At 39.3% G+C, this 72,089-nt stretch overlaps 2 long non-coding RNA genes across 2 annotated transcripts; both read left to right on the top strand.

The window, feature by feature from the left end:
• The first annotated feature begins 11,834 nt into the window (after positions 1 to 11,834).
• Positions 11,835 to 35,264, top strand: LOC129206396 (uncharacterized). The gene is made up of 3 exons (XR_008577116.1): positions 11,835 to 11,927; positions 12,379 to 12,421; positions 34,854 to 35,264. It is a non-coding gene; the product is annotated as an uncharacterized LOC129206396 (long non-coding RNA).
• A 1,404-nt stretch (positions 35,265 to 36,668) lies between these two features.
• On the top strand, positions 36,669 to 49,323 carry LOC129206397 (uncharacterized). The gene is made up of 2 exons (XR_008577117.1): positions 36,669 to 37,089; positions 48,561 to 49,323. It is a non-coding gene; the product is annotated as an uncharacterized LOC129206397 (long non-coding RNA).
• The last annotated feature ends 22,766 nt before the right edge of the window (positions 49,324 to 72,089 follow it).

Genomic DNA, 72,089 nt, shown 5'->3' on the forward strand with positions numbered 1-72,089 from the left:
ATACCTTGTGTTCTTTAAAGTCTTACTGCCTTGTTTCTTTGCTTCAACAGCTGGCATGAAACGATAATAAACAACTTTATGCTCCTTTAAAAAAAATAAAATTCGTATTTCTAAAAAAATAGAGACTCCAGTAAAATGTAATTAGTATATGATTTTTCCAGGGTAATTTCTTCCAACATATAGAACCTTATTTTTGGAACCTGATGGTATCCTTTGCTGTGTCGGCCATTCAGGCTAGACTGAGGTATGGCTTGAGCAGAAGATCAGAAATACATTTGCACTTAGTTTGCAGAATATGCGGGAAACTACTGATGGATGTTTATCTGGATTGACATGGTGTTTATCGTGCTACCATTTTAATCAGAGGCTTTCTGAATCTAGTTAGCACTTAGCTGTAACAACCCACTGGCAGTTAGGAGCTTAGAAAATGGTTGTCCTGAAGGTCCTACCTAGGTCATTATTTCCTGAAAGGGAAGGTAATGGTTCTTGCCCGACCTGGGGGGTGTTACAAATGAACTGAGAAAACAGAGAGGGCTTAAACAAATTATTCTCCCAGGAGAATTCTTTTTTAATCCCTACAAACCGGAGCGGCTGCCTGTCCCCAGAGGATAGGCTGTTCTCTGCTGACTGTACCGTTTGCAGCTGTGCGCATACCTGCTTCGTGCAGTCCCAGAGACAAAACAGTGAATCTCCAGGAGAGCCCTGATTACAAACCTTTTTTCTCCCATAATGCATAACTGACCTTTTTTTTTTTTTTTTTTTTTTTTTTGGCAGGATTTTTGTTCTCATATGAGGACCTAGGGATCTCCAATGGGAATGCAGGTGTGTGGCTGGGGTAGTTCCCACCCATCCTGCCTCCATCCTGGGACCAGTCAAAATATCCCTCAGACTGTGACACTGGCAAACACTGATCATTCTCATCAACTTGATAGTATAATTTTGAACTTTGAGAGAGATAAATTGTTACAAAGTTAAATATTCCCTTTAGAAATTTATTTCTATGTCATAAAGCTACCTTAGTCTGTTTGGTTTGAGTGTGATGTGATGAAACATGGGATGGGAGAGGATATCTGTGCATGACAGAGCCTCCAGAAAGCATAATTTATTGTACCAAACAGAAATAGTCCAATATTTTATTTGACTCCTCTGATTTCTATTGCCACCTCTCAAGCTAAGGGGGTGATCAGCAGGCAGAAGAGTTGAAAGACCTGAGGCCAGAATTGTCCCTGACTCTCTAATACTGCATCCTTTATTTCTTTAACAAAGTCCTTGTACAGCCAGGCTTTCCAAATACATACTCTTTTTTGAAGATCTAAAAATATATAGAATGCAACCCATTTACTTCAAAACCTATAAAATCTATTCATATTCTACAGGTGGGATGACACTGGCACAAAAGACAGAATATGAAAAAATGTGCATGTCTTAATTCACCTCAAGGTTAGTGCCATTTGGGAAGGGAAATACATTTGTGGTTGACATTACCTTTGGCTTTAAGCGTTGTTTTTAGCAGGCATTCAGGGAAGCTTGAAACTACGCCAGGATCTGGCTTTGGTAGGCAGAGCAGGCAGAAAGGATCTGCCACTCCACCATCACCTGCATCTTATAGGAACACAGGGAGGCAAATCACATAGTCACAAAGTAGGAAGGGCAGGAAAGCATGGGCAAACGCTTAGGATGGCTACTGCTTGCTGATCTCTCAACACCTGGAGTTGCATCCACAGACAATTTGACTAAAAGAGAAACCTGTCTCCCTGTGGGCATGGATGTAAGGGTGGCGTAGGCATGGCCAAACAATCCACCCAAGCAGGGAGTTACGATATCTCACTGGTCTTTGGTTAAGAGAGTTTGCACACAAGACTTTATATGAGTGTGCCTCTCCATGATCAGTGTGCCATCCTTAAAGATCACACTCATTCCACCTTCCTCTCGTAGTCTTCCTCTGCTGAGGCTTTACCATGCTTGACGTCCTCCTCTGACAGGAAGGATGGGGCCTCTCTTAGTGTTGCTTTGAGCTGTGTAGACAACTGCCAAAGACAATTTTCAGCAAGTAAGTTGTCTAGCTCCACATAAAACTAGTTCTAGGCTTCTGGAGCTGTCACACTACTTGTTGGCATCAGGTTCTTTTCATGCTGTTCGGCAATGTTTATGACAGTGCCCCATTTCAGTTAATTTGTATGTTATCAGTGATATCAATGTTTAGCTTGTTAGTGGAAAATTTGTGCTTTGTGCTGAACTCCTTTCAGAAGTTTCAGGTTGGTTGCTGCCTGTGTTTAGTGGGACAACAGCTAGTACATGGGGAGCTCTTTTCTTCGGGCTGCTCTAGCACTCCCCTGGGATGTTTAGATAATGTAGAAAACAGGCTGCATATTACCTCCTGTAGCTTTCTCTGAGGCACAAGGGGTATTTTGAGAGAGTACAGGACATACTCTGGGAGTTGGGATGTCCTGCAGGTTTGTAAAGCATTGGAATAATTTGTAGATCCCAGGCCTGACTTGTGCTGCATACAAAGCTGTGGTAAAACTCACTCTGACGTGTTGATCCTGCTCTCTCACATTAGGATTTTTACCTTGGAAGGACTGGAGACTGTGGTTGTGGCAATAAGATGAATAGAAAACGAGGTGGGGCAGGCTCAGGCCAGATCTTCACATGAGGTAGATCTGCCCGTACAGATTATCTGGATTAATGTATTCAGCATTTTCAAAATGTTTTCCTCTTTTTACCTATGCAGAAGCAGAGACGTGAATGAAAAAGAGTGCACATTTGTGAGTGATGACAGCACAAAACTTGCAGAAACATTTCTTGCCATTTGCTTTAAAATTCAATAGATAAAAAAAAATCTGCCAGTGGGATTAAACTTTAAATTTTATTAGCCTTACTCCTAGAATGACAGTCTTCCTCTAATAGGAATGACTCTGTGTTTCTAATTGCTTGTTGTCACATCTCCACCTCTCTGCTTTACATACCTCTGCTAAGGTTATAAAACCTTACCAGGAGATAAAAAAAACCAAAAACATTTTAATGCTGAGATATGTATGCAATACCATGAGGCAAATGAGAGTAAGGGGTGCTCTGAATATGAATGGTGGTTGCAAATTGTGATTTTTAGCTGTTGGTCTGATTTGTGGCCGGAGCTGTTGGAACTTAGACATGGCACGTCGAGCTGCCTGCACTCTGAAATTCAGTCTCATGCCTGTGTTGCTACAACTGACATCTGTTTCAATAACCTGCAGCCAATGTTCCCCATGAGTTTCTGTAATTGCTATTGGCAACTGACTCAGCCAGATTATGTCTAGTAGTAGATGCTCCTGCTGATTTCAATTTAGGCAAGGCATGAATCCACAAACAAGAAGTCACAAATGGTTGGAAGGAGTCAGTTCTTAACTGACTCACTGTACAGTAAGAGTGGACTGAGAACAAATCACACGGACTTTGCATACAGATGACAACTTGATTAGCAAAGAACTCCTCTCTTCATTCTGGGAATATGTCAAATTCTCTTTAACTAATAATAAGGGACAGTTGCCTCCATCCTTTCAGTTGCTTCCAATTCAAAACCAAACATCACCTAAATGCTAAATGCAAACATGCTAAATTTCTTTTGCCATCATAAAACCTTCTGCTGGGCTGGATAGACCTTTGGTTTGACCCATTGCAGCTGTCCTTCTATTCTTTAAAAAAAAATAAAAAAAAATTTACTGGCTTGCAAACTTATCTACAGATGGGAAGCATTCCTGACGGAGCAGAAGCCAGCTGAGAACATCCTGTTGGTCAATGCTGTGGAAAAACAATGTAAGCTGGAAATACAAAGAAAAGGTGAGAGACCCTAAGAGAAAAGTGAAGATGGGCTTGCAGGAGAGAACCACTGGAGAAAGGCAGTGATACAAAGAACAATGGTTGTACTGCCTCCAGAACGGAGAACCCATCATGTATGGTTGGGTGTCACCTCTGTGCACAATGGTCCAAAAAACAGTTTGTGCCAGTGTTTAAAGTTACATGGTGATTTCTTACAGGTTTTCAGTCATGCACATGCATTTAATTTGCAAAGCCTCTTACCTGTACAAGTTTCACTAGGTTTCTTGTAGTAGCCTACCTCATCTAGTGAACTTCCAAGAGAGATTGCCTGACCTCTTCTTTTTCCAGTTCAACCTTCTGTTTCCTCATCAAAGCCCAAATATAATGGTTTCCTTTCCTTCCCAGTTCAAGTGCTTACCAGCTCCACCTCTCCCCTGGTTCATAGAGCAGCTGATCTGCATGATCATATTGGTTTGTGGGGCAATGGATGCATAGAACAAGCTATGTATGTCCCTCACTTCAGTGGTAGGGACTCTTGCCCAACCTGTTGCCTCTGAATCTGCTACTCCTCACTTGAGTCCCAGCTGCTGACACCCTGGTAAAGTAATGTATTTAGGGCAAACAACACCTAAACAATTACGTATTTCACCACATAATCCCTGAGGTTGTTCTGAAAGGCATGGCACTTGTTTGAAGTGTATGTCTTTCCTGCATGTCTTCCAAGTTGACAGACCCCAAACTTTTGGCTTGGAAATTCTTCTGATGATCCTCCGATGCAGAGGCTCGTGAAGAAATGTTATGCCATGCTTTTTAAGTTTGAAAATTTAATTTGGACAGTAATTGTAAAGTAAAATTCTGATTCAGAGGAAGGCTTGTCAAATCATTTGTAATCCACATTTCCTAGCCAACATTTTGAATTTATTCATGTTATTCATATGGAGATAAGCAGAAAAACTGAGAAACTGTTGTTGCTGGTTTTTTGCTTTGTTTTTTTCCCCTTGGGCCTAATTATTGTTATCTGGGGAAAATGTGCATTTTTCTTTGTAGTGAATAACTTATAGAAATTGCCTGTGCATCTTATTTTTCTGATTTCCGAATTCTGGCAGTTGGTGACCTGAAAGATGTTCCATGAAAGGCCATCTTGTCTCCTGTGGCCTCTTACAGTGGTCAGCTGCTGTTTCCTGGCAGTTGCATGGAAGGAACTTTTTGACAATTTCTCCTCAAAATCCGTCATTTTCTTTCTCTTCCACTTCCACCCTTTCTTTCTTACTTTCTGTTTAGCTCTTCAGCTAGTAAGGTGCTATACCGTGTAAGATATATCATACCAAAGACATTTTATTAATCATCTGAGGGTTCATGGTATTTTTACAACAACCGAGACACCTCCATCATAGCTTTAGGAGTTTGAAGGCTTCACAGAGCACAGGGCTTTGCATACATGAGAAAAACATTCTTTGGCATCAGATGTGCAACGTACTATGCTGTTGAGAACTAGGATTAAAGGGTTTGCCCTGCCATCTGTCAGGCTGTCATTTTCAATAAATGCTATGTCACAGAGATGTTTTTATGGCACACGCATTGGCCAAAAGTGGGACGCACACATCATCCTAGGAGGATATTTCTGAAGTTAAAAAAAAAAAGTAAAAAAGAAAGTGTCGTATTATTAAAAAAAAGAGTGGGTTTGGGGGGTTTTGTTTTTTTCACAGTTGTGGGAGAAAAAAATGGCCAGAACCTGACAACTTTGGTGGAAACCACATACCGGCCAATGAACAACTAACTCTCTTCTTGACCCATTTGGGTATCATACACATGATACATGAGTCATGTGAGACTATCAGCATATTGACGCAGGCTTTGGCCTTTTGTCTTGTGTTTACATATGCTCCTAGCTGTGAAGGCCACAGTCCAGTGAAAACAGTCACATAATTGCACAACACTGTTCCCGCTGCTTTGCAGGTAGGAGGACAAAAGTGTTCCAGATACTCTGTCACTGGAGGGTTATTTCTTACAGGAACTTATTTGGACTCCCTGAAGCTACAGGCAAGTTTATACTGGTGTTTCTTGGCCATGTGTTGGAGATGCAGCAGAAATTCCAGGAGAAGCTCTGACCTTTAATTGATGAAGTGTTATCTCTGGAAAATGGTAAAATCACTGCAAGGGTTACTGTGGGCAGTTCCTCTCAAACTCATGTGAAAATATGTGGTCTGTGCAAGGCAGTTCAGGGTTTTCGCCAAGATTTGACCTGCCGTGCCCAAATCTGTCCATCTCCCAGTAACACACCATGTTCTGGGATGATCTGTCCATAACATCCTACGCTCCTTTCTACAGCTGGGCAAAATTATACCACCTTTATCACAGATGATGACTTTGTGATGAGTCCCAAAGTTGATCAGTTGGGCTTTTTCTGTATGTAGTAATGCAAATCAAGAATCCATCAGCAGTGCAAGCGTGCAGGCAGATGTGTGCCCAGCAAACTGGGCACTTAGGAGATTTAGCTTCTGAAGGCTGACTTTCTGGCTTGCAAACAACTCCAGCCAGAAGATGAACACCAAGACAATAGAAAGCTGTGCTCTGCGATTGTCAAGAACCAAGGCAAGAATGGCAGAGATTTTCTGGGTTGTTCTTAGGGGTCTGTGTTCTCCTAATATGCTTTTTCTACCTACAATTTTTTATGTGAACTTTTTATGCAAACTCAATGTATGAAAACTATGCATCTCTCTTTTAGAGTGCTTTTTTAGTCCACTGTTTTCTACTGCCTGTGCTGGCTTATGTAACTTGCAGTACGATAAGGATCTCTTCAGACAACAGCAACCCAACCATGAAATCAAGATCTTTTGATCATGTTTCAAGGAAGCGCTTGTTTTTCTTCTTCTGTCATTGTATTATGCTGTCCTTTCTCTTATGGTGTCATTGAAGCTGTGCAGTCATAAGTACAATTGCATAATATAGGAGATAAAGCACTCATATAGTCATTAATGAAATGGATAAATTGTTGATAATTCTGCTGCTGTCTCTGTCATCTATTTCATGTTCCATACCAGGAACAAATTTAGATCACTTGGAGCTAAATGAGATATTCTGGAAAACGTGGTGGTAGGTCTTCATGCCAAAAAATACAGTGGACTGTGTAGCACACTGTTGCAGGTAAGCAACAAGAGGAAAGGTACTCGCTGGTACCTCTAGGTACAAAACACGGATCAAGGTTTCCCACGTGTTTTTGACCAGGAGGAAAAATTGCAGTATATGTTTTTTTATATAGAATACAGATTAAATAATTCTGGGTGTTTAGTTTTACTTCCAGGAAATAATCTAGGGCATGAATAGGTCACAGGTCTATGTGGAATCACAAACTCATTAAAAATATTGGTCTGAGAGGGACCTTAAGAGTCCATTACTCAGCTTTAGGTGTAACTGTATCTTTCCAGACTGTTTTTTGTCTAGCCTGTTTTTTAAAACCTTCTCTGATGGTTATTTCATAGTCTCCTCCAGTGCTCAATTATCCTTGCTATTGTAATGTCTGTTCTGATGTCTAACCTAAATTTCCACTTTGTGTAATTTGATACAATTATGTTTGCTTCTTACCCAAAGGTCGTGGCATGAAGGATTTCTTTTGTCATTGCAGAAGCCTTTCTTCTCTTTGAAGACCACTGTGATGTTTCCTCTCAGTTCTCCCATCCCTAGACAAAACAGCCCTCCGTCTTTCAGTCTTGATAAGATTTTTTTTCTCCTTGCTTCTGTGTAAGAGAAGAAAAACAGGGTTTTTTCCCATTTCTCTGGCTAGCTGCATGTTGAGAATATTAAGTACATTTCACCTTTTCTGTTCAATAACCATTTGGTATAATTTTCTGAGTGTACCTGAGACCCATCTAACAAAGACGGGATAGAGGCAGAAACTGCTCCAAAATCATAGGAAAAGAAAATAGGACATACAAGCTTTGAATGTAGGGTTTGGATGGGATGTCTCAGAGGGAGATAACTTCCGCCTCAGCACTGAAATGGTTCTCTCTCCCGTCCCTCTCCTATCTCTGGTGGGGTTTTTTTAAGAACCATTCTGATTCTCGCAACATTTCTGTGAGAAAGTTATGGTTAAAACACAGAAAGTTACAGCCACAAAAAGTTACTTGCAAATCTATTGTAAAGAATAAGAGAGAAATACTGCTCTTGACCTTGTGATGAAAAACCGTAATGGTTTTTCTTCCTCTTGAACTGTTGAAGAGTTTATAAAAATATATCAGAACGACAACAAAGCCAGAGCAGGAGGGAAGGAGGGAAAGAAACCTTAGTGTCACTTCCTGACAGAAAGAATTTTTAATGAGTGCCAAATAGATAGCACAGTTGTTTTTGTAACCTTTGTAACTCTAACCATCAGTGCAAGTGCTTTAAGTTTGATCCTTCAAAGCGTTTCAATTTCTCTAATTTTGGTGAAAGCACTGAGTAGAAGAAAATGATTTGGGATAGCTACAAAGCTAAAGAAGGTAATGAGTGATGCTCAGATAAGATGAAATCACTCATCTGCACCGTCAGAAAGGAAGCAGAACCCATTTCCAGGTCTTTCCACTTCACCAGCAGTGAAGATGATGATCAAGATTGAGTACTGAAAAGATGGGACGAATATTTTATTTCTGCAAGGATATATGAAAGAGTGCCTTTTTATCAACTGTGCTGCTCTGAAGGGGAGACAGCTGAGGTTTCTGATGGAAGCCTTTGCTATTTAGTTAGAGCCTTTGCTAACAGAAACCGCATTGAAATGGGTTTGAGATTTATTTAGAAATAAGAAAATTATGTTTATTTCAAGTATATCAATAGAAATAAATCATCATAAAAAACAGAAAATGTGGATTACCCAGACATACTATAGAACTGATCAGGGAATTGTTCTAGAATGCAAAATCAGTAGACCACTGATAATTGCCAAAACATACATAATAGATACCAGTTTATCCCACAAGGAATCTACGAATCCTTTACACTTGGCTTGCCTATCTAAAAAAAGAAGTTGAAGAATAAACTCATGGATGAGGATGAGAGATGATGGATGCATGCAAGCTGCACTGGAGATGGACCTTGTTTTCCTTCTGCTCGATGTACTTCAGTTGTTACACCTAGTGGAGTCCTTCCTGTTTAAAAATAATCAAAAAATCCAGCATTAAAGGTAAGAATAGTGTACTGGCTGAACAGTTGACAGTGAATCACAGAGGGTGCCTATACATTAGGCAGTGAAGGGAGTGACTTGTGCTCAATTTCATGAGAACTGTTTGGATCCTCGGATTTTACGTCCTCCTTACGCATTTTCCAGCAACGAAGTGCATGCCAGCAGCTGGCCCTGGGTGCACACCATGTGTTCCCACCTAACAGGCGATGCAAAGCAGTCATCTGTGTGCCTTGCTTGGAGGCAGCCGGCCTCTGACGCATGTCTCTAGCCAAAGCTTTGTTTTCTTTTGGTCTGTTCTGCAGTCCGTTCAGTCTCTTGAGAATTAGGAAAACTCACCTTTGCTGACTTCCCTTCTTTGATCTTACTATGCAGACCTTTAATTGCCACCACGTGCTCAGGACAGTGCTGTGGTTACGGAGATCAGTGATCTGATTGATCCTAATCCCCGAGACTCGGTATTCTGTTTTGGGAAGACTGGCAAGAGTTTTCAATCAAACGTTGTGAGCAAGCCTTATGGCTTTGTCCAGACTTACGTCTCGGAGCAAGGTTTCCACATGGCTTGAAAATATGGCCACATAGCTTGCTTTATCTCATGTAAACAGCAAAATCTGGGCCAGACCTGCCAGTCTGTGCAGTGCTTAGGGCAGGGGATGGGGAGCACCAGCTCCAGAATTCCAAATGGGTAGTCAATACATGTCATGATGACAGTCTGCATCATGGCAGAACATGCATATCCACTGCCATGGAGGATAATGAGACTATACCTGGACAGTGGCAGACTGTTGACAACAATTTGACAGTGTCTTTTCATCATGATACTGCACATGTCAAGCTATCAGCAAGGTGGAGCTACCTAAAGATCATCGAGATGCCAACACTGAAAGTGCATTTTGGAGACTCTTGTGTCCTGTACAAAGAAACTGGTGAAAGATTTTAGCTATGCTGGGGCACTGCCAGCTTCTGCAGCCAACTGCTACAGCTTGGTCATGGTTCCCATTGGGGTCTAGCAGTATGTGACATGACAGGTGGGTTTTTCAGAAGGGGAAAGAAGGACTTCACTCTTGTGTCACCTTTCCATTGCTACAGGGTTCTTCCAAAGCTAACACCAGATTCACTAACATGTCAAGGACTTCTTTAAATTAATCACATCCTTGTTTTGGTTTAAAAAGTCAGTGAGCTACTACCTGATCATGACCTAGCATTACCATCATCTTATACTCTGTTGAGACATTTTATCAGTCACTTTGCCAGAAGTTGAAGCCACTGAATAAGTAACTGAACAACATTAAAGCCTAATTCTGTGATCTGAATTAGCACCCAGAAATCTTTACTTGGGCAATTTTTATATTTCTACCATGCAAAAAACTGTGTCCTGAAAGAAACAAACAAAACAAAGTAAATCCAAAGCTCCTGAGGTCAGGGGAAGATTCAGCACTGGTTTGTCATTACTTCCAGATATGGGCTCGCACTGATGTATTGAACAGAGGTTTCTTCAGGAATGGCTTTAGGATTGATCTGCCACTCTGTGGTAGTGATGCAGTGCCAGCCCCAGTTCTGGCTGGAAGGAATCCAATCTGAGCACACCATTACTGCGCAAAAGCACACATCATTTGGCTGCTGGTGTTGACAAAGTTGTGTGTGGGAAGAATCCCACTGCATGGTATATCGCTAATGCAGATTGCAAGATAATCCAGGGTAAACCAGTATAGCTGAGGGATTTGATCTACCTTGAGTCCTGCTAGGTGAATATCTCTGGTGCCTATGGGCTTAGTACTTTACTCTTCTCAGCATTTTAAATGCTAATTTTTGTTTTCAAAATCTTAAATAAGAACCAAACAATGACAGTGTATGCCAGCAGCTTTACTCTTAGTCTCTAACGAAATCCAGTTGTGACCTTACAATAGGAACTGAGAGCAGTGCAGTAAATCAACTTCTAGTTCAATATGCATCTATCCTACCATTATGCTAATGAAGTTCCTGGAATGGTGCAAGAATGAAAAATATATTACAAAGTGCTACATGTACCAAAGTATTAATTATTTAGAAACATGCAGGGTGAAGATATCCCATCAGGGAGGGACAAAACTGAAGAATGGAATAATACATAATGTGGAAGGTGGTTTGAAAAAAGCAGGGAAGAGACCAAAGGAACAAGTGGGACTAGGGATGTAGGAAACAGCTTTGAAACTCTGGCCCCAGTGCAGCACCCACATCACAGCAGCATTTTAGAAGGATTGAAAGGGTAGCAGGATAAGACCTTGGAAAATTTCAGAGAAAGAAAATGAAGTGGTCAGGAGATAAATCTGATGATTTTTTTTTTTACTTATGGGGACTGCATACAAGTGAGATGCTAAGAAAAATGTTGTATAGCTGCTGTTATGCCTTCCCATCCTGCTCTTCAGCTATGCCTATTGCTAAATTATAGTTGAGTTTGCATTGAGAAGCACTGTACATGCTCATACCCCTCTCCCCACAGTCAATCAATTTAAATCTTGACTTCAGGCCTTAATAACTAACTCTTACCTGCTGGAGAGAGCATACTGTAGATCCCATTGCATATTACTTAGTTTGAGGCTTCAGTACAAAATGATTCATACGATTACTAGGATTCTTCCTCTGTAAACTTCATGAACTTTCTGGCACTTGTATGAAGTGTATTTCTAAGCCAGACACCTCAGTTCAACTCACAGTCAGGCATTTCTACGTTGTTTCATCACATTCTGATGAAGAGTGCTATGTACAAATATTTTGCATTATGAAAGACCTTTTGAGAGCAGCTTGCTATGTAATGAGGTCTTTTAGGGTTATTGCTATGTGAAGCTCATGCTTTTACAATACAGGGTGAGCAGTGCTGTGCCACATCCAGAAATCGGTTTCTGAACTCTTTAGGTAGCCAAATTGTGATCTGGGCTCACCTGGAAGTAATGGCCTGTGAACAGCAATGTCGGGGATGAAGATGGCTGGGGACTGTTAATCACAGGTTAGACATGACGTGCATGTGCTATGGATGAAGGAGAGAATTGTGATATATGATCGGAAAGAATCTAAACTGCTAGGTACAGGTGCTAATAGGGTAGCAGTAATGTGAGGGAATGAACATTCAAGACAGCTCTAGCTGCCTGCGTTAAGGCAGCTGTATCCTCGCCACTTGGGGTGTGCAAAGGGGCAATTCTGAACCAATATATATTGCTAACGCTGACCTTTAGCAAGAAAAAAGTGCGTTTTAGTGGTTTTTATGAGATTGTTCAGGTTAATCCCATGGTACATACAGTGCAATAAATAGAAGATATTCACAGACTTTTGGAAAAAGCCATCATTCTGCTACATGAATATGTACATTTAAATATCAAAAGAGCAAGTATTCACTGTTGGATTAGTTTAATGGTTTTAGTTGCTTGTTGAATTTGGGTTTTTTATTTTATTTTGTGCAGTGCTCAGCCACAGCAATCTACCGCATTATCTTCATATGCAGAGGTGGGTAATATCACAGTTAAAAAGTAATGATTTCTTTAGTAATATCTTGCTTGCTTGCTTCACTTAGTGCCATCTGTAAGCTGTGCTATAGCTCCCCTTAGAGATCCTATTTGCATGCCCAACTGCTTTTTGAAACGTAATTTACAGGGATCAGTGAGTGACTGACACACATCTACAGAGACATAATAAAAACCTATGAATATAAATTACAGTTTTATCCATGATTTTTGACTGAGGCAGTTTCTTTCTATATTACAAAAGCGTGAAAGAAACTGTAGATCCATGTTATGACTCTTTTGATGACCAGCCTAGTTTAAGAAGTTCCAAACCCCTTTCCCATCATCACTTCTGAGATCTTATCAGTCCACTCAGTTGGGCTGATTCAACAGTTTGACTGTACCCAGAGTGTAAAAAGTTCAATTTAAAAAGGAAAAAAAAACAATCCAGAACTCCTTCTTGCTGGCTCCCCCAACCTATCTTATTTGGCTCTTGTAGCTGATTTCATAAACAGTACTGCCACAGAATCATTCCCATAAAAAATGCTAAATTTGCTACCAAAGTCAGGAATGAGTGACAAGGATGAAAGATATTACCCTGGATCTACTGCTGAGAAAATAGTAACATTGAGCTTGAGTTTTGAGGTGGATATTGTCCTTAGAAGGCAAGGCTTTTGACATACGTTTGTTAGGTCTTTGTTTCAGAAAACAATTCTGGTGCATCGCAGAGATGGCTCTTACATTAATAAAACAGCAGAATTTCAGTACTTGAAAATAGGTAATCCCAAGAGGGTCACTGGAAATGTAACTTCTTGTCAAGGAAAGACAGTTTGATCACACTACACGTGAAGTCTTCAGAAGTGAGAGGAATATGGATTTGCGTGCAAGCAGTGGGAGATCTTTTTCAGGAAAAAACATCAGTTATAATTCGGATAAACTTAGTAAGTAGGTACCATTGCACTAAAACAGTGTAGTTTCACTATGGTTATAACTTCTTAAATATCTTAAGCATTGAGATAAATCAGGTCTAGAGAGAAATGGTTGGTGCAGACAGCTCCTACCCCTTTTCCTATTATGTCTGGATGTGAGAATGGTGCCTTTTCTTATCAGCACTTTTACATTAGTCCAGCCAAAGAAATAATGGGAACACCCACTTCCTAAAGAAACTGTCCATCCAGCAAATCCGCCTAGGATTTTCATACTGTCAAGAGCCTTGAGCTTGTTGCAGTCCTCCACACTGTGAAGACAGACAGAATTTCATCACACTGCTTTTCTGTCACCTGCTCTCCCTGCTCCATCTTCCCCGGCTTAATTGCATCCCCCACTTGCCAGGATTATTCAGGAGAAGATCTACACTCACCTTCCCCACTTCCCAGCATTTTCTCTCCTGTTGGTACACCTGGAAGCCCCACTAATGGAATAAGGTCTGTAAAGTGGTGCACATCAGGGTCCCTTCATTTGTTGCCCTTCCCTCTCTTGTTATTGTAATCTGGCTGTAGGGAGGTGTCAGCGATCCAGATCTCAGCTCTCTCTGGACACAAGGTGCAAAGACAATTGATCGTGGTATCACTTGGTCACCAAGATGGGACCCAAAGACTGTAAAACTGACACAGGCATGGATAGTTATTTTTAAGCCAGTTTGTAGAAAGATCAACTGTCATTAAGCTAACTGAAATGATATTTACAGAAATATCTTTGAAAAACTATGGAGAAGGACTTTGGCATATAAGGAGGGGAAATCTGTTCTTTCTTAGAGTCTGAATTATTAAAAGAAAAGAAAAAAAAACCCAACAAAAAAAATCCAGGTGTTAGTGTAGCCCTTGCCCTCTGAGGAAATACTGGGTTGTGGTCAGCCTTATCTCCTCCTTTTATAAGAATGCCAGATTTTCCTCCCAAATGATGATATTTGCAAACTGATAGGAAGGAACTAGGAGTCAGTACTGCAGGGAAAAAAAAACAAAAACAAAAACAAAAAACAAACAAACCACAGAACCCAAACAAAATGTATTTTGATTCTATAGAATAGGGAGATAAAGATGCTAAAGGCACTGTAATAATAGATTATTCTACCACCGCAGCTATTGGGGATGAAAAGAGAATCCACCTTGAGGAAATGCTAGTGGAAAGTTTTAATTCTTTGCAAATTAACTAGGTTGCTGGGAAGGAGCCCCAAGGAAAGGTAGGCAGGAAGTAGCTGGATTTGCCTGTAGCATTCTCTGCTGTTTTGAAACTAGAGCCCTGAATAACATTGTCTGAGGCTAGGATAAAACAGGCAGGACTGGAATAGTTTGAAATCAGTCTGGAGAAATAGCGTATCCCAACAAATTGTGTCAAAGAGATACAGAGGCACCCAAAGCCAGAAAAAGTACTGTGACCTGCCAAACATCATACAGCTTGCTTTATACTCCCCTGCGGGCCACCTCTCACAGGAGGCAGGACTGCTTTGCCATGGTGGGAAGACAGGCTCTGCTTTTACCCTGGTGCGTAACGAAGATTTAAAAGCAGCTGTATGTCTGCTGGTTGTGCAAACCTGATGGACCTATAGACTGATGGGTACTGTATAACATACTGAATATAAATTTATCTTCCTGTGTATGCCTTGGTGCAATGTAATTTGCCTCACTGAACAAACTGGAAGAAGTTGTCTTTTTTCCCTAAAAAAAGCAAAAAAATTTACCCTTCTTTGCTTTTTCGGTCCCCATGGGAAGTTCCCATTTCCCATGGGAACTGCAGCACGCTCTCCCGCTTTGCTCAGTCTAACGATGAGTTTCCCTCTCACCACTTTCAGAATGACAAAGTACTCAGTCTTACTTCTCCCACTGCTCCCATGAGCACAACACCCTAAGTCCTTGCAGTAGTAATTTTAGGAAGTAATTTGATGTCGTTAGTTTCTTAATGCTTTGTGGGGAGACCTTGAACCACTGATTTGGAAGAAGATCAGAGATAACGTGAATAAGATTTCTCACACGGTTCTGAGCAAAGAGTAGTGCACACTATTTTACTGAGCAAGGAACAGCCTTCTGTAAAAGCTGCTGCCAGAGCTGGGGAAGGTGCGGAGAAATGTACACAGGTCCTTTTTGCCTGGTGTGTGTGGCTGGCACAGTAGGTGTGGTGACATCTGGATGTGGGGGCTGATACGTGGCCATAGACATGAGTCCAGGGCTGGTGGGGAGCGAGGAACAGTTGCAGTGGGGTGATCTTGACGCTGTCCCTCTACTGCTGAGCGCTGAGAAAAGCAAGGCTGATGTGGAGCCTCCCTGCTTAGTCTCCTGGGGCTGGGCTTGGTTTGTGCAGCAGCTGTTTGCCCGTCTTCCCTCCACCTCCTGCCCGCCTGTGACGGGAGCAGGAGAGGGGACTCGGCAGCAGTTGCAGCTGAGGGGTAGCAGCTGCTTGCACAGAGGGTGGACAAACAACCCAAAGGGTGATTCGGAGCTCGGGTCCAGCCTCAGATGCCAGGCTCACATTATCTTGAAATGTGTAGACACACACCACCCAGTCACCTGAAGAGAAGCTGCTATTACAGAGCTTATAAAACCAGAAGAGGCTGTGAAGGAGGCAGGAGGGAGATAAATAAGAGGGATACACCAGAAAACAACAAACATCTGGAGTAGAAGACTACTCTTAACAAATTCATGGTCAAGGACAAATCAGTTTAGTTGTTTTCAGAGTATCTGCCTAGAAGAAGTCCTATTAGATAGTGACTGATCAGAGTGTAATGACTATTCAAAACAAAGTGGCAAAATCATTAAATTTGAAGCACATCTTTTAATTAGGAATTGCTCAAGGAGGAAGGTGTGTCACACAGTTTAATAAATTTGTCATACAGGTGTATCACACAATGTAATAAATTTGTGAAGAAAAATCTCTGCCTTAGGAAAAAATAGCAAAATCATTATTGCCTCGTACTTTACACAGTGATGCGACTTATTTTATAAACTCAAAACCAGTGTCCTTGTTTTCGGCTGGGATAGAGTTAATTTTCACAAGAAGCTAGGAGGGCTGGCCCAAACTACCCAAAGGGGTATTCCATACCATACTCATGCTCAGTACGTAATGGGGGGCTGGCCGAGGAGGAGGAGCCGCTGCTCGGGAATGGACTGGGCATCAGGCTCAGAGGGGAGGGCAAATTGCATTGTGTATCACCTGCTTTGTATATTCTAAGTGTGGTTGTTGTTGTTACTTTCCTCTTCCTTTGCTGTACTTTTAAACTGTCCTTGTCCCAACCCACGAGTTTTACCTTTTTTTCCAATTCTTGTCCCCATCCCACTGGGGTGGAGGAAGCAGTGAGCGAGTGGCCGCCTGGTGCTGAGCTCCTGGCTGGGGCTAAACCACGACAACTGCAAACACATTTTGGCACCTGGAAGAGATTTTTTTTTTGTCTAAGTTCAGAATTCCTATCCATCAAACGATCCACAGGAACTAGCTAATCCTAAATTTGCTAGGTCTCTTCATTTTAGGCATAAAAATGCAGACAGGCTGTGTCTGTCCTGACTAGCTCATCTCCAAGCTCCTGCTGAAAACCTCATGGGATTCACACGCAGGGCTATGTGGTACAAATACCCACAAACATCTCATTTAGGGATTATGATCAGAAAATGACTAATAAAACTGGCACACACTGCTTTAGTTTTAACGTCAGCCAGAGAGCCAGCGATTGTAGAGGTGGTGTTATTCCTGCCTGCTATAGTGCCTTTTCCAGTACCCACTCGCTCATTTTGGGAGCAGAAAACCTCAACTCATCGCCTCTGTAATAAATGGGGCCCAAATCACACTCCCAAGGTTACTTCCTTGGGTTCCTCCCCTCTTCTATGCCTGCTGAATACATTCAATATAACTGGAAAGTTAAAATGTTCCATATGCTACTGGAGTGAAATCCTAAAAACGGTACTGTCCCATGCTGGTATTTTGACAGTCACACATGTATGGCTTTGATTTCTCTGTCACAATTATTATGTGACAGCTGAGGCTTTTCTTATTCACAGTATTGAAGGTTGGTTTTTTTCTTAGTTCTCTAGACTTCTAGAAATAGTCATACAGCTCAAGAATTCCCTCACCAGATGAAGCAAGGGAGGGCTGATTTCTCTTCTTCCCACGCAAGCTGAAATTTGTTTACCTAATTTTCTTCTGATAGCATCAGCGTTAAAAATGTGAGGTATGGCAACAACGATCTATGGTCATTTTAAATGCTCTGTGCAAAAATAGACAGCTGCTGACTCCTGACCTATGCACCATAGGAAAACATTTAGTTTTTTATGTCAGCAGAATCAGGAGATTCCAATTTGTGCTACCCCTATTATGGGCTTGAGCGCGCCTTGTAACAGCACCCTGGTGTCCATTAAAGTAGACACCTCCAAGACAGAGCCAGACACGTGGATCTAAACTCCAGGTGGGAAAATGCAAGAGTTCACATCACTCTGTTCTTTGCAAGCTCTTTTGACTGAAAAAATGCTATGCGCAAGTACAAGGGGAGAGTGCAACGTCTAATTTATTAAGCAACGTAATCTTTAGCATTGGGCAATTATCAACATAAACTTTCAAGGCCTAACAATATATGTGACAATAAAATTAGGTGGGAATAGTTCTAGGATGTTTATATATACTTATATGTGTGCAAACCAATGACTTGTTTCTAACTGTATCACCTTTATAACTACTGATACTGTAGATGGTTTTAATCCTGCTCTTAGCTTTCTTTTTTTTTTAATAATATATCTTTTGAAACTGAGCAGGCATGTTGTTAAGGAGGATCTGGACCCACCCCAGGTTGGCAGGAAAAGAGAGCAGATCACTTCTTACAAAAATCATGCCAAATCTATGAAGGCAGAAACATCTAACAAGTCATAAAATGTGGGTTAGCACCTTGGCAAATGAGCATGAACAGGCACTTTTGAGAACTTGGAACTGATTTTAACGATGGGAATCAGACCTGTGCAACCGAGGCAAGAAAACTGCGTGAGGGAGCGGGAGGTTAGTTTTCGAAGGTACTTGACTAAGCAATCCGTAGCTGTATCTGTAGATTGTCCTTAATGGTACTGGGTAGCCCTGGCTATCTGGTAACTGCTCGCTCTGATGACTTGCACGGGCTTCCTCTAGCCTTGGTAAGCTCAGCTTATTATTGATCACCACAAAGAAATACTTTAGCGAATGGATACCCTTTAATGACTTCTCAATTTAAATGCCAAGCTGGTTTCTTTTATTCTTAAGTTCATACATGATCTACACCCCTGCAGAGATCAGTTGTGTATGGACAATCCAGAATGGCAGTTCGGTTGTTCAGAGGTGAAGTTCAGACTCTGTCTAGAAGAAGGCAGTATGTCTTTCCTCAGTCTTTCAGTGTCATTCAAAGTCCAGCAATGTGTGCTTTTAATTTAGCTGATAAATCTGCTAAAGCCTGTGAAATAAGAAATGACTGGGCCCATTAGAGGCTTTGAAAAATGAATCATTTCATTTGGGGGCCATTAGGTTTCAATGCCACTGATTCACTTACTGAATTTTCAACTTAACAGATTTGATTTATCGGGACAGAACTATGAAATACTGGGGCTTTTCTGTTGATGGCCTGAATAAATGATGCGGCATGGCATGATTCACCTAGTAATGGCAACAACTAAGCAAAGCTGATGCTGTTTCGTATGCGGTGGTTGGAATAGATGCACATGGTGTCTGTTTCTGGCTGTCGGCTAGACAACAGGAGACAGTAGTCGGTTGGCAGCACTTAGAAATTGTTTGACAGATAGTGGATTGTGAGGACTTGGTCTCTATAGAGCAAGAGGGCTTGGAGGTTAACCCTGCTATCAAATTACTGCGGACTTTAAAAAAGCTTGCTACAGCAAATCATTTAGCCTTTCCACACAACAAAAAAGAGATGGGTGAAGGAGTGGAAGGAGATTTATTTGCACTAAATCTGATCCTATTAAGATGTATTCAGATTGCTAAATTCTGAAGATCTCTGTAAAGGACAAACCATTGCAAAAGGTCTCATAGTCTTACTGTGTTTGGAAGCATTACATTTTAAATGAGGTAGGCTCGACTGCTTTTTCCTAAATCACAGATGAAAATAAGGGACAGCTTGGTGCCCAGGATTCTTTGCTATATTCCACTTGGGTACATAAATTGAGATTTGCTTGAATGACCTTGTTAATTTTATTAAAAAAAACCCAACCAAACCCCGCAAAAAACCCCAAAACCAAATGAACAAAACCCAGACCCCAAAGCTCACATTTTGACATGAATAATTACACGGTTTGGGTTAAATCAAAAGTTACAGCTTTCTGTGACCTTTCTCTGGGACTGTAAAGGGGCAGTTTGCTCAAGACCATCAGCGTTACAAGACCCACATAGGAATTACCATGGGATGACACACAGATGTACTAGTATTTATCTGTCTTTGTTTCAGCTGTTGCTGGGCTTGGGTGTGAGCCTTGGGCTCCTTAGCTAGCCTGCAGATGTAGGAGAACCAACAGTCTGGAAAAAGAGGGAGATAAGCAGAGTGTAATACTGGGATCTTGGGAAGGCAGATTGTAGCCCCTGCTGGAATTCCAGTTCTGACCAGCGCTCTCGAGGTGAGGTGGGAGCATTTCCCTTCCCAGTCTCATTAGAATATGTTATACACTGGAAAACCAACAGCAAATGTCCTTTGTTGTTAAGGCTGTTTTTGTGGTGCATAAATATTTTTAAACTAGTATTGCAGCTGAGCTTGTGAGTCTGAAAGCCTCAGCCTTGCAGGATGGCTGCTGGAGAACTGGAAACATGTCAGCTCAGGGTCATCCTAACTGGTTTTACTGCACGTGGGTGTGCCCTTAATTGTGCTGTCAAGGGCAGAGTGTTCACAAGTCCCTCTCACAGCCACATCCAAGAAAGAAAACTGTTATGACCTCTCCTGAGGATGTGCCTGAACATCATGTGGATGATAAGTAGCTGTGCCCTTGAAAAGATAGACTGCAGTCTGCTCTCAGAAGATATTTGGACGTACAGAACCTTACTACTGACTAGCTGGGACCAGCTTTCTGCATTGTAATTTTCTTCTAGCAAATAGGTAAAAAAAAAAAAAAAAAAGGAACAACGGCACATAGTGATGGCACTGCGAACTCATGTCTACAGAAAAGGTTAGAGAAAAACTAAGCAATCCCTGCTTAACCAGATCTGAGGGTACCACAGAAATCAGTAGGCAAAGACACAGTTCAGACTATGAAAGAGACAGGTCAGTGTCTGGAAGAAAGAACAGCCTTGTTTAAGAATTTATAACATAGCTCAACTCCTTGAGAACTTTTCTGCAGCCAAGGACAGCTCACAATGCTGATGCATCTCTTTTAGGACTGAGGAACTGACTGCGCAATCACACTTGTTCTCAGAGGTTGAAAGTGTTCTGGACGAGCCAAATGGACGCTTAATAAAAATGTGTGTTTTCCTGGAGAGGAAAGGTCTGAAGAGCACCTTTGGTCTTAGTGTTGCCAACACTAACTAAAAGAAGCAAAAATTCTGAAAATGCTGATGCTTCTGAGAAGATCGGCTAGGTGGAAATTCTGATCCTCACTGTAAGGTAAGAGACTACAGCATATGGAAATGCATCATCAGATGGCAAGCTTAAATGCCAACCTGCTTCTTTCTTCCTTCAGAAGGAATCAGTTCTAAATAGTTAACAAAATGTTCCAGCAGACCGTGCAGTATAGAACTACCTGGATGCACCCCTTCCTTGAGCTCTAGCACACGATCGGTTTGATTACAATGAGGAAAAAAGATTTATGCAATTTCCGCATAACTTGGATGATGTATGGAGCTCGTTGCTGGACTGATCACTGTCTTTTGAAATACAGGCTATCCATCACCTTCTTTCCATATGCACTCAGACAGCCATCTGTCAGGGAGGCTGATGTCAGCAAATTCAAGAAAGATGGTGTAATCACCACCTTCCAAACGCAGCTGCAGTTTTAAATTACATAGCACAGCTTTGAGGATGGTGTTACTGAGGAACTGGGCAAAAGATTTTACTCCATCTGTTTCTGTGGTTGTGCCCTAAACACTGAAACTGATTTAATACCAATAAAGAAGAGGTCAAATATATCTTTTTCAAACTTGCCTTAATAATGAACTCAATACTATACTTTTCACTTCTCCATTGAAAACCCACGAGGAGAAATGTTACAAGACCTTGTATACCCTGGCTTTGTAAGGCTGCAGAAGGAGGATGTGACTAAAGAAAGTCAAATGCTTTTTAAAAAATAATCACATTTTCTAATGTTTCTAACATCACGACATTAAAAACCCCTTTGCAATGCTTGTAGCAGCACTTCTCCTATTATACTGTGCTCAGTGCAGAATTACTCAAACATTCCTCATGCACCTAGGAGATGTTAGCATTGATGCAGCTCAGCAGAAAACCCTTCTCAGCCTTGATGGTCCCTGTGCAACTAAGGAAGCTGAAAGAGAAAGTCTAGCTGTAAAGGAGAAGTGATATTTCCAGTCCTTTTTTCCATTGTTTACCCAAACTTTTAGTAAAGGACAAGGCTCTCAGCTTTCAGATACTTCTACTGCACACATATGTAAGATGAAAGTCACGTTTCACATGACAATCGTTATGGCATCTTGTTTACCTGCACGTAGAAACTGAAAGGCTCAGATCAGATTGTATTATGCTCTCTAGATATTTATTTTGTAGACAGAGAAGTCTAGATAGCTATAAGGGCTCCCTGGCATCCTCTCTTAAAGTATGCCAACTCTCTACCGGTAACTGGAAGAAGCCGACTTCAGATACGAATATTTGCAGGCAAATGTGTAGGAGACCACTGTATGCTTTAAGACAAATTACCTGGAGAAGGGAGAGGGAAGCAGGCAGAAAAGAACTCAGAGAAGCTCAGTAAACTTTGTGTAACCATTATAACTTTTCTTGAGCCAGAACTGGCTGAAGACATCCCAGATGTAAAGCTAATGCTGAACTCACTCCCAGTGTGTCTTGTCCTCCACCATGGGCATGCCTGCACATGCTAAACAGAGCCCTTATTCTCCAGTTGGGACCAAGGAACCTCGCCTATGAGGACCCGGGCAGCAGCAGCACTCAGCAGAGCAGGGAAGCTATGAAACCACCACCATCACCTGGCATGGCTGCAGCTGGGCAAGCACCAAAGCTGTGGTGGGTTGCAGTGTTCAGTGCAGTGGCAGCCTATTTCTGTCCTTACAGTATGCCAACCTCCTGTCCTAGCTCTGGAGTGAACGATGAACGATGGGGAAGGGGAGAGGGAGTGAATGTGGAGGGCAGTCTTGCTGATCTGCTGGCCAAGGCAACTGCCCAGCTACCAGAAGCAAGCCATGCTTGTTTTTTGAGGCCAGTCTGTTCTCACGTGATGGAGTGCAGATCTACATTCTTCTGAAGAAATTACTTTGAAATGAGGTGACAACCATATATGAATAGGGAGTATCTGGATTATTTCCTCCAAACTATAATGCTGCACAATCAGAATGAGAGAGAAATTAATAACAAGGCAGGTGTTGAGGTCCAATATGTTATAGTGAGATGGTGGCTGTTTCAAAAGTGGGATGTTATAAAATTGCCCTTTGAAATGTCAGGAATGTTTTTGGGAAAATTAGAGTTTTAAGGAGAGAACACTATTCCCTATGTTAGAGTCAATTTAATTAGAGGCATGTGAGTGAGAGGTTCATGGAATGATAGAACAGCCCAAGTTGTGAGGAATCTCAAAAGAAAACCTTTCCTGAGGTTGGGGGTAAATACTTGAACAATAATGAGGAAGGCTGTGTATAGGCATCTTGTGTAGCAGTAGGATAAGTTCAATATTCTTGAGTTTGAGGGTCTGGTTTGGTTTGTTTTGGGGTTTTTTTCAGAGTTAACTTTGGGGCTACTGAGCTCTTCACAGTGACAGATCAACCTCTTCTGCAAGGTCAGACTACTTGTACCTCGAAAACCATCTGTGCAGTTGAAATTGCTTCTTTCTCTGCACATCTCCATGAATTTCTCCACACTGGTAACCTGCTGGTATATTATCAAATTGCCCATCTTTGTTAGGTCTTTCCGAAGTTTATTGCAGTTCTCTGCTGACTGGCTTTTATCACCTCTCTGCTTGGTCCCGCTTTCCAGGGTGTGAACAAAAAAAATCGTTCAGGTTTATGAGGTACAATCTGCTCTTTGCAGGCCCACGCTGTTGCTGTTTATTTAGCAGTTGTCTGCCTTGTGCTTCCAGATTAATTCCCTTATCATTTGGTCCGTTGGTTTTTTTTTTTACCAGTACTGATGTCAAACTAAGTGATAATGTTCTAGACTGTGCCCATCTTTATTACACATTGATACCACATTTGCACTCTCAGCTGTTTCTAATTAATTTGAAATAAGTATGTGCTAATGGTATCTTTGTTTCTGCTCCCTGACAGTTATAAAAAAAGTAGCAGAGGTGTCACCTTGCTGCCTTGGGCCTTGTAAGAAATTACTGCATGAGCGTGGGTAGAGGAAAGCCGTACAGGTCCAAGGGTAAACATTCCCTTCCAGGGGATGCTGGCTCCTCAGCGCACGACAGCTAACATCCTTGGATGCAGTCCTCGGCCCATTTATTTTACGAACATAGACATAAACTCTCCTCACCTCGGAACATAATGGCCACATCCAAACTGAGATCTGGATGCTGGCAAGGAGCCCAAGTGCTTTGCGCCTACTCACGTAGTCCAGTGTACGCCGCACTCCTGAAATGCCTCACATTTTCTGTATTTCCTTTTTCTTAAAATGGGCTCTCCCAAACAGGCTACTTACTTGTATGTTACTTATATGAGGTACATTCTGCAACCCAGAGGGTACCTTGGGGCTTAGGCTGGGTTTTGCGTGTTTGCATAGCTCCAGCTTGCAGTTACAGTGCTGGAAGACAGTAACTTGTATTCCTAATAGCAAAGATATGGAAAAAAACTAGCAAACACTTTACAGTAAGCAAATTCACTACCAGCTGGCAAAATGATGGAAGGAAATTCCATCTTGAAGTGCAGCCTCTTATATTTGCTTTTGTATATTAGCAGTCTTCTGAAATGTATCCTCAAACACATCATACTCAACATAAGATGAAAATCACAGTTATCATCAGAGTGACAAGTCAAGCAGATGACTTGTCTTGAAAACTTCAAGCTCCTCATCTGATCTGTTTAAAAAAAACCCTCAGAAACTACTTAGCATCCGTATTTCTCTCCTTAATAATTAGTGCATCGAACCAATATTGTGCTTTACAGTGGTGATTGTCTTTTATTTGAAAATTGAGCTGTCAGATGAAACCTCCTCTTAATTCCAAACTGACAGCATTTTCTTTCCTTCTAATTGCCACCATGAAAAATTAAATCTTTTCTTTTGCCTCACCTTAATTTTGTATTTATAGCTTCATCACCTTCCTCTCCCTACAATTTTCTTTCTCATTCATCTTCTGCATTTATTTATGCCTCAGCATTATTCCACTCCTGTGTTACAGTGCTCCCTCATTCCAGCTACTTTTTGTCAAAGCATAGTGATGTCTCCCTGTAGAAAACTGCATTAGGCTGAAGAGTTTGTGGCACTTTATGATAACGGAGATAAATGTCTGTAAGAATTAGTAATTGTATCCAACCCCGAGCACTCTTTATCTGTCTTCTTCAGGCACAGTTAAACTGTCCCAGATAAAGATATTGCCCATAGATTAGAATTCAGGCTGTATTTTGTATGTCTCCATCGAATTTCATCTTTTGATACCTGGAAAAAAATGTTCAATCAGTTGCATTTCCCTTTATAGGACATTTATATATTTGTGCAATAAATGTATACCCTCACAGATGCATCTGATGGTGACAGCAAGAACCAAGTTTACTTGATTTGAGTCTTTATCACCTCTGGAATAAATGCATGGCTACTGTTAACCTAGAGTCTTTCTGGTCTAGAGGAAAAAGGCAAGTGGGCATTTGAACTAATACTGTTCGCTAAGAAATTATTTAAAGAAGAGCACAGATTCACTAGCAGAAATGAAGAAATAACCCTCCTGTTTTCTTGGTGGTATTGGACTTAACAATGCAGAGGTATATTAATTAAGTATTGAAAACCTGTGGTAGAATTCCTCATATTTTTAATTTTTTGGCCAGAGCCTACAGACATTTTTTTTAATAGCCTATTTAAGTCATAAGGTACTAGTGTCAGATTTGTACAGCCCATCCACACAGATGGGCCTTTTTACCCAGACAACAGATAAGCTACAGTGAACTTCATCAGTATCAGAAATAGATCTTCATAGATGTATAGTGAACCAGCTATCTCTGGCATAAGTACCTATTAGATAAGGGTTTGGTGTTTGGGGGGTTTTGGTTTTTTTTTGGGGGGGGGGTCAGGTGTTGGGTTGTTCTTTATTTTTTTTTTTTTTTTTTTTTGGAGTGCATGTCTTTTAAACATGTTAGACCTAAAGAGAGAATATGAAAAGCAGAAGAAACAAGAATGAGCCGGTGAGCTGAAATTCTGAGTCATCTTATTAGTTGCTTTAAACTTTAAATACCTCAGGTGATTATCCTTTGTTTCACAGTACATTTTAGGATATCTAAAGGACTGTTGTGAAGACCATCTGTACAGCACAACTGGCATTTTTTAACATCTTCACAAGAGTACTGTATTCCAGAAGTTGTGTCTTCTGAACAAATTCAAATTGTTTCACCTTGGTGTGGAAGTGAGTGGGTTGGAGGCTGCACTCTAGACGAAAATGTGAGCTACAAAGTGCGTGTCCTCTCACAAACATACACCTGTTTTGATCTATTGCTTACAATGTTCCAGGTCTTGAAATTAAGGCTAAGGCAGGCAGGCAGCTAGACATTATCAAATGATTGCTATATGCACTGCATTTCAACTCTACAATATCAAAATTAAAATTTTTATTTTGGCAGTTGTCCAAGCCTTTCCAATATGACTTCCATTTCCTTTGCCACCTACCAGTTAGAGAGGCCATCTGTCTTCCCAGGGAAAGTTAAAGAGCTGACGTATGAAAGCACCAGCTCTTTTAAAAATAACTTTCCCCACTGTTTTGTATTCATGTAATTATACAGTGATCAGACTCTCTCTCTTGTTGCTCTTCCTTAGTACAGACAAGTTTTCCTAGCTATTGAGAGTGTCACTGCTAAGTAAGTGTTGTTTGGGGTTTTTCCTTCGAGTGTAGCTCTCTGAGAAGGCATCGGTTGGAACAATCTGGTATTCTTTCCTGAAGATTTTCACCTCTGGTTTGAAAGTGGCATACGTGTAGGATGAAAATTACATATTTCTTCAAGAGGATGTGCTATTTTTTGCTATTTGAAATCTGTACATTCTGTTCATGTTCCATAAAAGATGAATGTAAAAGGCTTTTTTTTTTCTTGTTTGAAGTTCTTGGAGAAAGTCTGCAATATTCCCTCTGATATTACAGAAAGAAATTATGTTCCAGAAATGTATTAAAAAATAACATGGAACAGATTCTGTGGTGCAAGAGAAATAATAGATATATCCCAGCTGGGTTCCTGGACTCTCTTAATTTTCATTTACTTTCATCCGATCAATTCTTTGCAGTTCTGTCTGGTAGCTGATATAGTACATCAGGGAAATTACAGCTGATTTCTAAAACCTATTTCAAGGAAAGCATTGAATGAAACTAAAGACTCAGCACAGAAGTGACAGAAAGAGATAGCTTTCCTGCTCCCTCATCTTTAAGGGCTGCAAATCACTGTAAATGTTTCCTTCCTTAATTACTGAAAATGTTAGGGACACTGCTTAAATAATGACACTGAAAGACTGGGGGTTAGGAAAGAATTTTTCTCAAGCTTTTGATGTAACCACAAAACCTTAAAAATTCCCAAACTGATAAAAAAAATAGATGAAGTACCTTTTAAGCCTCTTGTATCATATCTTGTGCCCAAAGGCACAATTTACTCTTGTATAGATGTTGATGGGAGATTAACTTTCCCTTCATACATAGATAGAAAGGCACACTGTAAGGGGTTAGCTAATCTCTATAGAGCTGTGTGGTGCTAATCTCTATGCCAGCTGTATTGTGAGTAATTAAAGGAAATCCATCTGAAAAATGCATCTTCATTCCATGGCTGACTTCTGAAGTCTAAGTTAACCACTCCCCTAGGTTTTATATTTTTTGAAAAAAAGAATGGGAGCCTAATTTCTAGCAAAACAGATGACAGTGCTTATGAAAGAGATGCAAAATACAGATAATCAGGGTATAAGATGCCTGTTCCAAGTTTTTCCTACATTTCACGCTTTCCACAGCAAAGTAAACCAAAGATTGGGGATAAGGTTTCTCCAGTGACAGTTAATCGGTTTCAAAAGTGCAATTGTATAGAATTTTAATTGTTACTATTCCTTATAGCAGTAGGTATTAATGTAATATCCTAAATGGTATGATTTGGCCTATTATAGGGGATACAGAGAACACATGAATAACTAACCCCTAACTTAATGCTAGAAAAACTATCCTTTGCACAGAGAAGGTCTGAAATTCTGCCCCTGGTTTCCAGCTCAGATTGGTGTTCATGCAACGAGGGAAAAAAGTATGCGCCATTGAATGAATGAAGTGTTGGCCAGTGTTTTTTAATATATTCTCATATATTGCAACTCAATGCACACCATTAGATTGTTTTCCCTTTCCAATTCCAATTAGTTTCTAAAATGTTGATTTTTTAGCAGCTGAGTGCTATATAGAGGTGCTGGCTGGTCACTGTTTTCAAATTTCCTATATTTTTGACACAATTATTTTAGTTTGGATTAATTTTTTTCAAAGATAGAATGTCCAAAATAGAAAGATGAAAACATCCCTCTCACTGTATTATTAACATTACGTAGCATTATACAACATTAAACAGTTGAACCAGATTCAGAGTTTGAGGACAGGCATTTTGTATATCTAGATATTCTAGTGCAAACTGTAGAAAACATATGGCTAAGTTGACAAATGTCACTGACTCTTTTTCTCACCTAGTGTATTTAAAGTGAAACTGTGCTTTGAATTAAAAATGTGGTTTTGCGGAATGGCCTTGGTCAGAGGTTTACCTTTTCTTTAAGAAAATGCTTCCATCCTAGAGCTCTGCTGCCTGGTAAGGAAGAAATAGGGGAAGAAAGAAGGTATTCTGTTGGTCAGGTGGCAAAGAGTTTCGTGCTGATGCTATGAGGACATAAATCCCCAGTCGCAGGCAGATGCCCTATGTTCGCAGGCTGTACACATGGCAGCCCTTTCAGATTCCAGCTCATTTATCCAGTCCAAAGCATCACCTGGTTGCTCTGCCCCAGGCCGCCTTCTCTGGTGGGTGGTAATAATTGCTCGAGTAATAACCCTGAGAGCTGAAGCAAAATCCTGACTTCTAGCAAGTATGCAAACGATGGCTTTGAAACGAGATATATTATTTCTATTGGTTTATAGGCAAGTCTAGTTCAAATTACAGAGAAATGGATAGATAACAGGCTTACTGCTTATCTGCTCTATACCCCTTTACGTGTCCCTTAAGTACTGGTGATGATAAGACTTCTAAAAGCAGAGTTTCCCAGGTCTGTAAAGCACACTGAATCTCCTTATGCCTGTTGGAGCCTGCCATAAAATAATGTTTATGTCTTCTAGGTGCCTTCTGCACAGTACGTAACTAGAATTTGTCAAGCAGAATGAGGCTTCTGGAGTACAGAAAATGCTTTGACTGTCCAGGCATAACTGAAGAACCCCAAATTCTAGAGGAATAAACTTTTACCCGGAACTGATGAACAAGGCACTAGGGGATGCTGATTTGGTCCTGCCACAGGAAGGCATCCTCTGTCAGAGAGACAGTCAGAAGCAGTATCTGATTCAGCCATCCAGCTTTAATCTAATGCCACATCTGAGGCAAGCCCAGTCATTTCATAGTGGACTCAGTTCACTAATAACTAAAGGTTTAATTACATTTACAGCAATCTTTACTTTATTCCAGAAGTTGTGAGCCAGACTTATTTCCTTCTGTTTCTCAAGAATATAGGGATTTTCTAAAAGAAAAAATAATTACAATATACCAGTAAAAGACTTTTAGGAGATTCTGTTAAGATATGTAAAATGAATATCCTGAATATCCATGAAACGTGTGTGTTAATCCAAAGGATAGAAACTGAGAATAGGAAGTACGAAGTACGATTTTGCAGTCAGTATTTAGATTCTCTTCAGGAACTGAAATGACATTTTTGGTTATTTTCTTAATCACTCTTATGCCTAATGGGTGAAGTGAACAAAATAAAATTGCTTTCCATGGAGAGCTACAGGGCTTTCCTCAAATCTCAGAGAACAGCAGGCTGTGGTGCTGCATCTCGACACCATCTGTTCTTTGGGTTTGAAATGATTTATGGGAATTGAAGTGTTCACATTTTCCTGTTGACAGTTCAACTTCAGCAATATGTTCTCAGGCAACAACAAAAGTCTAAGCAAATATATACTACCACTAAAGTCTGCACTCCTGAAAAAGTTATGCTACATATTGAATATAGAAACCTATATCAATAAAATGTTATTCACTTATATATAAAATATATATAAAGTATATAAATATATATATATAAACATATATAAAGTATATAAATATATTGAAAAGAAACTACTAGTCCTCCTTGCTTCACTTCCACCCCACCAGTCACTTTGGATAGATATTCAAAGTATTCACTTAAAGTGTTTTAAAAAACTCTGAAAACTTACATCAACCTTCCTGGGAATAGGATTGAACCAACACTGAGTATGCGTTAATATCTCTGCTTCCTCCCATCCTTCTTGAAATTCTTTTCTAGGGAAAAAAAGAAAAAAAAAGATAAGATTGCCACACATCAGACAAATTTATGGCACTGGTCTCTGCCATGTTATTAAAACCTGTTCTTCATCCTGCTTGAGGATGCTTTTGCATTCAGAATGACTGCTATCTTCACACTTGGCTGTTATTTTCTTAGCTCAAGCTTGAAGTATGCAATTTCTTTTTCATGTATTCTCTGCTACTGGCATATAGACAGGTCTCTCCTGAGAGGTAGCAGGGAAAGGGTTAGTTGGGGGCCAGATTCCGCAGCCTGCTGTCCTGACTCTCTGCCCCTCAGGGAAGGAGCGCTGAACGGTTGGAGCTGGCCAGAGGGTGGCAATTCCATTTTGTATCCACTTCTGAAGTTTCCAGCTGTGCACTTGTTTTGCAATAGAACAAAATGCTTGCGGTTACTGTCACAAAGCTCAACATGCCTGTCCTTTGGAAAGAAAACCAGAGCTTCTTGGGTCCTCAGCCTCAAATCAGCTTCCGGAAGAGTCTGCTCCACCTTCAGCCTGGTGGCCAAGGCATGAAACACCTGCCTTTGATTCCTTGCTCTGTTGCGTTCAGAACAGTTTTCCATCTCGGTTCTCTCTGACTGAGTCAGCGCACAAATCTGAGCACGAGGTTCCTGCACAGCCAGCAGGTTCCCAGTCACTTAGCTAAAGCGTTCAGTGGTTGGTGTTCCAGTGAACACTGAGTTTCTGAAGAGTTCTGGTGAAACCCCCACAATAGCAAAACCGGTGATTTGTTATGCCATAGAAACTGTAGAAGACAGTCTCTCAATGAGACTGGGAAGAAAAAAGGCTGCATTTGTCTTTCAGGTACCTCAGTGAGCCAGGATGGTACAGCTAACCATGTGGTGAAGCATGTTGTAGTCCTTAGGAAGAGGTACATCGGTTTTTACATCCAAACTTGCCAAGTTCTATTTACAGTTAAGATCTCATTTTTCTAGCAAATCCGACATGTGATCTGTGTACACTTGTCTCCTAATTCAGTAGCTTTCATGAAAGAACTGTGTTCCACTCAGCACTTTATTAGTATCCCAGAGTTTTGTTGTCTTTCCCATTGCCTCCATGAGTTGGAAAAATGCCAGCCTCACCCATCGCCTTTGTAAAGATTTAAATTGTGCTTTACTTCCTCACCTCCTTCATCCGCTGTTCATTTTTTCTCCATCTCTGAATCTTTAGCATCCTATCTTTCCTTCTTGCATTCATTTTTGTTTTTTACTCAGGAAATCTGAAAAAAAATACCCTGGGGGAAAAAAAAAAAGCTGTGAGAAAATTGAACAAAACAAGTAATATGCAATTTATCAAACTATATTCTAACATGCATGTAATCAATGTTATATAATCTAATTATAATCAAAATAGCTACCTAAATCATGTAGCCATTTATGAGAAAAACAAAATCATTCCAATATTCGAAGAATGTCCACTTTTATAAAACATGAAGTTTTAAACCCTTCTGTATGGAGTAAGAACTCAGTGCACAGAAAGACTGTCGAATCAAATCCCTGGTAAACACAATTGCAAAATCCTTGGAAGACATAGACTCCATTTGTAAGCATAGCTAGTTTGCAAGGAGTAATAATCTGGTGGGATAGGTTGATCGGTTTTCTTGCCTGTATTGACAGAAATCTATCCTTCAGTGAAAATCACAAATTCAAATCCTGCTTATCTTCAGTGGTGGACATTATTTAATGTGTAGTCCTATTTTACTTGACTACGAACTTCCTACCGACAAAAGATAATTTTTAATCATGCTAGGTCTCTTTTCTTACACTTCAAATCATGTATGTTTATTCAGAGCATACAGTCTGATGAGAGCACATCTTCTCATAACAGTTTTTTTATACAGTGACAGATGATGTTCATATTTCCAAAGCATCAAATGTAACAGCTTGATTCTACTTAATCATCTGGCTTTTTTATTTCATTTCACATTGAGTTGTAATTGCACATTGAAAAAATTCTACAAATCTGATCTAACGTCCAAGTAAAAAACCAAATATTTACTGAAGAAACACATAACATAATATTTGATAGGCACAAAAATGCATGAATTATGTGCAGCATCATTTTTATTGTTCAGTGGGCGCCCCATTGTCTATATTTCCAGATCGCCAGGATCTGGCTTAGAAGCTTAAAAGCAGAGCAGCAAGATATCTTTTCTCCCTCCTCAGCGCTTGGGGAAAAAAGTCTTCCATTACCTTCTACTGCTCCTTTCTGGATGACTGCATAAATCGTATTTCTTCTTTTCCTAAGGAAAATTACAATAACTAGAACTTGTGTAGGATAGGATGAAATAAATAGCTAAATATGAAACACATTTCTCAGTGTGGGAAGATTCTAGTATAAGTACTGAAATATAACCTGTAAAATATTCAAACGCCTGGTTCCAACTTTATGCAAACTAAGAATGCAGAAGTAATTATCCAACGTACAGTAAAGCTTCAAAAATAAAAAATAAATATGAATTTTCAGGCTTTTGGTCCAATTATGATTTCGAGCTGCATTTAACATGGTTCAGCTCCTTAAATTTCTCAGCACACTTGGACATTCAGGAAACACCTGTAACAACTGCACTTCACCATGTTGCAGTCTAATTCAAATAGAAATCACATAATAAGTTTAGTACTCAGAACACCTGCTACCTTAAGAACATACTCCTTTGAGACACTTTTACACTAAGCTTTCCTAGAGCTTCAACAGTCTGTATGAATAAAGACATGGCTCCTGCAAGAGCTTTTAATATTCCCTGAGATAAAAGCAAAAAACGCACAAATTGCACTTGGTGAAAACAGTATGATAGATTTCACAATTTACCACCTAAATCAGCTCTATTTGTGGAACTCAGTTGTACATCCTGCAAAAAGAACAAATAAATTTTCTGCAGATTTTGTTAGGTGATGTTGGACAAAAACAGAACTCCTGGTCTTAAAACTAACAACTCCTGATTTTATTGCCTTTCTTTTAAGAGTTCTGATGTCTAAAACTGTCCCGCATTCAGCAAAGTATTTACATCCCTAAGTCCTGCCTAGTTTTGCCCCATGGGCAGAGAAGACAATGACTGGCGATGGATATTTCAGCAGTACCTTCCCATTTTTTTCCTTCTCTCTGTGATAATGGGATAACTTTATATAGGAGATGCACCAGGGCATCTGTCTCATTAGTTTTCCATTTCACCGGACTCAGCTGACTGCCTCTGACTCTAGGAAATAATTCTGCAAGAGAAGAATTGCATCTTTTAGCACCGTTAAGATTTTTGGCTGAACAAGATGTAGATGACCCCGTTCAGAAGTTCAGAAAATGTTAAACTATAGAAAAATGCTAGAGGAGAGACTCCCTAGAATCAAAGAATAGCACAGACCCAGGCAAGGGGTGGAAGAACTGGGACTCAATGCCAGCAGGAGGAAAAAATCAGAGTTTAGAGATGAAGGCAATGGGACTTTCACACTTTCTCCCCAGAGGGTATGGCTGGAACATCAATTCCTGAAATGTGAACTGCCTGAGTACGAACAAGATCCGTGCTGAAGTGCCCGCAGGAATGCCAACACTTCCCAGGGGACTGTTGTACAGTCAGCAGCCCTTTTACGTGGTCTGCATTTCAGCCTTCATATACACACTTGTTGCTGCATAATCCTACTTTTTAAAAGCAGAAATAAAAGCATTCCACTCATCATTTTTAAAAACAATAAATGCAGAGCAATGCTGCTTCTCTTTTGGGGAAAAAACCCCAAACACCGAAACCCACAAAAAACCAACACACAAAACAAATGTATAATATTATTGGCTAGCTTACGAATACACATGGGTAAAAAAGTGGTCCAAAGGTGATACAGAGTAGAACTCATTTTGCATCCTTCCTCTTTTGTCTGTGTAGTCAAACAGACTGCAGTACGTACAAAACCACTTGGTTAAGAGCACATCTGTCTGAAGACTGAAGCATGTATTGAAATTAAATAACAAACAGGAAATGTGTTTAAACAGTTAAGTTTTTTAATTCTTGAAAATACGGCATGAGAACTGGAGGAGAATTTGTTTCTTGGGAGGCTTGACATCTATTCTTTCAACTCGCTAAAGAACTTTTTAAGTAACTATAATGCTTCTGTTGGTTTTTTGGGCTTTCATTTTGCCATTAATAAATAACTTAGGTGTAGTATGACACATAAGCTTTACTGATCCTTTCAGATGTTTTGTGCATCTGGAAACTATTTTGGTTGGTATTGGGACTGTACCCCATGAAAAAGGACCCACGACTAAACTCGATGCAGTTGCATACATTACGTACTACACTAATCATGGAGGAGTGTTCATGTGATAGAAAGCCATCTATCATCATTCTGTACACACGGACTAGTCATTTGAAAAATAACCACTGCAGATAAATGTGAATCCGTGTGGCAAGGCAGGGCTTCTGTGTCTTCTGGCTCTTCGCTTGCCCATTCAGGCTCCCATGCCGTAATCCCTGCTCTTCCAGCAGTTACTCATTGCAGCTGCTCACTGTCTTCTGTCTTCCCTCATCCTTTCCAGTGCGTGCAACTTGTTTGGCAAATGTCTTTTTTTGCAAATGTTTAATAAATTATCGTAGTTCGTATATATTTTTCATACTCTGAGTTGCATGCGTCTTTCCTCAGAAGATAAAGGCTGCATTTTGAAGTCGTTATAACCTCTCCTTGTCAGGCTGTTGCCCGCAGTGACAGAGAGCTCAAGAGCTGGACAGGAGAGAGAGACCCAGAGGTACGTTCCACATGGCCGCATGCACGCTTTTCCGAGGCAAAAGGATCAGCTGAGAAGGACCTAGAAGTAGAGTTATGAGGAATTTTCGACAAGGTACTTTTTGTTAGATACTGGCATGAGTGTGTGGGTTTTTTTTTTTCCTTTTTGGTGTGAAAATATTGAAATCAAGTAACAAAATTTGCCATCAAGATAGGCTGTAAACATATCTGTTACATAATACTGGAATAATACTCCATGGCTAATTATTTCTAGATATTTCTGGAGGTTTACATCCTTTTTCAGTTATATTTTGGTATGACTTAGGTTCCCAATTGCTAACCTGTTGCATCTAAGTGTTTGCCTTAGCAAAGTGATATTGGCTATGATGGATGTGAAAAAGAACAATAGTGCTGTGTTAATGAACAGAAGAAAGAAAAAAATGGGTAAGCATGATCACTGTCTTCTGTTAGGAGAGAAACACAGTCTGAAGTGATACAGCACAGCTCTGAGGCTCTGAACAAAGTAAATCAATAACTTCATTAAGAAGGACTAGTAAGATAGTAAAAAATCAGTATTTCACCATCTCCCTTGGCTTCCCCCGCTCCTCAAAGCTCTGTAAGGCATCTGCTTGCCTGGAGTTGTAACAGAGATAAATAGTAGTGCTGAGATTAGAAACCCCGAGTTCCAGTTTGTAGAATATATTTATTTGTTTTCTTAATATGTTGTGGAAATCTATTTTACTCTGTCCTCAAGACCTGAGGGTCTGAAGAATCAGTAAATCTGGAGAAAAGGTGTGAGAGTAGGGCTTCAAAATGGTGTGAATGATGCTGCTTTTTCACTGCCTTAGCTATTTCAGTTTCCTGCAAAGTGGCATCTGTTACTGGAAATCATATGGAACATACTACAAGGGAAAACTCAGAGGCTTTCTAGCCACTGTGTCAGAGTAGCTGCATTTGGAACCTTAAAAGCAAACAATAAAAATTTGAGTTTCAGTATTGCTCCTTCTAATATTGTTCCTCCTAGGATCGTGCCTTTTCTAAACGTGATGTGATTTTGGGATTCCTGACTTTTGTTTGGAAACACTTTATTCTGCCCTAATTATTCTGCCTCTAACACCTGCTAATGTATGTTGAACTGTTGAACTAAGAATATTTTCTTTATTAAAGGATGACACATGGAAGTCTAAAGTTATCCCTTAAAATATTTTTACTGGACTAAATAAAATAGAATAATGAGATGCAATAATATTTATCATTGGCCACTACTTCTAAAGAGACTGAATAGGAGTGAGTAACTTGGCATTATCATAATTTATATAACAGGTATATTGTTAGAATATTATTACATCAACTCCACTAAGATGTCATAGATTCAGTACTGCTTTGAGAGCCATATATCATGTACTTGGAATCAGGAATCTAAGAGTATTTATTATTTATTCATTTATAGTCCTATCATGGTGGTTGTTCAGTGAATGCTGTCTCTTCCTCTCATTTAAGTCATAAAGCATTACTATTCATTTTTATTTCACAGAGCCAAATGAATTTTGCTTCCCCCCCCCCCATCATTGATGTTATTCCTATAGGAAATTTCTTATGGCTTTAGAAAAATTGAAATTTTAGGGCTTTTCATACACCCTTCATAGTCTTACGTTCCCAGTAATTTACATATTAAAAAACATTATTTATAAAGCAAATATATGCTATTCTTATCTGCAGGGAGAACATGATATAATTCATTTTTACTCTTTTTTGCCTTGACAGCTCAGTATAAATTCTAATTATTAGGAAAAGATGACAGATTCAGTATGGAGAATAGAAGGAAGAGGCCAAAAGCAGAAGGTTATTCCCAGGATAAAGAAGCCATCAAAATGCTAATAAGCCCTATTCCAAAAGGGTATTATTGTTTCTTTGTTCAGCTTTATTTATAAACACACACATCTGAAGCAATGGTTCCATCTGCACAGACTAAAAAGCTCTGTGTCCAAAATACACACTGCTCCAGAACCTACAGAGAATAAAAAGCCCTGCTCAGTTAGACAGCTTTCAGAAAAAGCACTGGACTGAAAAATGACAAAAGTCTCCAGAAATCTGAAGTTTAGATGGAAAGCCTTCTCTGTACAGAAGTTATTCTGTATGAACTAGACAGGAAAGAACTGAATTATCTCGCTGATCTCGGTCCGGTGGATGTTCCAGTGAAGGTAAGTAGCAACCTCACATCAGCTTTTATGAGCTCCCAGAAGAAACAAAAAAACCCACCAACCCACATCTGATTTATCTGATTATTTGATGGACAAGTTGGGTCATATTTTGGCAGAGGAAAGTGGAATCCATGCAAGTTCTTGATGCATCATCACGGCGCTTCCTAAAAATTTTAAGGAAAGTAGGACACAGGAATGGACAGGGCAGCACAGAGTGTAGAAGGGAAAAAAAACCCCGCCCCAAAACCAAAGATAAAGGAAAATCAGGAAATGATAACTCTCAAGTGAATACAGGAATGAGTTGAAAGAGCACTTCTAACTCTGGTCTCAAGGTAAGTTCCTTCAACTTTGGTAGCAGAGCAGGAAAGGGAGCAAGCTATTCTCACTGTTTGTCACAGTGGCAAGCTCACAGCAGCAGCAGAACCAACAGTCTGAGTCTTATCTGTTGATTATATAGCTAAAGAAGACATGTGCTTATCAACACAAACCTGTAAAAATCTGAAAAGAAAAAAAAAAAGAGAAAAAGGAATAACTCTAAAGACATAAATATTTTGAGAGATGGCTTAATGAAAATTATTTTTCCACGTTTGTGTGCCAGGAGGTTTGGGTAGGTGGATGATTGTCCATAAAAACACAGGACAAATTCAATACCCTCTTTGGAAGATATGTTTTTCTCAAACTACCATCTGAGGGGCTTTTTATTTTTATTTTTGAGATATTTAATAGAAAAAATACAACTGACACTTGAGAATAGGGAATGCAGGTTTACATGTACCTCACTTCAATCTTAAGTAAGTGGCTTAAAGAGACTTCATGTCTCCTTGGAAATGGACAGAGACGTTTAGCTGAAGTGAACCAAACATGCACCAGACACGATGTGCCCCAAAGAATAATTAACAGAGCAAGATGTACGGATAGATTATAAACAACCTGCTTATAAACAGTCCTGCCTTGTGTTTGAAAGAGTAAACCTGTCTGATGGGGAGAGATGAGAGATTTCACTGCCTAAAGCAGCAGTCTGGAAAGGCTTCGAGAAGCTGGTGTTAGCCTAGAGATAGAAAATACAAAAAGGCAAAGAAAAAATTAACAACAGAATTCTCACTTTATGAAAATAGTGAGGGTTGTTGACAATGAGGAACACAGTTTCTGCAATACAATTGCTCTGTAATGTATTTGTTACATTGCGAAGAAAGTAATATTTCCCTTCATGTTGTTAGCAGTCATAGAATTGACTAAAATCAGTTTACAAGGGCATAATTCCTTTAAAAAAAAAAAGATAAAGAAAACTACCAACCATATCATAATGAATCCTACCAAAAATAAATTTCCTCTCTGATTAAGCTTTACATATCTCTTTTAAAGAAACTATTTATTTCCTGTAGAATTTATTGGTAAGTTGGAAGAGTAATTTTTGGCAATTATTCATATAAAGCATTATTTCAAAACAAACAAAAAAATCAAACAGAAGATTACTTGAAGTATTATCAATAACTCCCTAGTTAGTCTTTAATAATTTTTAATATTACATATAAAATTATTTTTGTATAATCTGATTCATAAGTTATCAGCATTGTCTTTTTTCCCCCCTCTTGCTCTACTTTTCGTATTTATGGTATGTTGTTCGGTCCTGAAGAGATGGATTCTTAACTCAGAACCTGCTTCTGTGTTGCTGTGGCTACCAAGCAGCTTAATTCTTAACATTTCCCTCATGTTTCCGTCTCTTCCTTTAACACAGAGTCACTGGATCCCAGTGAGTCTAGCCATGTGTAAATGCATCTTTTTTAATTGCTTTTGCAATCATCAGGTACTTGCTTTCGCAGGCACTAAAGCCAATGTGGGTACGCTTGAGGTCAGTAAGATTACAGTGGTGAATGGGAAACTACATGACAATCCCGAAGAGATGCGATGGGAGGAACTGTAACCTGTGCTCACAAAGAAGTTAGAGGATTCTAGTTAACTTCCTGCTGACTTCAGAAAAAGGGAAAAATGCCTTTGATGCACTGCAAGCTTTCACATCCACCTGTTAAACTGGGGATAACGTTTTAAATGGAGATTTGTAATCTGTTACTTCTCCAAATTGTGACGTTATTTAGTACACCGTACCCTCCTCATGGTGTAACTGCAGTAAATAAATTGGCTTTTGAATTTATCAGTCTCCTTGTACAATACTTCAGTTCAGGGTAAGTCTGGACTTATCATACTATTTTTTAATCCAATCTTTTCTTTGCTGTTATAAAATCATTTGGTCTTTTTCTGCATAAAGGCTGAGTTGTCATGAGCGCAAGAAGTGAAATTTTCTACTCTGCTGTATTCGTCAGCTCCTTGTGTCATCAGCAGTGCTCCATAAGAAAGATGATGGCATGGCTTTTTCAGCTTGATGACTATTCCTATGTTGAAACACTAGTTATCATACGATCTTCTTGCTTGAATTCCAGTTTATCGTTTGTTATCTTTGCTTCAAGTGCTTCCTGTATTCTATGTGAGATTATATTACTCAGAAACTTTATCTCTGACTAATCGGTTTTCTTGGTAACTTAGCTATTATTCTATTATTTCCTTTTCCAATACCTTTATTTTACTGGAAAGCCTTTTGATTTTATGAGTTGTTCTACGATCGTGGACTATCCCTATTTTGGTTAGGGTTCAACTTCAGGTTTTGTAGGTTTGGGCATTGTCATTGTCTCTCACTGTTTTCCCTGTGATAAAGATGTTACAATGTCTGGTAGGAACTTCTGGTGGTACTAGTGTGTTTCTTGAAAGTAATCTAGCCTTTGATTTCTTCTGCTACCTTGTTACTTATCTGCAGGAGACCCTCTGGCTGGCACAAGCTTGCCACCTATAATCCAGTTGACTTGTTTTACTATTCTCTGCTCTTAACAGGAGCTTCAGCTTTGGAGTTAGCTGTACATTTCCTCTTACTATCTTCTTTTACATCTGGATTTTTTGTTCTACGTGGATATGTATGTGTATTTAGCTATTGATTCTGCTGTTCACGTTCCCAAACCCTGCACCATTGATGTTGTTTTCTGGCGAGTGCGTGCCATTTCCAACTGGGCAAGACATTGAAGCAGAAGGGCTTTGACAACATGGGTTTTGTTTTTGCATGTGTCTGTCTGTTTTTACTTTCAAAACATCAGCCAGTGACATTTTACATTTGTTCATTTAAAGGATGTATTGTCAGAGTAGGAACAAGGTAATGGCATTAGTTTAAAGACTTGGACTTCTTGGATAAAGCACCACTAGCCTGCAACAAATAAAGCTGCTCTGCTGGAAAGCAAAATGCACAAACAGTTAGCATTCAGTTGAAGTAGTTCATCTACAGAAGACAACCTTACCTGGGGGGATACCTGATGTCTCTCTGCCTTAGAATAAAGGAAGAAATACTTTAGATTCTGTTGGATAGACTTCTAGTTTCCTGCATAAGAAACTCCTATGTTTCATACTTTTTTTTTTCCCAAAACATTTTATCTCTTACCGTATAGTTGACTAATGTCTCAATTTTTAAAATAGATCTGTTTATATTATAATCAGACACCCAATAAATCAAAGATATAACCCTTAACTTGCAACTTGTTACAAGCCTCATCAAAAGCACACCACGCTTTAATTATAGCCTCCATCTTTGTGTTTCGTTGGTGAAATAGCACTAATATTTATCAGAATGATGTGTGATATGCTTGATATAATGTGCTTTCAGAAGTGCATTATATCAAGCGGAAGTTTTAGATGGAATTTCTGAGTAGACAGAGGAAAATAATATGAGTGTATTTGTCACGATACAAGATGAGTATTTTTATCCTGCAGTCTGAGTTTAGTTCCTTGGCTAAAGGGCAGTAATGTTATTTGAATGTAGAGCTGGGAAATGGGAGTGATTACATCTGGTAGCCAGTCATCTTAAGTACAGTTTTTTTTCAGAAGTGAAGCAGCATTATAACAGACCAAAGAGAAAAGCATAGGAGCATTGGTATAAAATGTCTCACACTCTGTGAATTGATGAATATTCAGTGATATTGTTAGCATACAATTTTCTCCCGTTCTTTTACAACTTGTGTGACTTTTATTTCTTATCTCAGCACCCCTACAACTTGGGAAATGTGTCGCTTTTCAAACAGGGGTCTTGAGATAAAACTAAGGTGCCTGAGCTATTTCCCATTGATTCCTATATTCAGATTTTGGTGCCTTCCAATTGGAGGCATATTGAATCTCTTGATTTCAAAGTATATGCATTTATTATTGACCAGCAACAAGTGTTCATTTGTGTTCGGATCTAGTTCTTTATTCAGAGCCAAATTTTTAGGCAGTGACATTCCAGTCCGGAGTCTCTTATTACTTCAGACATTTTTGTATGATGTGTGTAGTTCTGGTGGTTGTCTAAAGCTTCTGTATGTCAACATAATAGACAGGGTAGATGTAAGTCACAACAAATTGTCTTATAAATGGACATATTCATGGATGTTAATTTTCACTCAATTTGAAGAGGTTGGAACAATATTTTACCTTCAAAGATTACTTAATTGTTTCAAATAAGATGTGTACTATATTGAATAAAATAAAAGCAAATAATCTTACAGTCTTAGGCAGATAGCAAATCAATCATAAAATTCAGTAGAATTGTGACACCCTGACATACCACAGCTGAATGTGTGGTAAAGCATGCCACAAGAATAGCATTGGTTTCAATGTCCATCGACTTGGCCTAATGCGGGTTGACACTTTAAAAGACAGAGTGCAAATATCTCCACAAGATTTCGCATTCAAGAAATTAAAAGATAGGTCAAGGTTTAAAAGATAGGTCAAGGTTTTCTACAATTATAGATGTGCTATTGCAAACATCAGTGGCATGTGGAATTTTAAAATACTGAAGTAAAATCAGTGCTTGTGCCAAGTGACTTCTATGAGATTCTGAAGAACCTGGAATGTGTTCATTATTCAGTAGTATAAGTATCATGGCAACGGCCAGTGGAATAGATCTAAAAACCTGTAAATAAGCCATCAACTTGTTTTTGACCATGATTAGGTTCCTAGGATCATGTGATAATTCAAGTTGGAAGAGACGACAGGAGGTCTCTGGTCCGGCTTCCTGCTTACCTGCTGGCACATGAAAATCTCCTAGAAGAAGAAAAAAAAGTTAGAGGAAGTGTAAGTCCTTGTTTTTAAAAGAAAATAACACTTTGATATGTGAATGTGTAACCACACTGACTGCAGGGAGACAAAGATACTCAAGAGAACTCCAGCGACGCACTCAGGACTATGATGAAACCACACGCAGACATCTGTTCCTATGGCTCTTCAAATACTTCTGTTTCTGCAAGTGAAGACTCACCATATTGTGCACTTGTACCTTCAGAACGTTCTGTGCAGAGCCTGCATTTCTTGTTTTAACCGCCACATAGTCCTCAAGCTATTGAAATACATACAAAGTGCTCAGAAAGGTAGGCGCTCAGGATGGCTTGGATTCACCACTGCACCAGCTGAGCCACAGGGCTGCGCTGTCGAAAGAGGCTGCGTATGCTGCATGGGGGGATGTGCTAACTGCCCAAAACCAAAGGAAGTGTTTATGTGGTCCCAGAGCCATCTCGTTTGGAAGCACGTGAGATCTATAATTTGTGTTGAACACAGCTAATTGATGACTGTCCTTGCATAGGACCTTTGCAGAAATTTAACATCCCTCTTTAAGTAACCTGAAGAAAAAAGTACATGTTGTCTAGTCAAAATAAAAAAAAAAAAAAAAAAAAGAGGGGGCAGGGGGAACCTCTCTACAGATGTTAAGCTCTCAGGAGAATTGTTAACATTTCTTCTGAAGGAATTACTTAACACTTGGATGAATTCTTCTCAGATGAGAACACCTGTGTTCTCTGTTCGCTTTAGAAAGTCCCAGGGCAATGTATGTTCCAGCCAGTCCATCCACAGGAACGTGGCGTTGTGAATAGACTGCGTCACTGTCAGAGTGCATTCTGATAAAGCGTATAGCTTTTGAAATGGAATGGTTACTTTCTGCTTTGTTTTGCTCATCCCTGTTTAACCAAGCATTACAGGAAGAGCTAACAAACAAACGAAAGAACTTCAAAACCCTCTTTTAAAGTCAAAACTGTTGCACACAGTCTACTTAGATTTTACATAGGGATTTTGGAAGCAGAAAAATTGGACTTTTAAAAAAGTATTGCAGGAAGAAGTTTATATCCTATTTAGGCTATAGAAACTGTTCTGGAGCCATCACTATGGGTCCTACACTATGCTTTGAGAGTTCATTACCTCTTATGGCATTTTTTCAGTGCACGTCTATATTTTTGCCATGTGTCTACATATTCAAGTCCTATCTATCTCATTCTGCCCCTGTGTTGGGGGGTGAAATGTTCTTTGTATCATCCCTTCTGACCTGAGACTGAATTTAATGCGGTTAGAGCAACGTGATCTTCAGGTACCTCATTTCCAGTCACTACACACACCTTACAAAGGAGTCTGTGGACCTCTTCCTGTCAGCTGTCTTCCATCTGAATATACCACTGTCACTAAGTCTGTTTAAATAGTGGTTTTGCTGCAATAGCCCCAAAGCACAAGGAATAAAAAATAGCACTGTGAGGCTTTCAGTTGGATATTGAAGCAATGCAGATCAATATGAGACGGTTGCCTGCTGCAGTCACTCCATTTCAGCAGACCCTTTTCCTGCGAGAGGCTCCAGAGAAATTACAGAGATTGTTCAGCAACTGATGTTACTGTAAAAGTTAATTATTTACTAGTGAATATATGAAACTGGTATTTTTAGTCTCTTGCCATTAATTGTGGAGAGGAGTGCTTTTCCTTCCTTAAAAAAAAAAAAAAGAAAAGAAAAAAAAAAAAAGGACATCTCTGCAACAGCACTTGGCTTACAACATAGATTATATCGTATGCCTGACAGGATGATGTAGGAGCAGACACACCTGTCAGGCCTGTTCCTTCCTTCCCCGTAAGGGTGCTAGTAAGAAAACTTTTGCAGGAGCTTCTGTTGCCTGTGGCTGCTCCCAAGCAATGGAGAGAACTTGCTCTGATGTCATACTCTAAAGACTGAGACATGGTGAATAAAGAGGAACGTGGAAAGAGGTGCCATGCACTTCTGCCTTCCTGGCTGCTGTCCTTCATGAAGACATCTGTGGGGCAAGTTTGTGCTGAGCTTGTCAGTCAGATGGAGCCCCTCTGCTGATAACAAGGAGAGGGATATCTTGTTTTGGTGTGGGCATGAGGCAATCCTGAAACCGCTCAGCATTATGAAGATTGAAGTGCAACTGGAAAAATCCTGGAGAACTAGAAGATAAATGGACTGAAATGCCTACAGAAGAGCAAGGCCCTTAGGGCCAGACAGCAGCTGAACACGGAAGGTTGCAAAGTCCATGCAAGTCTAATTTTAAATTCCCAGCTGAAATTCCGTTTTGGATCTGGCTCTTAGAGTCTAATTTTTTCTTGCCTTTTAAAGGACATAGATCAAGTCAGTAGAAGTTAAAAAACCTGATATGTACTGCACGCTGTTACCTATTATATTTTTCAGAATTATGTGGAACTTTTAACAGTATTTTTGGTAAGTGCCAATATCAGTGACATCTGTACTGAGATGGATCCCTGTGCTTTTATTCTTCTAGCCTTATTTAAAACTTTTATGTGTTAGCTCAAAAACACTAACAAATTCTCCTTTGGCCTACTTAATCTCTTTTTAGTAACTGTGCAGTGCCCTGCAGCTTTAGTAACATACTTTCACCTAAACTGAATACATGAGCAAAAATATTATATTAGCATATTAAGCCATTAGTAATTTGAACCTTAACTCAATCTCCCAATCTCTCTTCACTAACAGGAATGACTTCTTTAAGTTGTATTTTTCATCCAAGTAGTTTTTGTGGTTACTATACTCTTTGGAATATATTGTAAGTGGAAAAATCAGCACATTTGGGCAGCGACTCCTTGCTTCTGTCATCATCTATAAAATCTGAAGAATAATATTTTCATACTTTGCAGTTGTGCATCCAAACAATTTAGTGATTAGGAGGCACTCAGATGCTATGATGACTATCAATAAAGAAGGCTGTGCAAACATATTGTGTAGCACCTCAAAACCAAAGATCTTAATGCAGAAAATGATTGCATAGGCCTATTGTCTGCATGTTAAACAATGCATTTTTAATACACACAATTATTTAAGGCAATAATAAAAACAGATAATGGAAACCAAATTAAGGTAGGGAGGTTGTGCCAAGCTTTACAGAGAAGGTTTTTCTTTAATGGCATTTTTTTATTCTATTGATTGCTATTGAGATATATATCTATATCTATCTTTTCAACAAAGAATTACAATGCTTAAAAAAATCCTTCACAAGCTCATTTTGTATCTGCACAGTCCTTGCTTTGTGTAAAAGTGACAAACTCCTAGGAAGAAATAATCTCTGGCAGTGTTACATAAATTCAGCTAACCTGCTGAGACATTTTACTCTCAGAAGACACTAGAAGATTCTGGTATGATGAATAATATAAAGGAGTGTTAAAAATAGAATCAAGTTCTAACAAAATAATAGATATCTCACAAAGAGGAAAAAACCCCCGTTTTTCTTCTAGGTTTAACATTTGGGTTTCTGTAATAACAAGATTACAAAAGTATCTTTTATGGAGTGTGATCCCTAAGAACTGGCATATTTTTACGTGCTGCAGAAATTAACCTTAGCTAGTGGAGTGCAAAGACAGTTTTCTTACATTTGAGTTTAATAAAGATTTTTTTCCGCATTGGTCTTCACAACTGCTCCAAGTACATCAGAGTTTTTCATATGATGTGTCTGACAACGGCAGTTCAGTCTAATCCAAACAGGCATCAGTCACGTGGGCAGATTGTGCTTTATTAGGATTCACCCTAAAGAACTGTGACTAGGAGTAATGTAAGGGACAGAAGGTCATCGACACGGAATGCTTTTTTTCCAGAACATAACTGAGAGACCCTTTCACCATTCTGCAGGAACTCCAGGCTAAATCTTTGTTCCCCTAAATGGCAGGCGTTAGGGTAGTTGCTCCTACACAACGTGAGAGAGGGAGGGAAGTTCCTTGACAGCCAGATGGTTCCACTGCAGACTGAACAGGAAAAAATAACTGGCAAGGAAGGAATGGGTACAAGTAGGAACCAAAAAGCAGATTAGCACTTAGCACAGGGGAGAAGAAAAAGGAGGACCTATACGCAGCTAACGGCAAAATTAAAAAGTAAATAAAATTAAGCAAATTTCTACCCATGACTGTGTAGGATGCATTCCCTATTTCCTGCCAGAGCAGTATTCTTGTGCATCCATCTGTTACAATGCCCATAAATTGTGAAAGCATTTTCCTGTTGTGCTGTATTATTAATCTGAATTCAGATTAATTATACTCAGATAGGAAATCCTCCCTTATCAATTTTAGCATCTCATCCAAGCTTGTAGTAACTTGTGACTTTTCTCGTCAATGCTCCAGATTAGTTTTGTTTTCTTTCACTCACTGAGTGTCTTCTCATCAGTGAATCTCAGTGAAACTAACTCTGATGGCTTCCAGGCATGGTTGGGGATGTCAACAGTGCAGAACATTCATTACTGTTTATCTTTTATGCAGTTCTGGTTGTGTTTTTCATTGTCTGTTGCCACCATTCTGAATGGCTGATACCTGTGTGTTGTCCAAGCTAATCAAGCTTTGGCCCAGTTTCCTGACCTGAAGGTGTCAGAGATCTCTTTGCTTCTGTTTCTTGGTCTGTAGAAATCACTCAGTTTTCTCCTCCTCTTACAATAATAAAATGCCTATGTAGTTCTCTGGCATTTTCTCTTTTCTTTGTTAATTATTTTTCTTGCTAGACCTGTGGTGACAGAAGCTGTCCATGAATGAACATTCAAATCGTTATTTACAGGAGCACCAGTTGCTTTTCTCTATCAAAATGATTTTATCCAAACTAAGACTCTCTGCTCCATGTGTAGAAACCTTTTTCTGTCTCCCAGGAAAAATACTTGTAGCTGTTCCTCCATTGACCATTATCTTCCTTAAAATACACATTTACAGACATATGTAAAGAAAGATAACAAACATCCTTTATCTGATTGAAAAGTTAGTTGACAGCTGGAAACACACAGGTATTTCCACTATGCGTTTAAATGATCAGCGTCCTCATCTGGCAGAGACAAGCCAGTCGTTCTGAAGGTCTCATCCACTTTTGATAGCCCTAAGAGTCAAAGCAGCAAAGCAATGAGACTAAACCAAAAATACGGGCAACTATGACAATTGGCCACCCTTCTTTCTCTTGCAGCAGCAATCATGAATATAAATACGGAAGAGTAGAGCAAAATTCCCTTCTAAAAGTTCAGGCTGGGGAACAGCAGCCTTTTCCTGTCTTTTGTTATCGGAGTCCTGAGCCTTCTGGTGGTGATACTCCTCCTAATGCCCTGATTTAACTGAACATATACTTTTGCACTGTCCCTCCAGTAAAAGTGAGGTAGAAGTTTTTCTATCTGAAGTCCGACAGCTTCTAAAATACGTCATGCTTTTAGCAGCTTAAAAATAATATTAATAATTTGGCCTTATGAGTAGTCTGCTCTTCCCTGATATTTGCATACTGCTAAATGAATGCCAGGCATGTGCTTATACAGATGTGCCATAAACATCTGCTGTTTTGGCTTGTCACTCAGGGTGGGATTGAGCTCTCCAGGTGACATTATCTAAAAGTCAGGTGCCTAGAGGATTGCTCTGTAGGTAGTGGAGTGAGTGAGGCACAGCCAAATGCTGATTAATCCCATTTATTTTAGACATTCCTTTTTAAGATGGAAGAATTTGCCTTTGGAGCTGTGTCAGTTTGTCCTTTACCTCCTCATTACCTCAGGAGGGAAAATGCCACAGCTGTTTTAAGCTAAGCACCTCACCTTCACACAGAAAGAACGACTCTTTCCCTTGCTGGTCTGTCATCCTCCACCCTTCTGTTGAAGGTCCCAACTTTTCAGATTCTTTAGCTCATGCGTCTAAATATGTTTGTCTTTTGAATTAAATGGCCACCGGATGGCAGCAGAGGATAAGGATAAATAACAGGAATGATCAGTACATTTCTGAAGTGATGGTCTTTGAGAACTATTTCGGTATTAAAGAGTTCGCCCTATTTTTTCTTTCTATAATGGTCTTATATTCTTGATTTATGCTTACAAATTATTTTAAATTTATTCTATCAAATTGATTTCTAATGTGGGGAGAAATAATTTTTCCCTGCCAATATATCTATCTTGAAACCTTGATGTAGAATTATGTCCTTATTTTAAACCACCTAATATGCAGGGTGTTTTTTTTTTTTTTTTACTGTGTTTGCTGCTGTACAGTGAGAGACACAAAACACAGTCCTAGAGATGTGCAAATGGATACCCAAAATGAGGCAAGATTATCATGGTTGCACCGAAGTCTTTTAAACTTCTGATTCTCAAATTATTGCATGCCATGTTTATCTTGTCTCCTCTTGTCTTTCCTAGGAGGACCAAGGCTTCACATGTTTTTTTATTCAAAATGTCAGTGTAAGCTATTCAGCCTGTCCCGTGCTTTGAGGACTGGTGCTTCAAACCCGCTTTGTGTAGAGCAGCTTCCATGGAGAGCAGCGTGGCCAGGAGTCTTCCCGGCTGGGGAGAGTCGCCGAGTGTGGAGCCCTCTCAGTTGCTCTCTGCGCGCTGTCAGAAAGCAGCGCTCCTTGGCCACCCCCGATAACCGTGTGAATACCAACACCAAGCCTATAATTACCCTCAAGTCCTTCTCTCTGGGAACCGTCTGCTCGTGGTATTTTACACAGCTTCACAGCACAGCGTACCCAGAAAACCTGCTAGTGAGTTCGGAGACTTCGAGCAGTCGCAGGGTGCTCCTGTCTGCTCCTTCCCTGCAGACGCTGGTACGGTCTGCGACTCCTCACCGCAAAGTACAGCTGCTTTGTCTGCGTTTCGCCCCCAAAAGGGATGGTGTGCTTATTGCGAAGTTAAAATGCATTACATACGCCACTAGTATTTTTCCATGTTGGCAGATACAGGAGTTGCCATGGGAATGACACATCATGTGAATGGGTGAAGAGGCAGCTCACAAAACGGTATGGATTAGAGATGTGGCCCGCAGTGTTAAAAACATGTACAAACCGTCTGCTGTACATAACCACACCGACTTCTGTCGCTAAGAGGCTTCAGGGAAATAAATTGATACTTCTCTAGGCCTGTTTTATAAATGAGCATCTTAAATAAATAAAGCATTTAACTGTGATGAGTAATCCCAGTTCTTTAATAAAGGATGGAGTTATGCTAATTGAACAGCAAAGTTGTTTGTCAGGGCTGACAGATATCTGCATACTTCATTTATTCCATTAATTCATTTTCTGCAGCATATAATTATGATCCCTTGCACAAGTGACAGAAGCACAGATAGACTTGCACTGCAGGGCTATATATCTATTTTGCTATGATCAGTGGAGTATAGCAGCTATATCATTTTTATCAGGACCATGCTGAGAACAACCAAAGGAGAGTTCTAATGATGATGGACTTGTAAATCTTGCATTTATTCATTAAGCAGGTCATGGACAGCCATGAATTTATTTTAAATGAATGTGTATTTTTTTTTTCTTTTGTTGGTTCTCAGGAATTAAAAGTTTAGAGAGAAACTGGCACTAGGAACTCTTCAAGGTATTAAACTGAATAATCCTTAAGCAGTAAGAGAGAAAGAAAGAACAGCATCGTAAAGAATGTAATTATGGGCAAGGGAATAACTGGTATTTCAGCTTATACTGTGACAAAAACAAATTAAATTCCGTCCACGTTGACTAGCCTTTTTAGTTACTTGTTGTTTTGGGGTTTGTTTCGTTTTGCTCTTTTTTTCCCCTCTCTAAAAAGTTGATTATTTCATACTGAAACTATTCCCTTATGTATGAATCATCTAAATTAGAGCAGCTGGATAGACTTCCCACCTCTCTGGTGAAATGCCCTAATCACTGAATGTTCTGTTTCTCCCATTCTGCAAATAAGTGCCATCTTTCAATAGTTTTCAAAATTTAATGTAAAATGGGACCTTGTTCCAGATAGGACCGAATTTATTCCTTCCTTTAGTATCTGAATGTGATCTTTAGTTTTTTTCCTAGTAAATCTGGGTGCAAGTCCACTTTGAAAGAGGAAGCAATTAAACAATGGGCTTTTCCTTTTCTATCCATTAATTCACTTTTAAAAGGAGGATATAAGCTCCTTTACCTATACATTTTATTTTCAGTTAAAACATTCTATGAATTTAGGCTGAATTTGCATGTGGTGTTTGTATGATCAGAATCATACAGGTATATTAAATGAAAAATTCATCAGCCTCAGAGATAAGTCCTTTAAATAATTAGAATCAGTTATTGTGTCCTGGTGAACATAAAAATCTAACTTGTACTAGATAAATATTTTCTAGAATTGCTCAACAGAACAACTCGGTTCAGACCAAAAACTCCATTGAGTTCGAATGTGATCATAATTGGCACCAATTTTTACTAATGTCTAAAAATCTGTAGTCAGATTGAAGTGATACCTTCAGGTTAAAATACACTTTTAAATAAACAGGCATGTTTTCTTACAATACAAATCACACACTGTGTCATGACTGCCCAATCATTTCCTGGATATGAACCACTTATAAATGCCAGAGAAAAATGTGCACCAAATTTTCTCCATATCTAATATGACAATAAGTGACTTTATCTGCGTATTTGGACAAGAATGCTGTGGCTGATGCAGCCAGGTGAGCGTCTCTAGTGCGCAGAGAAAAGACCCTCTGCGTCAAGGCTCAGATTAATTTTATTTTCGAACCAGTGTAGGAATTTCCAATACCAGGTTACAGAAGTACCTTATATTTTTGGTGACCTCTCACGAAGAATGTCAAACTGCTTCTGAACTCATATATGGTGTGAGCTGGTCTCTTCTGTGTCAGATTATAGGACAGGAAAGATGTTCCTTGCTGGTTGTTCTCCTCAGACTATCGGTACAGTGACTTTCAGATTCTGCATGTGGAGGTCAAAGGCTGAACTGTGGATGTTTTTTTTAATACAAACTGGCCAAATGTACTGAATTACTGTTCTTTTTTTGTGTGTGTTTTGGAGGTATTTTTGTACCAAATTTTAATTTGTGAGCAACTTTTAAATTATGAGTGGGTCCTTAAGTGCTGCCACCACTTGCATCTTAAGCATGACTGTCTTAAAGGTAAAAGGCAAAAAATACTAACCAACTTAACATACCTAAACAATCCCCCAAGACATCCTACCAAGTGAGCTAGCAGAATTTAGAGGTTTCCTTTCTCAGTCACAAATAGAAAAAATCCATATTGAATGCAGGGATCCTGACTGTCTCTTATAACTGAAGCAAAAATAGAGCTGTGTACTGAATTCATCATCACTTGGGTAATGAAATGTGCACCAATCCTGCCAAATTCACATATGTGTGATGTCTTATATTACCTTTGACTATTTGAAGTCTTTTATGTTGGAACACAGAAAATTGGTGGTTATGACCACTGACTCTGACTGCTTTTGATCATGAGTAAATCACTTAGTTTTTTCATGGTTTAGTTTATTGAACAATAAAATGAATACATAAAACTGAGCTGTAGCGTATTATGAATATTAGGTAGTGTGTTACAAAGTATTATGAAGATTTACAATGATTCCAGAACTTTTTCAGCACTTAATGATCCCTGGAAAATGCTGTTGAGATGGGGCAGATGGGGCAGGCCTTTTCTCATTTCGTAATGAAGTAAATAAAGAGACTTCTGTGTTTATCATGAAACATGCAATTATTAATCGTTAGGAAATGAAGAATCATATAATACTGCAGCTTGTGCTATCAGCCTCCTACAAGGTCACTTCACTCTTTTAATCTGAGTGATTTACAGGAGGCTGCTGTGGGTACTCTTAAGCAGAAATAGTCTAATGGTTTGCTGCCCTGCATGGTACACAGGTGTGAAATAAATTCTCAGCCATATCTTTCTGAGTTGTGCCTTAACGTGGGAAAACACCTTCTGAGGAAACCTTCACAGATTAATAACTCTACAGAACCTCCTACTTTCTTTGAAACAATGCAATTACGTTTAGAACATCCTCCTTGATAAATTAGCAACTGGAAAAATATATGACTTGGAGATCGCCCTTGCAAACTTCATTTTGTGTATTATTTTGTGTATTATAATTAGCATTGACTGGAAATGAAATGTCTTGAGTTTACACTATTTCAAGTGCTATAAATAGCACACGGAAAACATTGCCAAGTGCATTATGTTTAAGGAGATGTTATGTACAGACTAAAAATGCAATAAATGGCATCAATAAACATTTTACACTATGCACAGATGTTCTTGCCATTATAAAAGTTGTGTTACTAATTGCATTTACACTTGGGTACCAATTCAATGAACTTTGTTTTAGAATAAGGGTTCTCAATTATACAGGCAAAATAACATTCATGCTTCAGTGGAACCGAAAGGCTGGGGAGAAATGTAAAATATACACAGGATCAACAGCAAAAATTATTTTACATAGTTAAATGAAATTGATTTTACTGCAGCATATTAGACTACTTTCGGGTGGCTAATATCAAAGGGAATAGATAACCACAATGACAAGCAATGGGACCTTAGTTACTGCTTTTTTTTTTCCTACTAGCATGTGGCACAGAAGCCTTGAGGAGCATCAGTTATTCATGAACACTGTATCTTTTTTATTTTATTTTTTTTTTTAAATTACTAAAGACATAGGAAGCTTCTGAAATTTGCAGATAATGAGCAAGCTACATCCTTTTTAGTGACCCTCTCTGGATACATTTTGGGTGAGACTAAAAAGCAAAGTGTTTTTGAAATTTTAGGCATGTGTGCAGCTTCCTCTGTTGTGATATGATAATTCATAAAATTAGACACGTGCTTAAATTCTCTAGTGACTTGGGCCTGCATGTGGCAATCTTCTCTGGTGAACAGCTTAAGGCTACAGAAAATCATCAAAGAAATTACAAAATGAGCAGAATTTCTATTACTTTGATCAGGGAATAATAGGAGAAACCAGAAAGAGAGCTATAACGTTTATTTGAAGTAGTGGGAAGACAACTGTAGATAATGTGTATTACATATTTATCACTAATGTTTTTCTCAGCTATATCTATTTGCATCTTCATTTTACATGATTTTTTGTTATTCAAAGGAATTGCAGGAGAAAAGATTTCTGTGACACAGTATCTCCTCAGATTTAAATGTCTTGTATTTAAAAAAAGTTACAATTTCAACTGCATTTCTTAAATAAGCCTTTGTATGTAACTCCATATTACAAAAAACACATTTGCTATGTGCTTGAAACTTTTAAAAATAGTCAAATTCCTTGCTTGTATTTATCACATTTGGTGGCTTATTAGTTTTAAATATTGATTAAATACTTAAGAGGAACATTTAAATATTGATTAGAAAAAACGAGACCGGATGTTCAGGAGGGAAGGGGAGTGGATGGGACCCTTCAACAGCATCAGTCAGTGGTTAAACTGCTCCCCCCCTCCCACCTGCACAAGCACGGCCAGCTGATGGGCAGAAGGCTGGTCAGATCTTCTGTAGGGCTGATGCCAGCTGGACCAAGTGACACCTCTCTGCCCCCAGTGACACCTCGCCCCAGACCAAGGAAAGGGGCAGGAATACAGCGTGAGGCAGTGAATCTGGTGGCAACTTGCCTTTAGATCAATTAAGTTGATTTGGAAGCAGCAGCCTCAGTTGTTGCCATAGGTGGTGGGGTGGCCCCAGCTGGCAGCCAAGCTCCCACCCAGCCGCTCACTCACTCCCCCTCCTCCTAGGGGACTGGGACACGGAGGGGACAAAATAGTAAGATCAGGAGCAAAAAAACCTCATGTGAAACACCACTCCTTCACTCCTGACTCCTCTCACCCCCCCTTGCTGTCGCTGTAGGGCACACTCAGTCCCTTCAGTGAGGCCACGAGTGACAGGGAGATGGCGATGGTGTGGGAGTTGCCATCAGGACATGGAGGTTCCTTTCTGCTGCTTCTTCCTTCTCACACTTTTCCTCTACTCCAGCATGGGCTCTCCACCACCTGCAGCAAGGACCTGCCATGGACCACCTCCTCCTCCTTCTCCCCCTCCCAGAGATGCCACCAGCTTGGCTGAGGGGCTCAGCCGTGCCCTATGGTGGGTCTGCTGTGTCCGGCACTGGGCAGCCCTGGCCTCTCCTCATGAAGGCCACCCCTGCAGCCCGTATTCTGCTGCTGCCCTCTTGAAATAAGCCTCAGATGTGACAGGTACAAGCAGAGCAATCAGGATGTAAGTTGCTTTTAATCTACAAAAAAGGCTAAAACGCTTCACAGAAGTAAATTCTTGATTCATTTGCCGACTCAGAGCATGTGGGATTAATCATGATATCTGCTTCTCAAAACAGATTTGGTGTTTGGTGTGTTGTAAATTATACATCGCACGTGGAGAAGGTTTTCATGGTTTCTTAACAATGAGTCATACCAGGAGGCTTCCGCCCCCCCGGCCCCTTCTTCATGCAGCTTCATCAGAAAGTGTGTCTGCCTGGTGAGGCTGCTCTGCCACTGCCCCTTGTCTTCTCGCTGACTTTGGCTGTCACGGAGCGGCGAGGAATCTGGGAGGCACAGCTGCAGGAGGTGTAGGAAAGGCTGATTTACAGCCACCACCGATACAGTCCTTTCAGGGAGCCCGAATATATTCCCAAATAGCACTGTTCTTTAATTCATACAGTACCTTTCCTGTCTGATTTTGAGCTGTTTGAACATTGACCCTGTAAACACCTTGCCTGGGCTGGGCTATCTGCTGATCCCACTGGGGTTGTGAAGGGGCACCAAAGTCTCCTTTGATAAAGGAGTTTGAAAGATTTGACTTTGGGCATTAAGGAACAGCTGTTTAGTACTACTGTAGGGAAAAGCTGACTTGTCTTCATAAACATCAGAATGCGAGCAATAAACCAACGTGTAGATTAATAGATGTCACAGGCATGAGATGAGCAGCTAATTTAATGCCCTATGTATTAGCATAATTAGTTATGATTTATTATAGGAGTCACACCCTAAGCTCCTTCACTGTGCAGTAAAACAGTGTTCAGTGCCTGAAAGAGAGTTTGCCTAAGGTGCCGATGTTAAATACCCACGGTAGCTATAGGTGCTCTCTTCGTTGGCCGTGTAGTGTGGGTTGGTTTGTAACCTTAGGCTTTGGCCTCAGCGTTTAAGATCATGTAAAACTAAGCTGAAAGAGCTGAAACTGATACAGTCTTTTAAGAACAGAAGTAAAACATAACTGCCTGGGTTCTATCTTGAAATTCTTTAGGCTAAGGAAATAGAAAGTAACAACTGGCAAACAGAAAAAACAGGAAAACACAAAAGTGAGAAACACCAAAAGGGAAAGATGAGCTGGGACTTCCAAGGGGCACAGCTGGGAAAGGACGTTTGGCTGCAGGTAACACAATAAGCCTATCTATTTTCCATTTCAGAATTACAGGTTTCTATCAACCAGTAAGGTACTGAGTACTTCTGTTCTGAGGTGGGATGCTTTTCTTTTTCCGAACTGGTGTGCATTTGGAGGTTCCGATTTGCAGATGCTCTGAAATCTTGACTGTTTACCTCTGGAAAAGGTAACTGAGGTTGAATTTCTTCCCTAATGGGCTGTACATCTGTTAGTGATTTCTAATGTAGAATTAGCTTGCGATTACTTATCTTCAGGTACGAACAAAATACGTATTTGTTTCATGTATAAATTGTTTATGTCTTAATTGTTAGACATTATTCTTTATTACTTCCTTGTGTCATGCATTTACAATTTTACATGAAGTACTTTTTGATCTGCTACTGTAAAGTCTGTTTTCTCTGAAGCTCTCCTTGAAATCTCTTGGTTCTGAGCTCATGTCTGGGTATCAACAATGAACAGTCAGTTTTTGGCACTCCTAGATGACGCCTTGTCTGAACTACTCAACCACCACCTCCATAGATGACCTAGTAGTCATGCTGACTAAATAGAGCATCAAGCTGTGGGTGTTGTCAGCATGGCTCAGAATAACCGTTGATAACTGGGTATAGTTCAGGGAGCCTATTGTGTTTTAATCTTAAATTATTCATACACTTGATCTGTAGCAAGACTCAGAAATGTCTGCAGCTCAGAAACAACAATCTTAAACCTCCCAACACAAAGACTTGTGGATTTTTTCATTTCTAGGTTTTTGGGGGACTGTTTGTATGAAATGAGAGCTAGCCTGGTATAAGTTCTTTTTCTAGGGAAGCACATGTCATTTTTTTGTAAATTTCTAACGGCAAAAATGCCAAGAAATATACTCAAAACCTTGTCACAAACTAAATGGCATTTTCAGAAAGAACTGTCACTGAAAATTGAGGGGTAAGATGGTAATTCTGTTGTCAGCTGTTTACTATAGAGAAATTTATACAAAAGGATATCTTGCCTGATGGAATGAAATCAGCAAGCCTAAGTGTGAAGGAAAAGCACAGTGATATATGTGTAGTAGTATTTTTCTGTAGAAAGGATTTTCCTGATTTGTTGTTCAGAAAGTCACAGCGTTTATGGCAGGAAGAGTGTTTCCTCCTGCAGGGGTGCCCAGTCTCCACATCACAGAAAGCCTCTTAGATTGCCTCTAAGCCCTATGCTGGCATTCAGGGTTTCTGATCAAATCCTCAGACACACACACTGCATGTGGGATGGCCACCGCTCCCAAAATCATAAAGCACTACCTAGCCAATCTACTGGAGCCAACAGAGAGGTGGCCTTTGCCTACCTTCCTGAACTCGGCCATACACACGTGTGCAGTATGGCCAGTCTGTACATATGCAGTTAATCTACTGCCAAGTGCCTAACATCATAGACATCACAACTACTTCTTCCCAAAGACTGTATAAGAAGCCAGAACCTGGCAGACTGGATAGTAGCTGGTTCAAATCATGCAAGCTGCCTTCGGCTTCATTGCTGTAATGGTTGTAATGCCTAACTTACCTATAACAGACCGCCCATTTAAAGATTGCCTCTGTAAGCAGTGGGAACGTTTTAGTTAAAATACAGCTCAGTATAAAAGCAGTAATTCCCTCAGCAGCAGCTTGCATTGCAAACTTGTTGAATGTGTATAAGTCCTTGTAGCTGCTCACCTGCTCCCGTACAGCATTTGTGATTAGCTCTTGATTTAGCTCTGAGTTTTGTGAGCACTGCTTTACTTGCACCAGTCACTGAAATAACTGGGAGAATAATTCATTGTGTCGTGCATTCAGCAATAAGTCTTTTTTCTGTTTTCCCATTTGTCAATTTTTCTAAGCTGGCAGTTTTTCTAAGCTTTGTGAACCCACTTGCCCATAATTCCTTCAAATGATGCCTAGTTCGATACGTCTTTGTTAAGTTATTTATGCATTTTTTGTGTTCCAAATTCATGCTGTTTTACTTGGTGGTATATTGTATGCTAAACTAGATGAGCATAGCTAGTAGAATGAAGTTATGCATACAAATATTCTTCAGTTGAATTGATCTGGAAGCATTCCCAACAACAAGCTCATTTCCTAGAACAAGCATAGAGAACAAATACGATGACAAAAAATAGTTAAAATGATTTTTTCATTTAAATGTTAAGTATTAGTAGAAAATGTTTTTCAGAAGAAAACTTCCCCTCCACCACTTTTCTGGTTTTCATTTTCTTTCCAGCTCCTCTCCTAGGGTTTATTTCTCTCTAAATCCTAACCCTGAAGCTAACCATAACTATCAAGTGAACATTATTTGTATCCCAACAACAAGGATGAGATGCTTCTCAGGGGATAGATTTTTTTCCAGATAGCCCTTCCTTTTGGCAGTGCCCTTCAAACCCTGCTGAAGTTTAAACTAGGTCCTCTGCTGAGTCCTAAGCTAAGATCGAGCCCCATTCCAGCTGTAGCTCTAGCCTTTCTGTCTCTCCCAAACCTATGTCTAATCTTAACCTTATCCCTAACCTTAATCTTTAGCTCACTTTTTACCCAACACCTCCAATGATGGCCCACTTAAAAAATTTTTCATGGTAGACATGTCCCAGCATTCACAAGGGCTCCTACTCCTATTTGTTTGTACGGTGGCAGGTCTGGCCATGTCTGCTGGTCAATCATCTCTGAGACACTGGCCATCTACTAGAGAAATTGTATAGTGACACCAGGTGACTCACAGCCCATTTGAAGCACAGAGAATACACGCAACTTTTAATTATTCTGATCAAAACTTTGATAATTGGGGAAGGCTGAGAAAGACTAAGGGGGGCTTGGAGGAGTTGAAGAAGTCGAGACTTCAGGATGTATAAACACCTTTGCTTGAACATAAACTATCTGATCAGTCATGAAGAAAACCCAGAAAGAGCTAAGATATTACAATCTAAACTAAAATAAGCCAAGTTGAGGAGATAATACTATCTTTCACTATAATCTCTGTAAATCTTCCTTGTACTAATTGGACTTGAGCTGTGGGGACATAATGAATCTACTAACATTTTACAGAGCTCTGGATTGGATTTTCTGTTATTTTATTCAAGTTTTGTTTTCTTCCCAAGGATAACCGAAGCAGAAAGGGGAGCTTGTTTATTAGAGGCATGACAACGCTTGAGGCAGAGCCCCTGTGGCTCCTGAATGATCAGGGAAAGATCTTAATTGCTGATGCTCTTTTTAGGCATATAAAGGATGTCTCTTACTGACAGAGCTCTCCTTACTCGGAGAACTCCCCTTTTCTGCCCAGTAACAAGCAGTGCAAAATTACCTTGGAAATTAACAATAGCTATTAATATTCAAGGGCAAGATGAATTTCCTTTTGCTGGTGCCCATCTCCTAGTCTACTAATATATCTTACAAAAATATGGAGTCCGGCAGTGACTGTCAAAAGCTCTTAGGTATACCTAGTCACATGCAAGACAGAGATAAAATCGATTCAATTTCCTAAATGTGATCAACTTTTCTCTAAGAATGGTTCATGCATATATTAACCGCTCTGTTGCTGGGATCCATAACGGGTGGGGGTTATTCTGTGTTATCTCACTGCTTGTATCTTTTCATGCTGAAAGTTGAGAGCCTGCATGGAAGATATTGACCCTCCTTTATGAAATGAATCAACTGGCATTTGGTAATGACATATATTTCTAATCACCAGGCCTGTTCCTCAGACTTCCAGATTTCCTTTTTGTTGCCAGAGTAGCTATGTATCTACTCACTTTTAAAAAATATTTTTAACATATAATTGAGGAGGTTAAATAGCTATTTGTAATAAATACATATTAAAATGAAATCAGCAGAATATAGGGCAAAAAAGACAATGAATGATCCTAATTTGCAATTTACTTTATCTGTACTGATTGCCTAGAGAAGTTTTGTCTCAAAAATAAGTCCATTGACAATATTTTCACAGAAACACATTATTTTTTAATTACTGTTTTTTTCAAGAAATGTTTTTGATGATTATGTCTCCACTGACTTATGCAACCATTTTGCTAGTTATGATGAGAGATACTCATCATATCTATCTCAGACATACTTCTCAACACACTTTTTGTCTTAAGTTACAAAAATAAATACTGAATTAATGTTTCCTACCATAACTTCATTAGCTTGTGTCATTTTTATATTTCCAGAAATTAATACAAGCACTGAGAAAGCATCTACGGCATTTTAAGTTTTAGGCTGCATCAGAGATCTGATGGAAACCTCCTTGAAAAAAACATTGCTATGGTATTGAAAATAAAGGTGTAACATAAATGCCTATCTTCACATGTAATGTTCTTATCATTAAAATATTTACCTCAATTAGGCAACTAAACACCCTAAAGTTTCTTTTTCTTCTTTTCTACTACAAACTTTTACTGATTTTTTTTTTTTTAAAGATTTTGGCAATAACCTCAAATATTAACATGTATGACTAACGCCAGGTGATTAGTTAAGTGATTGAATTTTAGGCTTGTGGCTTTACAACCAAGAAGATCCTGCCTCCAATCCTGTGATGCTCTATGTAAAGCATCTGAATGCCTCTATTTATTATTCTCATCTACAGCAGAAGAACTGCCAAACCATAAGATTTAGAAACTATAGCAAATTTCTTGAAATGTTCGAAAGGAAGCCAGTGTTCTTGCTGGATCTTACATTGCCTGTGTGTTAGTAACTGACAGTATTATGTAGTTATTACTGCATCCTGGTGCCACTCAGTCTTGCTAACCTTGCAGTTCCTTGCATGAACTGTAAAGATACAATCTTCTGTTTATAGCCTGACGGTCCCCTGGTATCTAGCAGCCTCAGAGAACAACATTTGCTGGTATCCATCCAAAGCCGGTACCGTTCATTTCCTACTTACTGTTGTTCTGAGCACGATTCCTTATGTTCTGCATACTAATTTTCACTGCCTCAACCTATTTCCCATAGGGAATTGGGGTATATATTTAGGAGATGAGTTATGTGAATGATGAATAAACATATATATTTTTGCAGACATAATATGGATGAATATACTGTAATATTAGGATCCTGCCCAAACTTTGTTAGAGTAGACCAACCATGGCAGAATAATACTTTCTCCACAAAGTACTCAATTCCATATAAGAAAAAAATCAATGGGAAAAAAAAGGAGATTTTTAGCATACAAAGAAGTTATGCACTGTAGTCGGAATCTTAGCCCATTTCTTTCAGTAGCACATTCTTTAATAAAAAGAATAAATTGCTTATTTTTAGTAAAGAACTGAGGCAGTTGTTAGCCTCAGAAAGACCTTATTTTCTGCTTTAATATGCCCAAAGGACTTCAGTGTTTGTAAAATCAGTCACAGGTGAAGAGGTCCTCTTGGACAACGGTTACAAATCGATACCCTGATAACAGATCAAGTTTATGAACTATAAAAAAATCCTCAAGGAAAAGTCTGACACTGAACAGAATACCGAAGAGAGTTTGGGAATGTAAATATGCACATATACTCAAATCAAAAACACTTTTGATGCAAAAAAAGTGCTAAGGATTAGGGTTTTGCCTAAAGACTGGTTGCCAGCTTCTGAGTGGGGCGTGTGTGTTCCAGTGCCTTTGGACTGCCGGAAACACAGAGAAACACACAGAATAAATAGATCTGCAACACAGGCAGATATGAGTGTTTGGTTTTATTTCCAAACACTTTCCTCCAAGCCTAAAAAACAAGTGTTACCAGTAACTGATGTATGATTTCCTTTACTTTTATCTTAACAGTAGTTTAGTGTTAAAGATGATGCAGAGTACCTAGCAAACCGAATACATCCCTGTGAGCATGGTAATTCTTGAAACGGGGTGACTGGGCCATTCTTGTGATGTCTCAAACCTCGGAGATTCAAAGGTGCCAAGATGTAGATGTAGTGTTCATCTACAGGTGGTAAGGGAAGGGATGGTTGCATAGGATGCCAGTTGGGAAAAGACATCTTCCCGTACCTTCTGTTAGCCAGAATTACTAGTTTTGAATAACTTGTATATGCTTGGGAGCATACCTATATCAGAATGACTTTGAGTGGGCTTGTAAGAGATATTGATTGTAATGTGATTTTCCTGATTTTCTTAAATTTAATCAGTGAACTGAAAAAAGAATCATATTACAGTGAGAATAGACAGTTTTAATTAACTGCAAAGATAATAAGTCTGGTTTCACCTATAGAAATATTTCTTTCCTTGATACTTTAAAGATCCCTTAGATGTGTTTGAAATTGGATAAAAATCATCCTTATTGTAAATGCAAATAACATCCATCCTTGCATTATAGTTTGGTTGTGGTGGGGGTTTTTTTTTGTTTTTTTTTTAGTTCAGTTTATAAATTCTCAAAAAGCACCCTCTTGAAAACTGCTATTGCTCCCTTCTGGGGATTCACAGCTATTTAAATTTTCTTTCTTTCTAGCTTCCCACTAATATGCTAATAGTAAATCTGAACCATCTGCCATGTAAACAGAGAAGTGGGTAATATGAAAAACCTTGACAGCATAGTCTCTCATTTAACCAATTTACATAAGTTATTATTCATATAAATAAAAGTGTCCTTGAGTTACTTACAAATTTTGTGGTCATTATGTTTTTTCCCTAATCATCTACTAATTTCAATAAGGAGACAAAACTGCAGTAGAACAGAGTGTGTTTGTTATGAATAGCAGAATGACATTTAAAATTTCAGTAAAATGAGTAAATAGGTTAGTTGCATGAATGCTAGGGATACTAATTTCTTAGGATATGGAATGTATGTATGTCTAGCCTGTAACTTCTGTTCGTTTATCTGGACTACTGTGTGTCTTCTGTATGAATCACTGGCCAATTGATCGGCATCCGTTAAGTGGTAGACCTTCTGGACTCATACAAAACCTGTGAATCTTTAAGAGAACAACCTCACTGTTACGTTTAAGTAGCAAACAAAATATTTGTAAAATGCAGCAAGACAAAATTAATGGCAAACAACATTTATTTCCAGCCTTGAAATGAATTGCAACAAAAATGAAAACATAATTTCTGGGTAGATTCACTACACGGTCATTATTCTTAGGTAATATTAAGCTTGTTCTCCTTCAGATGTGCTCTATAGATATAAGAACAAACCTTTGCAACATCATGACCTGCGATCTGCAATAGTGACATTAAGATGGGTCAAAATCTCTCTAAAATGAAGGAAAAATAATGAAGATTTATTTTAAGATGAGAGACAACTCCCTGTGCAAATATAAGAGAAGCAATACAGTGTAAATGATTATTTTGAACTAACCAATAGTGTCTGGCTGTCTACGGGGACCTCTTGTTGTCAGTTTTTATACCGACAGCTAAAATCACATTACATTCTTAAAATATTGACTATGGTTTATGTGCTGTTAGTCTCTTTTCAGTCACAAGAATGAAAAGGAGTGGGCTAGAATATTTTGCATAGAAGTAAGAATTATGTAGTCCTTACGAAGAAAAAAACCTAAAAAAAACGCTGAACCACAATATTTTACAGCAATATTGGAGAAGAGGAAAAGAAAAAGTGCCATTTTACATGAGACAAATGACTTTGAAAAATATACTCTATTTGAAACCAACTGAATTACATAATACTATTTCTAAAAATGAAAAAAAGAAGTTATATACCAGGGAGTCCAGAAAATAGCTTTTCCAGTCACACATTAGTGTTTTTATTCATTTCACATTTCACTGACACCCCTGCCATCTTCTACAGTCTATATACATATCTGTCTCTCAGAGTCTTTCCCCTTTGTACACTGGCTCCATAGCGTGGTGGACCGGTAATTCTATTTCTAGCCTTCTTTTGCTACTCAATAGTCTTACAAACGGATCCTTTAGAGGATCAGGTGAACTGAGGCAAGTGCTGCAAAACTAAGGTCTCCAATTTTAATGTAATTGATTGCTAATTACGCTTCACTGAACAAAACATCTGGGTTATATTCCCTTGCAAAGGAAGTGCATTAGGACAGAATTGCCATGTATGCTAGGTACTGAAACAGGTATGTGCTGTGAAGGCTGCAGGGGGGAGGATGCTTAATGAGGATGCTGAGCTGTGTAGAGGTGGTCCACCAGAAAATATTCTGAATGGGTGGTCAACTTGTTTCATTCCGAGAAACACACAGTGATCAGAATATAAGGTATTTTCAAATATCTTTAGAAGTGGATGAAGATGTTATAAGTTTGATTCCCCACTTGTGCTGATTCTATATTAGTCACCTCTTTCTGTTTACGGTGGGGTAAGTAAAAATTTCTTCATCCTGTTTCTCGACCTTTCAAACAACCTTTCAGACCTACTACAGTTATTTCGCGTGTATGTAGTTTTGTTAAACAGTAAAACATAATTATTAAAACATAATAGATGAAAGGATGTGGAATCTCTGTGAAAAAGTCAAAGGATGTGGAATCTCCGTGAAAAATCTTGGTGAAAATGTCAAATGATTGCCAGGAGAGTGCTTGTACTGTGATTTCCTCATTCCCCTCCCCCCTTTAATTTTCTATTCCTAATTGTTTTGTAAATTGTCCATTAAATTGCCCAAATAAGTTACAGCATACATCCTCCTACTGGTGAACAAAGAAACAATACGTTTCCCAGCTAATCACGTTTACTTGCATATTAATCTATTTAATCCATCCATTAAAAATCACACAGGATTTTGGTCCTCCTCTGCCAGATATAAATACTTGCAATTCGTACAGGGCCGGGATCCAGAAACATGTTGCTCAGCACAAAAGTGCTAACCTCGGTGTTGGAGCTGAAACTCTAACAGATGCATTCATCAGTCTGCTGAAGTACGTTGCTATGTTTGAATTTTTTCTCTTTTTTTTTTTTTTTTTTTCCCCTCTACACAGTACAAGAAGGAAACATCCCCCAGGGTCTATATCTGAGATTTAAATAAGACTCCAACACAGTCAGGATGCCTTGCCTAATATTGAATACTTCTAGCTGAAATCACTAGCTGCATAATTGGCTACCACCCATTACTCTTCCTGACAAAGACAGAGAGCGCTGGCATGCTGGCCTACCCCTGTTGTGTGCGTTCCTACTATCCCATTCATAAAATGGCCAAAGAACAAAAGATTTTATTGGAAAAAAAAAAAAAAAGGAGAATCGTAGGAATACGCACAGCTGGGCTGGGCTAGGGGCTGACTTTGTAAGTCTCTGAATCAAATGTTCAAAGAAGAATATAATTCTAAAAAAATGTGAGTAGCACTCAGACTTTCTCTTATTTCTAGCAGGCATGGAGCAGCTGCTAGAGGCTACCCCGAGATTATGTTGTCACTGAAATTATTATCAGAACATACCCTTTTTTTCTTTGTAACTCTGTAAACTCATGTACTACGTAAGTTAAGGATTTCCATCCCTTTCATGCATTTTTTAGAATTTATCTCACTTTTTTTTTTTTTGGTTGGTTTTTGAGATCAAGAGCAGTAGTTGATTTGCTGGTTTTCTTCTGCCAATGCCATAGTGTGGCTTTGACTGGTCCCTAGCAATCCATCTTGAAGTGCAGTGTCTTGTCATCCAGTGGTACCTTTTCCTACCCATACATCTTCATATTCACATCAACTGCCCAGTAAGTGCAAACATTTGTAACAATCTTATGATATTTTTAAATGAATTTTGTCAACAGCACATTCCACCATGCTCTCTTGTCAGATCAGTTATTAAAGACCATTCAGGAGAAGTGATTTCAGTTCAATTCTGCGCTGATGCGATGCAATTTCACGGAATGAGCAGCACCATCGTAACCAGTCTGGGCAGGGTGAGGAGGACAAGGAGTGAGCTCCTCCACTTTAATCAGCAGGATACTCAAAGGCAGGGCAATCTTAAGGAAAAAAGGAAATGTTGTCAGCGCCACACTCACTTGTGAGTCAATAAAATGATATCCTTTAGAAGAGGAGGTCATTGATTAAACACATACTAAAGTATGCAGGTGTGCTTTTCATTTGATGTGTCATTAAATTAAATTAGGAGGAAGGAAGTTCAAGACAAACAAAAGGAGGTTGCTTTTGATATAGCATATAAATAAGTTGTGGAGCTTCTTCCTGCAGGATGTATAAATTAAAAGTGACTTTACAAGTTCATAGAAGAAAATCCATTAAAAATATATGCAATTATACAATCTTGAGAGTCCCTGAGTCACTTACTGGTGGAAAGAAGAATAGTGTTTAAGGAAGTTTCAGCATGTCCTTCTGCTCTTGTGCTATTCCCTAGAGATGTGCTACTTGACGTGCTTTGGAGGCATATATTGGATGACAGACCTTTGGTCTGACCTAATACAGCTGGTTGTTTGGTCTTAAGATCTTAGAAGACTTGAAAGAATAGTTGCTTAAATCCAGATAATACATTAATTCACTAATTTAGATAAACATACTTAAATAATCAACAGTAAGATTTAACTATTATAGAGTTTCTCTCTAAGATTATAAAGAAAAGTTATAAAAAAATATTTTTGAAAAAACTCTTAATCAAGAATTTGAAAATTAATTGAAGAATGTGCACTTATTAGAAATAGTATCTCCAAGTCAAACTAAGTTGTCCTTAATTTGCAACTATATTTTGTGGAGAGATTTGCATAAAATTCGGATACCAAATGCAAATCCAATTATTTGTTAATTCAATGGCGTATGTCTGGGAGAACTCTCTTTTTGTGTATGTTCAATCTCCCACAGATTCCCTGAGGAACAGCTACCACTTAGTGACATTTAAGAAGTACATATGAAAAAAAAATCCCAGTTAAATTATTCAGTAAAGCAAAGAGAACGTTTTATTTTATTTTATTTTTATTCTTACTTTAATTTTAATTTTAATATTTAATTTTTGTTAGAATGATCTTAATCTGTTCAGGTATTGATTCAAAAAAAGTTTAATGAAAAATGCCAGATCTTTTTTCATCAACTGAGCGGAGAAAAAGTGAACCTGGAAACTGCCAAGTGTAGTGAGCCAACCCCACTGTGCTTTTCCTATACACTAAAAGTGTCTCCATGGAGCTGTTTCAAGACCTGTTCCATCTTGTCTCATAGACAACATTATATTCCCTTTCCCTGTGGACCTCGAGAACTGAATGCTCCATAGGTGCTCGGTATCCTGGAGGCTCATACCCGAAACACTTGTGCACATTCCCTGTTGGCAGACCGCAGTGCCTCCGTTAAGGTGAGAAGATCAGTTTTGGGGGTGTTAAACCGAGCAGCCAGCTTGGGCAGTAGTTTGAAGTACGATAGCACGTGTCGAAGGTTACGGAGAAAGGGAGCTTGTGACACCCTGGTTTCCCAGTGGCTTTGTTAGAAAGCCTGAGGACATGGAAGTAACCTGTCTTCCCTACTCACTTTTGGGTTTTGAAGGCACCGTGGCTATTCAGGTGCGTGGAAGGCCACGCAGGATACACTGGAGTTTGGGCAGATATTGTCACCAGGGCAGTAACTGTTAATTGCTGACAGGGACCCTACATTTACCCATATTCTGGAATCTTTCGTTTCTTTTTTCACATCAGTCATACCTCACTTTTTCAGAGGAAACTTGTTTCAATTTCGCATCAAAATGACATGAAACTGAGGGAGGATTTCTCCAGTTGACAGGGCTGAAGAGCCGTAGCACTTTAAAATAAGGTGGCATTTGTAAGCTAAAACCCAACGTGAACTCCTTACCCGTCTGTAAGTTAAATTTTTACTTTACACAAGCACAGTCATAACCTGGGGTGGGTGTGAGCCTTAGCGACACGAGTATATTACTTAAGCTCTTCATTATGGGTCTTACGGGTACGTATATGCACAGTGAAATGAAGGTGGTGGAACTGTTCTGTCACGCACCTGGGTGCTGGGCACGGCATTACTTAGGGGTAGCTCGCTCTGCATAGGGGTAAGTAAAGCACCTCTAACTGAAGGGGAGTGTTTGTTTGCTTTTGCCCTGTGACTCTTTGAGTGTCTTTCAGCAGCACAATCGAGGCGGTTACCCATTAAAATGTTGTCAGACACAATAATTGAAACCGTTGCTTTAAACCGTCTGTGGAGAGGTTTAGCTTTAGTATGAGATTAGGCTAAGACTCACCTCATCTGTCTTTGTCTATGCAGCATATGACACCTGGAAAAGGAGCTAATTGTAATTTTCCTACCCGTTCATTCAAAATAGTTTCTGGCTTGCTTAATTCTTTAGGGGTTATTTTGACAGCAGGTTGCATGAACTTTATCCTGTGGTTTCTTTTGTGTTGTGTTGCTTCCCCACTGATCTAAACGCTTACCTCAGTTCTGTCTGCCAGTGCCATCAAATGCCTGTTGCAAATGAAACAATTGCCCGGGAGCCAGTGAATTTTCAGACCTGTGAAGGAACAGCAGGAGCTTGATATGGCATCCAATGGGAATGCGATAGGAAAGGAAAATTACTCCTTCAGAGAGAGCTCTGCTGCAGTTCCCGGAATAGAACAAAAGCACTATTAGCTGCTCCCCACTCAGACATCACAGCTTTACAGAGAGCAGACTCTCTAGGAGAGTTTTTCTGTAGGCTCAGCAGGCAACCCCTAAACCAAACAAAAACTTTATGGAGACATCAAGAGGTACATATGCATACCCAGAACTGATCCATTCCTTCTTTTCTGCCTGCTAAATTTTAAGGACTGTATCTGCAACAGTGAAGTCTGATGTTTCTGAAATAACAGCAATCTGAGAGACCACAAAATGTAAAAGTTAAAAACAGTAACTATCTTCAAACAATATGACAAATATAGATGTATTCTATACTGGCATCCTTTCTTGAGGCAAAACAAAGTCCTAAAACATTTGATTTTTTTTCTCTATCTTTTCTCAAGCAGGAGTCACTGCAATTTAATCTTGCTTGGGGCACTGACTTAGCCGTGTCCTTCCCCAGATGTTAGCTATCAATAAAAATACTTTCTGCGGAGCCACTGCAATACCTTTCAGCCATGGCAATGTATTTGCTATGTCTGCTCAAGCTCTGATGATTTTTAGTGATGTGTTTTTCTGGCAGGGTTTTATGGCAGGATGGTGAGGAATGGGCCTGAGGTTTCCGACAGATCCCAGTGTCGTACCTTAGGAGTCAGAAGACTGCGCTGAGGACATCGCGGCGGTACGCAAACGGGTCAGGAGCATACCGTCTGCCCTCATACCTTGGTGAAGAAACTGAAACAATGACAAACCTAGTAATAACAAAACAACAGAAAACCAGACAACTGGGCTGAGAAAGCAGTTCTCTGTACTTCTCATGCTCACTACTGCTCACTAGTTAGGGAAAAAATAGAACTGTGAAAAAAGGGTCCAGACTGTATCGCACCGATTTAATGCTATCTCTGTATGCCACAAGTTGTTAAATTCCTTTCTTTAAATAACACTAGCGAAAGGCACCGTAATAAGGGCACTTACCTTTACAGATATCTGCACGCATGACAAAACTATGTCTAGCAATTTACAGATATCTGCACGCATGACAAAACTACGTCTAGCAATCAGAGGGAAAACCTGCAGTGGAGAAATATTTTTTTCTTGGACTTAGGTCAGGGGAAGCAAGATCATATTATTAAAGCAGCTTCACACACATTATTCTCAGAAAAGAGCATAAATAATAGAGAATACAGGAGTGAATGCAGCTGCAGAGGCCAGGTGCCGCGTACAGCAATGGCTGCGCGGCACGTGCTTGTTTTGTCCTATGAAGCGGTTGCTGACGAGGCTGTTGCAGTCCCTCTCTGATGCACCCCCTCGCCTGGCCATCTCATGGTGGTGAGACCGTACTGCCTGTGTGGCACAGAGGTCTCGGTGGATTTGAAGAGAAGATAAAACACTTCTCACTGCCTTTTTCTGTCAACGGGACCTGAGGATTTAATTCCCTGGCAGTCATATAATCTATGTGCTCCCCTATCTTTTTTCTCTTCATTAATATTGACAAATATCACAAGTTGCTGTGGCTATCCAAGGCCCAAGAGATCATTGATTCTGCCAAATGAATAAACACAGGACCTGTTAATGCTGATCTAAACCAGCATGTTATTAGCTGGTTTACAAAGTAAACAGAGTTTACTTTGAAGCAAGCACTAAATTTGCCCTACCACTCCTGCTTCCAGACTGGCCGGTCAGGATTTTCCGTATCGCACTGATAGCCGTATGTCAACTTGTGCATGGAGTTACATATGTTCAAAACAGTAGTAAAAGGCTTCCAATTAAATAGCAACTATGTAGGAAGTGGCTACATAAATATTGGAATGTAATTATGCCATAAACATAAAAATTGAATAAAAAAGATTCAGTTGCAGTCCAATCTACATTATTTTATCCAAGTATAAACAAAGAGCCATAATATTCAGATACACAGTCAATATTTACAGAAGAAACAAAAGAAGAAAAAAATCTTTTTTTATTTATTATTCCATTTGATGATATTGAATGTAAATGCATCTTCAAACATCAATTCTGCAGTCCTTGCTAAAATTCAGCAAATCTGGAGTTTGGACCAAGCATATATTGTTGTGTAAGAACATAAAATGAATAAGTCAGAACAGCAATATGTAATGGACTAGTGAAATAATGTTGATAAACCAAAAAGGTTTTTGTTCAATGTCATTAAAAAGTCATGTAGGACACTGTAGGACTGGTGGAGCAATGTGTGTCTGTTTATCATGCTGTCAGAGAGACATCAATCTGGCAGACTACAGCTAAAATATCCCCCAAAGTGTCAAAACAATATATGGTTGAAAGGGCATCAGGAGAGGTGAGGAGGGGGCCTTCTCATTGACAAAACTCTTCTCTACTGGATAGTTGTTTGTGGTGGATGGATCACAAACTCTCCATCCCTGAAGAATAATGAATCTATCACAGCAGGTGAAGCCTCTTTTCTAGCAGGAAGAAAATAGATATCTCTCTTCATACCTAAACTGTCTTAGAATGAGATAAAAGCAAGTAAATGTTTGTTTGGGTTTTTTTTTCGCTAGGAATAGTTTTCTCAGAACAATTTTGTCCTAATTCTGAACACCAAAAATATTTTCTGTATGTTTCCTCTAATTTAAAGTATGCTATATTTTCAAAGAAGATTCATTTTTGTCTTGTACATTGTAGGATTCATGCATATCTCCCATACTAACGTAGGGATTTAGTATTCTCTTTTGTAGAGTCTGAGTGTATACTTTTGTAAATATTTTGTTCAATCTATGGCTTTCCGAAATAGAACCTACTCTGTAAGTGAAGTAAGTCAGTGACCCATTTGAGTGCAAGCTATCCACAAGACACCGTGTATTACTAATTATTGAGACAGAAGTGTTTAAATGATGTGCAACTTTCAACATACTTCATGCAGAGGATATTTCAGATTTTCAAATATAAACCTTGATGGATCAAACCACCACATATCTGGAGAAAAGTTCACAAGTCCCATGTGTAAAAGCATCATTCATATTACTCGCAATACAGGTCATGTTTGCAACTAGCAAATTGTTTACGTTTCATTGGACCTGGCTATTTTTGGGGGGAAACCTATCCTTTCCTGAGGGCCTTGAAATAGATGTCACTTAAACATAGACAAGTACAGTAAGTTAAAAAAAGAAGTGTAAGCTAAGCGTACAGAAGTAATAGCTTAAGCATGTTGCCACATGTAAGCTGTTTACACATTGCAGCATGACAAAAATGCAGTTTTGGGGGGGCTAAAAATATTTGACTGTAAAATGTTCTACCTTATTTTCCTATGAAAAAACATGAGTATGGAGTATATCTCCCCTGTATGTATGTATCTGTGTGTGTATATTTTATGTAGTTATACTTTTCCATTAAATAAGATGTTTGGTCTTCAGACATTTAGATTTAATTGCATATGTAATCACTCACAGCTCAGCAGGAATCAGAAAAAAGCCAGAGATTTAACAGTGAAGCCAAGGAGATATTGAACACTTGCAAGTATGGAATTCAGTCAAGTAGAAAGTCCAGATGACTATGGATTGGGTCATCTCTGTGATCATAATGTAATATCACTGTCAAAGAAAAGAGGCATGAGATTATTCTTGCAACTTCATTTTTGATGGCTTTTTAAAGAGTTCTTTTGAGATATGGGTAGCTTGAAATGTCTTTTTGAGAAAAAAAAAAAAGCATAGAAAAAGGTTTACAGAGGCTTATGTTTGAACTGTTGAGACTGATGAAACAAATGTTTAGTTATTTCATAAATTGTCCCAAGGGAATATGAAGTATTGGGTTGAAAATTAGGAGTAGAGGTAAAAGATAATCAACAGTGTTTTGATTACTCAATAATTATCTCAAAGAAATAATAGCAACGGAAACATTTTTTTTTTAATATATGTATGTTAATTCCATTGAATGGCCCTTGTGCTGTTTTCAACTTGTCACTTTCTTTTCAGACTTGTGATATATGATGTCCACATTTATTTTTAGTTTTCCCCAAGCGTTTTCGAGTGCTTAGAGCATTGGCAGAAGATCATGATTCTGACCAGTTTGGCTGCACTCTGAAATCTCAGCTGAGGCCAGATGGTGAGCCTCAGCTGCTGTGCGAAACAGGTAAAAGAAAAAAAACAACCCCCAAACCTATGAACATTTAAAATATTGTTGGCAGT

This window comes from Grus americana, chromosome 4 (assembly GCF_028858705.1).
Source record: "Grus americana isolate bGruAme1 chromosome 4, bGruAme1.mat, whole genome shotgun sequence".
Taxonomy (NCBI): domain Eukaryota; kingdom Metazoa; phylum Chordata; class Aves; order Gruiformes; family Gruidae; genus Grus; species Grus americana.